This window comes from Rhinopithecus roxellana, chromosome 1 (assembly GCF_007565055.1).
Source record: "Rhinopithecus roxellana isolate Shanxi Qingling chromosome 1, ASM756505v1, whole genome shotgun sequence".
NCBI classification, from domain to species: Eukaryota; Metazoa; Chordata; class Mammalia; order Primates; family Cercopithecidae; genus Rhinopithecus; species Rhinopithecus roxellana.
Window position 1 is genome coordinate 117,326,045 of NC_044549.1, and position 72,089 is coordinate 117,398,133.

General features: G+C 38.9%; 2 protein-coding genes across 3 annotated transcripts; both read left to right on the top strand.

Moving 5' to 3' along the window:
- The first annotated feature begins 5,029 nt into the window (after positions 1-5,029).
- EIF5A2 (eukaryotic translation initiation factor 5A2) lies at positions 5,030-23,320 on the top strand. Its single transcript, XM_010364049.2, has 5 exons — positions 5,030-5,188; positions 5,877-6,076; positions 6,657-6,761; positions 19,219-19,350; positions 20,230-23,320. The coding sequence occupies exons 2-5, from the start codon at positions 5,912-5,914 to the stop codon at positions 20,287-20,289; spliced, it is 462 nt and encodes a 153-aa protein (XP_010362351.1). The 5' UTR covers positions 5,030-5,188; positions 5,877-5,911; the 3' UTR covers positions 20,290-23,320.
- An 8,794-nt stretch (positions 23,321-32,114) lies between these two features.
- RPL22L1 (ribosomal protein L22 like 1) lies at positions 32,115-36,237 on the top strand. 2 transcript variants are annotated; one of them, XM_010365075.2, is made up of 4 exons: positions 32,115-32,438; positions 34,194-34,286; positions 34,450-34,571; positions 36,028-36,237. In XM_010365075.2, exons 1-4 carry the CDS (start codon positions 32,430-32,432, stop codon positions 36,170-36,172), a joined length of 369 nt encoding a protein of 122 aa, XP_010363377.1. In that variant the 5' UTR covers positions 32,115-32,429; the 3' UTR covers positions 36,173-36,237. The 2 variants fall into 2 exon arrangements, with proteins under 2 accessions (XP_010363377.1, XP_010364035.1); XM_010365733.2 differs by having other exon boundaries at positions 32,410-32,438; positions 34,197-34,286.
- The last annotated feature ends 35,852 nt before the right edge of the window (positions 36,238-72,089 follow it).

Here is a 72,089-nt window from a genome sequence, read left to right on the forward strand (position 1 = left end):
AGTGAGACTCCGTCTCAAAAAAAAAAAAATGTATAAAATCAAGCTGTACCTTGACCACCTTGGTTACATGTCATTAGGACCTCCTGAAGCTGTATCACAAGTGCATCCTTAATCTTGGCAAAATAAACATTCTAAATTGATTGAGATCTGTCCCAGATACTTTTGGTTTGCAAGAGGTAGAAATAGGACTATTGAAGCAAGGCACTTTGTTAAGGGGTGGACGGGAAATGAAAGCTAGAGCAATCAGAATTCCATCTCCCCGAACTTTAACTCTTAGACTTTGTATTAACACTTGTAGGTTGTTAATTCTAATAGCATCAGATGAGACTATACAATGGTTCTTTCCACAGAAACTCTAAAGTTGCACAGTTTCTGTCCTTTCAGGCTTCCTTTCAAACCTGCAGTTATTCCATATGAGTCCTATAAAGACGTACTTTTTGCTTAAATTGGTAGGAACTGTTTTCTGTTGCTTGCAACCAAAAAACCCTAAGAAATACAATGCTCTTTCTCATTCTCCTCTTGCGCTGGTGATCCTTTAAATAGCACAGAGCTCTATTTCTCACTCCTCTTTTTTCATTATGCATTCTTCCTCTAAATATTCCACTTTCATAGCTTTAATAATCACCTATATACTGATTCATAAACATGTATCTCTACTTCAGATAGTTCCCTTTCCCATAGGAACCTTAAACTCAATCTGCCCAAAAGTGAACTCAACTTTCCTTGCAAACTGCTTTTTCTCCTGTATTTTCTATCTCAATGACAATTCACCACCATTCACCCAGATTTTTACACCATAAACTGTTGAGTCTTAATGTGACTCTTTCCTCTTCCTCGTACTCTGTGCTTCCCCATTTTGACCCTTAACATTCAATTAATTATGAAATTTTTTCCATTTTCTCTTGTAACTCTGCAATCTTCTTATTCATCATGTTTGTTCAACATAATTATGTCTAATTGATTTCCTACCTCCAATATTTTCTCCTAAAAAATACTCCATATCACAACTAGAATGGTCTAAATTTTTTTTAAAAAGGCCAGGCACAGTGGCTCATGCCTGTAATTCCAGCACTTTGGGAGGCCAAGGTGGGTGGATCACAAGGTCAGGAGATTGAGACCATCCTGACTAACATAGTGAAACCCCATCTCTACTAAAAATACAAAAAAAAAAAAAAAAAAAAATTAGCCGGGCGTAGTGGTGGGCACCCTATAGTCCCAGCTACTCGGGAGGCTGAGGCAGGAGAGTGGCATGAACCCGGGAGGTGGAGGTTGCAGTGAGCCAAGATCACACCACTGCACTCCAGCCTGGGTGACAGAACGAGACTCCATCTCAAAAAATAAATAAATTTTAAAAAATAAAAAGTTCTTATCATTTTCTTGTATGTACTGTTCCAATGCTTCTCTATTGCCCTTGGGAGAAAGTCCAAATTCACCCATCTTTATGGTACACACCATCATACTAAGCCATTTACAGTACAAATGATGCCATGATTCTGTCACAATACAACACACCTTTGTAACCCCATTTCCTTTGCGTAAAGTGCCTTTTCTAAACTTCTCTCCATTGCTAACTTCTTTTTTTTTTTTTTTTTTTTTTTGAGATGGAGTCTTGCTCTGTCGCCCAGGCTGGAGTGCAGTGGCGGGATCTCAGCTCACTGCAAGCTCCACCTCCCAGGTTCACGCCATTCTCCTGCCTCAGCCTCCCGAGTAGCTGGGACTACAGGTGCCTGCCACCTCACCCGGCTAGTTTTTTTGTATTTTTAGTAGAGACAGGGTTTCACTGTGTTAGCCAGGATGGTCTCGATCTCCTGACCTCGTGATCCGCCCATCTCTGCCTCCCAAAGTGCTGGGATTACAGGCTTGAGCCACCACGCCCGGCCTCCATTGCTAATTTCTATTTGTCTTTCAAATCTCAAATTGATATCCTCCCAGAGGAGGAGTTCCTGAACCTTCTAGACCTATGATGCCCAATATGATAGCCACCAACCATGCCTAGTTATTGAGCACTGAATTACAGCTACTCTGAATTTAGATGTACTGAAAGTGTAAAATACACCAGATTTTGAAGGCTTAGTATGGAAAAAAAGTCAAATATCTTAGTAATAATTTTATATTGGTTACATATAAAATATTTTGGACATATTCAGTTAAACAGAATATACTTTTGAAATTAGTTTCCTTTTTTAACTTTATGGGTCTAAAAGAAAACTCAAAATTATATGTGGCTTGTATCAAATTTTAACTGGACACCAGCTAGCCTAGATAAGCCCCTTTTTTCAGTGCCTTATAGTTATTTCTTTACTAGCATTTGTTTTATATTTTAAAATTACTAGACTGTCTTCTGCACTAGACTGCAAGCACCTTAGGAACAAGAGGCTTTCTTGGTCAACATAGTAATACCAGAGGTAAGGCTGCTAAAGTACACACAGTCAATCTTCATTATTTTTTGGTTCCATATTTTGCAAATTTGCATACTTGACATAATTTACTTATAATCTCAAAATCAATACTTGCAGTGCTTTTGAAGTCATTTGTGAACATGCAGAGAGACTTGCGCCATCTAATGCACATTTAGCTGAGGTCAAACACAGTTGATGCTCTCCCTTCTTGTTTCAGTTATCAAACTGTAAACCAGTATTCTTTTCAGTCTGTTTATCGCCAGTTTTTGCATTGCTGTGCTTTTTGTTGGTGATTTCACTGTACGAAATGGCCCCCAAACACTGTGCTGAAGAGCTGTCTAATGTTCCAAAACACAAGAAAGCTACAGCGTGCCTTACAGAGAGCATATGTTAGATAAGCTACCTTCAGGCATGAATTACATTGCTGTTGGCCATGAGTTTAATGTTAATGAAGCAACAATATATAGTAAATCAGGTGTCTCTAAACAGAAACACACTAAAAATCACATATTAACCAATGTTGTGGCCCAGAGGCTCAGAGGAACCTAACCCTGTATTTCCCCTAGGAGCACCGGTTTAGTATTTGCCAATTCAGTATTCTTACTGACTTCAGGAGAACTGACTGTATATATTGAATAAGTGATGCCCAGTCATTTGATTCCAAATCCAAATCTTTTGTGAATGCAGTATATGTTGGTAGGTAGAGCAGTGACTCTGGAACCAAACTGCCTAGGTTCCAGTCTTGGTTTTGGTTTTCTGACTTACTAGCTTTGTATTCTGGGGCAAATTGCTGAACTGTTCTCCTTTTTCCGTAATTAAAAATGCAGGTTAAAACGGTACTGTTAATATTTGCCAGGGGCTGGGTGTAGAAGGAGGAAACTGACCACAAAAAGCCACTAGAAAACTTTTGGAATGCGGGAAATATTCCATATCTTGATCATAGCAGATGATCAAGATATGTTTTTCAAAACTCATAAAAAGGGACAAATTTTACTTTCTGTGAATAACTTAAAAAGGTTAAAAATAGAGAGCAGTCACAATCAAAGGAATAATGCACATCAAAAATTTAGTACACTACCTGCCTATATAAATACTAAATACTATTAGTGATCATTCTAAAAACAATAGGGAAAAGTTAGGAGGTATAAGGAAAAGCAGAAACACCTAATGAACCGAGATTCTAATCTGGCTCTTTCTTTTTGGGGGGTTGGGCGTGGGGAGGGGGTTGGTCTCACTCTGTCACCCAGGTTGGAGTGCAGTGGCCTGATCTCGGTTCACTGCAATATCCACCTCCCAGGCTCAAGTGATCCTCTCACCTCAGCCTCCCAGGTAGCTGGGACCACAGGTGCATGGCACCACACGCACCTAATTTTTTGTATTTTTGGTAGAGACGGGGTTTCACCATGCTGCCCAGGCTGATCTCGAACTCCTGAGCTCAGGCAACCCACCTGCCTCAGCCTCCCAACGTGCTGGTATTACAGGTATGAGCCACTGCTGTAATGGCTCCTTCGTATATTAGCTAGAGGCTGAATTCAGTACATGAGAGGGCAGTAACTTATTGCAAAAGTTAAACTGGACATGTTTGAAAGATACGTGAAAACTGTAGAGTCATATAGGAATGTGAGGTATGGGATTATTTATGAGACAGCAATAGGAAATCAAAGTACCAGATAAATGCGGGTGTGGAATGGGAAATAATTTCCTAGGTCACCTCCCCAAGAGGACACTGTGGTGAGTTGTGAAATGAAACAGTGAAGGGGGAGCACATCTCTTTTAAGAACCTTTCTATTGCAGTCTACAAGCTCTAGATCAATTTTGAAGACCATCTAAGTGTTCTAATGTGGCAGGGTTAAACCCCAAACTCTAATGAATGCCAATGCCAGGATGAAAGAAGGGATGAGGTGGCAGAACACCTCTCTGGACCCACAATGCCGTAGAAGTCAGACACCCTTCGCCTCCACAACTTCACAACAGCCTTTGCTGTGAGAAGTGGGTTAATTCATTTCACTGCTGGCTTGTTAGGTGGCGGATGCTTCAGGAGTTTCCACTCCTGGGAGCAGCGCTGACTCTACAGGGGCAACCCGCGCCAGTCGCTGCCAAAAATCTCACCAAGGGGTGAATGGGGTCCTCAGGACCCGCGGTGCCGAGCTAGGTAATAAAATACGGCACCTGAGTTCTTCTTCAAGGACCAGGAGGAGGTTCGAACCCCAAGAAAGGCTGCAAGCTGAACCAGAAGCTCGAACCTAAAGTTCGCTTCACAGCCAGCCACACTGGCACTCGCTGAATCGGCGTGCCTCGCGAGTTCTGACAATCGTCATGTGATAACTGCCACGCACCTGATGGCAGGGGCCACTGGGTGCCTTGCTTGGTTCCCATTAAAGTCGACTGCGACCCGAACGCAACAAACCTAAGAGTTGGAAGGCGCGAGTTCCTCTGCCAGCGAGCTCAACCTCGGTATTCAGAGTGCTGAAAGTGCGCTCCACGCCGGAAGTGCACTAATCCGCAGCACGTGGGGTTGCCAGGGCGCGCTTCACGTGACTGGGCGGAGCCTCGGGAATCTGGTAGCCAATGGTAGCCCGAGAGGGCGGTGCCTGTGACGCTCCGGGGCCTATCCCGGAAATAGGGCTGAGGTGGGGGCGGGTAAGGGCGGGGAGGCTGGGGTGTGGAAAGTGTGGCGGCCCCGCCCCGTCTCTTGGAACTGCCGCGGCCGCCACCGCCGCCGCCGGCGCCGCAGCTGTAGGGGACCAGCGCGGGTACGCAGACGAAAGGCACTCTTTGCCAGCTGAAAGGTGAGGACCTGGGGAAAAGCTGGTGGGGATGGGGCCAGAGGGAGGCAGGGCCGGGGAAGGCGCCCAGAGCCAAGCGCTGCCCGAGGGAAGGAAGGAGAATGGATGGGGGAACAGAGGCGAGCGCGGGACCGCCGGGGCTCAGGCCCTGGTGGGGCCGGGCCAGGCCAAGCTGAGCCGAGGATGCCGGCAGAACAGGGGGCGCGTGTGCGGCCGCGGCGGCGGCGTTGAAGGGTGGAGGGCGGGGTGCGCGCCAGCTAGCAGAGGGCCGGGTGCCGCCGGCCAGGTTCTGTTACCCCGCATCCTTCGCGGGGACGTGCGGCCTGGGCTGGATACCCCGCAGTAGGGTTCAGGGCGGCGGCCGAGTGCTGGGCGGCGCGGGAAGGTCGCCGGCTTCTGCGGTGGGGCGATAGGGGCCGCAACCTGCTGTTTCCAGCGCGGAGGAGCGCCCTGGGCGGGTGTCCCCACCCTCAGCGAGCTCCTCTGCGACTTCTCATCCCACCTCCCCAAGCAATAGCTGGAAAAGTTTGTAGAGGCCAGAGTTAGAAAGTGTCCACTAGTCTAGGGTGGGTGTTCCTTACGTGCAGAAATAACAGGCCCGTGATGCTTGGCACATAACTTGTCCGAAATGAGACGTTTTCCTGCCTACATACCCGTTGTTGAAAAGCAAACACAAACTTTTTGTGTGTAGTTCCCACGGAAAAACTACCATCTCCCCAGCCCACCATGGCGGACGAAATTGATTTCACTACTGGAGATGCCGGGGCTTCCAGCACTTACCCTATGCAGTGTTCGGCCTTGCGCAAAAACGGCTTCGTGGTGCTCAAAGGACGACCATGCAAAATAGTGGAAATGTCAACTTCCAAAACTGGAAAGCATGGTCATGCCAAGGTAAGTGCCCTTGCAGATCAGGCTTTGGCTTTGGCGTTGGGACTTTGATCATTTGTGTTCCGTTACAGATCATGAGATTTCTATACTTAAAATTTTGTAATAAGCACTGTTTTTTCCTTCCCACAATTACTGGGTGATCAGTTATTACGTTGAATACTGAAAGGTAGCATTCCCTTCTTGGGCCCTTAACAATGTTCATTAACTGGGAACTGAAACTTTCCTGAATCCTAGTGACTTAGAAGATCTATTCAGTTTACAGATGAGAAAACCTGTTCCAGCAATTCTAAGAAACCTACACTTTATTTTTCTTGTGTAATCTCATAGTTGAATCACTGGACTATATTGGGTCTTGACATGTCGTGATACTGTTTAGTTGTTTACTGCCTCTTAATTTTAAGACCACTACTTTTTTTTTTTTTTTTTTTTTTTTTTTTTTTTTTTTTTTTTAAGTAAAATCAGATGACCTTGGAAGGCGGAGAAAAAGAATCTGTCGTAATCAGTGTTGGTATTGTGCTCTTGTGTGTGTAATGAGTGATATACTTGGCAGAGATTAAACAGGTTTCCTGTTCTCCTCTGTTAGGTTCACCTTGTTGGAATTGATATTTTCACGGGCAAAAAATATGAAGATATTTGTCCTTCTACTCACAACATGGATGTTCCAAATATTAAGAGAAATGATTATCAAGTAAGCACTGATTTTCTTTAGAATGTTGCTTGTTTCTTCAAGGTGCAAATACTTTGTACTATCAATAATAATTTGACAAAACCCAAGAGTAGTTTTGTAGGTTTTTCTAACCAATTATTAGGCACCACCTATCTTAGAAACTGGAGAAATAGTGATGTTTAACATACCTTTTCTAGGATTATTGCTAGTTTGCTATTTTTTTCACATTCTTGCATTTTTTAAAAAGTCAAATACTTATTAGTGCTCCTCAGACCAAGTGACTGCATATTGCAATTAAGTCCAATGTTTAGTAAAAGTACTATTCTCTCTGTTGTAATATATTTCTTATTCTAATTTAAAACATCCCTCCTGGATGTTTTGTTTGTTTTCACTGATCAGACCTAAGACATTCAAGAAACTACTGAAATTCATGTTCCTGCCAAGTTTTTGTATTAATGAATGTTAGTCAGAACCTGACATTCTTAAGTAGGGAAATAAGTTGAAAGCCATAAATATAAAGTACATGGTCACTGAGTATGGTGAAGAAAACACAAAAACTATGTAATTGGTTAAATTACGTTCAGTGACCATGCTGTGACCTTTTGCTAAATTATATATGTAAATTTCAAGTTTTAGTTCCAGCTATACATTTGGGTAGGTCATATTTAATGATAGCATTTTGTTGTTTGGAGTACTGATGATAAACAAATAATTGACCTTATAGAATGTGGAAGCTCAGATTACTCATAACTAAAGCTTTTCTTGAAAGTCTTCAGTGTCTACATCAACCATATCATATATCAAACTCATTTCTGCTCATTTTACGTAGTAAAACTACAAAGTTGACACTGGTATTTGTTTTATCCAACTGAAACTGATTTTTTTCTGTACCCTTTATTGTGTAAATTTTTTTAATGTTGCTATCAACTACATTTACGCAATGATTTCCTTTGCTGTTTGTCCACATGCAAACATACTTTTTTGTAGTTTTAATCTAGTAAACACTTCTATATTTTCATTTTCCGACTTGTCATAAATGTTTTCTAGGTTGCTTTGAAGTCTTTGTAGAAATTTGAATTGTTTTGCAAGTGGGTTTTTTTAACCAGGTAGATCTGGGTTTGGATCTAGTTCTGTCACTTTCTAGTTGGATGATTTTGGACAAGTAATACAACCTTTCTGAGCCTGTCTTCTCATCTACAAAATAGGGATAATATGAGGATTAAATGAGAAAATGGACCCCATAAGAACTCCATAAGTAGATATGTACCAAAAAGTACTGTTCTGTTTCCCTCTTTTCCTATGTAAAAATTCTACTTAATCATTTCATTATTGTTGGAGCACCAAATTTGATGTGGTTCATAGTGGGTGCTCAAAAAACATTTGTTAAATATATAGTCTACTTAATCATTTCATTATTGTTGGAGCACCGAATTTGATGTGGTACATAGTAGGTGCTCAAAAAATATTTGTTAAATGTGTATGTGATTACTGAATGTGGTAAGGATAGTACAGCAGGCTAAAGCTGAGCATAGAATTTTGTCAAAATTGGGTTTCTCTTCATCTTAAAATGTGAATGCTTCAAATATTCAGTATTAATTATATTCAGTAATATTCATTCAATATAGAATGCTTTTGCTTGTTGCATGTTGCATGTTTCAGAAAGATGGTATCAGCAGTTCAGATAATTACTATTATACTATGATAAGGTTAGCCAGTCATTGATCGGAGCTCAAGACTTAAAGGAAAAATTTGGTTTGAGTCCTAGACTAGGATGAGGCGAATGAAGTGAGGGAGGCTCTTGCCTCAGGCACAAAATTTTAAATAGAGACAGAACTAGTAACAATGACAAGCCATATGGGAGCTCAAGGCGCAAAGAAAATTAATTCTGATCCCATCTTTATTTAAAATGTTGGTATTTTATCATAGGATTTTTGCATTAATTCTAAATTTTTTAAATATTGCATTAAAATGCTTATCTAGTCACTGAGGTTTTTTTGGTGCCTTCTTTAATTTTGCACCCAAGACAAGTGTCTTACTTCACCCTTATCCCAGCCCTTGGTATGTATACCGCACTGCAAAGTGGGTAAGAGGATGATTTAAGCCAGTCAGGCTTGGTCCTAGTCTCTACTTTGGCACTTAATAGCTGTGTGACCTTGGTTGACAAGTTACTTAACCTGTTTTGCTTTCATTTCTTTCTTTGTAAAGCAAAGATATAAATAATAATGTCTTATGGGATCATTTTGAGGTTTAATTAGTTAATACAACAATGTCTGGCATAGAAATTACTCATTATTTCTCAGCTCTTCATTTTCAAGTCAGCATAGAAAACTTATTTCTGTTAATTTTTTTTAAAAAACTAGTTCTCCAGCCTGGGCAATGTGGTGAAACCCCATCTTTACAAAATACGGAAAAAAAAAAAAAAAAAAAGCCAGGCATGGTGGTGTACGCAGCTGTAGTCCCAGCAGACCCAGAGGCTGAGGTGGGAGGATCACTTGAGTCCCTGGAGGTCAAGGCTGCACTAAGCCATGATCACTCAACTGCACTCCAGCATTGGTGACAGAATGGGATGCTGTATAAAAAAAAAAAAAGTTCTGTGAGCCTTTCTATTTATATTTATTGTGCTTTGGTGGTCTTCACTTACCTAACCAAGTGCCTTGATTAAATACCTACTCATTATTTGGCTGTGTGTAATCCTTTATATTTGCTGAATTCAATATTTTGAGTGCCAGTTTGGCAGTTGGCTAAAGAGAAATATGTATTCTGTTCATTATAATAATTAAAAAGTAAACAGGAAACAAAACATATTAATATTTATAGTTTTAATTTTATGTGTTTTAAAATAAGTTCAGAATGAAAGAAAAATTGTCTCCTGACTTCTTTTTCAAGATTAGCTTGGATTAGAATTGCTTATTTACATTACTTCTCCCAAAAGTAGTTATAGATGTCCGGGACTCAGTGGTGGTATAAATTATAAACACATCCAGATATAACTTTGGGAATCCCCAAATTCATAGAGAAATGCTTATTCAGACGTTAGTACTCTCTGGAATCATATTTCTTTGGAAAGTTCTGTGTTGATATAAACCTCACCACAAGTTAAATGCTGTTTCTGCATTTACTAAAGTTTTACCTGCTATTTGAAGACCATTTTCCAGAAGGAAAACTAATTACTACAGACAAATAAAGTACATATTGTGGATCTTTGGACTATTAGTGAATTGCCAAAACTGTGACTATTAAATCCTAGTATATTCTTCAAATATGTAGTATATTATTTGAATGTTGAGATACGTTAATTGAATTCAAATAAGTAGTATATTATTTGAATGTTTAGATATGTTAATTGAATTCCCTGAGCTTAAAGTCTGTCTATAATTTTTACCTGTTTCATGGGAATCCTTGTGTTCTCAGATGGAAGCAGTCTTTCTTTGGAAATGGAAAACCTCTAAACCAATAGGGCCCAATATTGCAAGGACTAGAAGCAAATATTTGTTACAGGATCATTAAGGGTAATCATGAGAAGAGCCACTAACTTTAGTTCCTAGACCTGTGTATTCTGTTATGGGAAAAATAGCACCATATATTGAAATATATTGTAACCTGCCAAAAACAACACTCCAGGCCAACAAAGTACCATCCAGCAGGTACCATATGTGAGTCTTCACTAGGCCGATCCACAGAGGCAAGCTGTTTTGGAATGATAGGGTACATGAACCAGCGAATTATCTGGGTGTTTCACTCCCTCGTTACTTTGCCTGTAAAATTAGTTTTCTAGTCAGAAGTGATGCAATGTGAGATACTATGACAGGAATGAGGCATTCTGTAAATTGGGATGAGATTTTAGCAGAAGCACTGCAGGCAAGAAAGGCAAATCCATATGTAGAGTAAAACTACTGCAATAAGAAAAAATTGCTGCCTGTTTCATGACGGAAGGCGTACAGTCAGGTAACCAGCTGTTCTTCTGGGGAACATATCAAGACTTCTTGTTCATTTGTTCTATGTTCTTCTTCTGCCATATCAAGACTCTCCTGTTTCTGTGAGGTTTTCAGTAGTGGCTGTAGTCAGATTAGTATTGGTGAGAGAAAGCCTGTGTCATTGATCCCACTGAGCAAAGATGAGGGAAGCTATAAAAAGAAGCTGAGGTCAGGTGCGGTGGCTCACACCTGTAATCCCAGCACTTTGGGAGGCCAAGGCAGGCAGATCACGAGGTCAAGAGATCGAGACCATCCTGGCCAACATGGTGAAACCCCATCTCTACTAAAAATATAAAAATTAGCCAGGCATGGTGGTGCGTGCCTGTAATCCCAACTACTCAGGAGGCTGAGGCAGGAGAATCACTTGAACCCAGGAGGCGGAGGTTGCGGTGAGCTAAGATCCTGCCATTGCACTCCAGCCTGGGCGACAGAGCGAGACTCCATCTCAAAAAAAAAAAAAGACACCTGTACATCTCTACAAAAAATACAAAAGTTAGCCAGTGTGGTGGCACGCACCTGTAACCCCAGCTACTTGGGAGGCTGAGGCAGGAGAATCGCTTGAACCCAGGAGGTGCAAGTTGGAGTGAGCTGAGATCACACCACTGCACTGCAGCTGGTAACAGAGCAAGACTCAGTCTCAAAAAAAAAAAAAAAAAAAAGCTGAATGGCATTCACACATTCACAGTGAGAATCACCTTGTACACCTAATTTTTTAGAGCCTAATCTCTACAGATTCCCTTTGGTGAGCATTCATGTGGACACATTCTTCAATTATTTGGAGAGGTCTGTCAACATACCACTTCTCCAAACCTTACTGTCAGCAGTTTTCCTATCTTGTTCTTTCTGTGTCCTTAACCTTCCAGCCAAATTGTTAGCTACAGCTGATAATCAGTGCAAATACACACTTCTGGTTCTATCTTCTTTCAGGTCCAGTGCTTGAAGTTCTTCCCAAACCCACTTTCAGGCTGACCCCTGAATGGTGTCATCATATAATGCATAACCATCTAGAAACCATTGTGAATATTTTCCTTTCTCAGTCAACTGGTCATAGGCAACTCTCCATCAAGTCATTGGTATGAGTTGAGGGAGAAGTGTCAATGTGGTAAGAGAAGGTGTTTTCTGAGTCTGAGCCACTTCTTATACAACTTGTTTGTACCTTTAGGTCCTTCTCAAGCTGATCTCATGTACGCTACTTCCACTCAATGATGGAGAGCTGCTGTGCCTTCCCAGTTGTGTGGCTTGGTGGGTCAGATGATGGGTCAGGTGATGGTGGTGTTATTTGCTTAGGCTGTATAATAATGGTGATCAAGCATTCAGTCTCTACCAGGAACCAGCAACTCTAAGGAAGTAGCACAAGAGTGCTACACTCTGGGGGAAAAGAAGGAAGAAATAAAAAGGAATAGTTGTTACCTAAACAAGTCTGGTTGTTTTGAAATAGATTGAGAAAAAAAATTAAATTCAGAAATTAGAACTAAGAAGGCACCTGGCCAGGCGTGGTGGCTCACGTCTGTAATCCCAGCACTTTGGGAGGCTGAGGCGGCCAGATCACGAGATCACGAGTTCGAGACCACCAGTGAGGTGGAGCTGAGATTGCGCCACTGCTCTTCAGCCTGGTGACAGAGCTAGACTCCATCTCAAAAAAAAAAGAGGAAGGCACCTGTAGGGATAATATACCTTCTCCAGCCTTCTGTTGTGTATCAGTAGTACAAATGAGGCAAAGTAGTTTCCCAATAATTCCCCCTTTTCAGTGTTCTTTCCTATTCTGACTACATCTAAGACAGAATCTGCAGTCACTAACTCTCCCCACACTCCCTTTTAGATCATGTTTTGCTTCCTTAGCTTACTGTGCCTCCCAGCACTTAGTGGTTACGGTGCTTGTTCTAGAATTCATATATACTATAGCATTTTTTGTTTCACTTTTTATTGTGGAAATTTTCAAAGTATAGTATAATGAATCCTGTGTACCTGTCACTCAGCTTCAACAATTACCAGTATGATTACTTCTGTCTCTGCAAGTTTTTGACAAAGACACTGGGTCATTTCTTCTGTAGACTTTCCCACTGTCTGGGTTTTGCTAATTGCATTTCCTTGTTTTTTAACATGTTCCTCTGTCCCTTGCGTTTCCTGAAACTTGGTAGTAAGATGTAGAGTCTTGATCAGATTCAGTTCAGATTTTTATTTTCTTTCTTTCTTTCCTTTAACAGGACTACTCCATAATGTTCTATGCAGTCATTAGATAAATAAGTCTGATTGTTTCTCCTTTTGTGATATTATCAGATATGTGATCACTGTCTCAATCTATTAATTGGAGGAGACAAAATTTATGATCTGTCATTCCTTCATTTTTTTTTTTTAGCCAGAATACTTCTATAAAAAGAAACTTCCCTTCATCAATTTTTGTTTACCTTAAGAGACAGTGTGTGTGTCTGTAGCAGGGGTGGGTGTATTTGACTCTTCCCCTTTAAGGTACAGTTTATAAAATAAATTGGTTCCTAGCATCCACTGAAGATGACCAAATACATATTTTTTCATTATAAATTCAAGCATTTAGACATACTCGTGTTTGAATCCACTGTTGTTACTGTCCTTATTGATTCTCACATTGTTCCATCTTGGCCAATGGGAGCTTATTCAAGTTAGCTCTTGAGTCCCTTTGACATGGGCCAAATTTTAATTCTCCTTGATAGTTCCTTGCTTTTTAGTACAACAGCTTGCTCCAGGTTCATCTTACACACTTCCTGATCTGGACCTGGAATTATCCAAGGAGCCCTGGATTATTTTAGTAGGAAATAAAAAATACCACATTCTTTTTTTTTTTTTTTTTTTTTGAGATGGAGTCTTGCTCTGCCGTCCAGGTTGGAGTGCAGTGGTGTGATCTCAGCTCACTACAACCTCCGCCTCCTGGGTTCAAGTGATTCTCCTGCCTCAGCCTCCCAAGTAGCTGGGACTCCAGATGCCATCACATCCAGCTAATTATTTTATTTTTAGTAGAGACAAGCTTTTGCCATATTGGCCAGGCTGGTCTCGAACTCCTGACCTCAAATGATCCGCCCGCCTTGGCCTCTCCTGAAGTGCTAGGATTACAGGTGTGAGCCACCGCACCCGGCCAAAAATACCACATTCTGATAGCATTATAACCTCATATACTGCTCAGGAGCTTGGTACGCCTCCACATGCCTTACATCTCTAAAGTTTTTTGACCCTCACCTCTGCTGTCTCCCTGCTTGCTACTAACAATAATTACTTTCTACCAAAAAAAAAATTGTTCAAAAACATCTAAAAGTGATCAAATCAGTAGGTTTGTTTAAAGGTAAAGGACCAGAAGAAGATACTTAGAACAATTTCCTTACCATACCCACCTTCCAACTCTATGGAGTTAGAGAGAAGATGGAAACATTTGCACAAAAATATGTTTGGGGACTTGACAGTGACACTGTTGGATTTTTTTTTTTTTTCTTAAAGCTTGCAAATTACAAAGGGGGAAAGTGTAACTTTGGAGTGGAAAAATCTGGCAGATAACTACCTTAGCGTATCAAAGTTGGCATCACTCGTAATGGGACAAATTGACATTTGCCTCCTGATAGGATACTCTGAGGGAACATCATTTGTATAGTATTCCTTTCAAAAATGTTACCTTAATCATGAGAAAACAGTGAGACAAACACAAACTGAGGAATAATCTATAAAATAGTGAACCCCCAGGAGTTTGAGACCAGTCTGGGCAACAGAGAAAGACCCTGTATCTACAAAAAATAAAAATAAATTTAAAAAAAAAAGGCATAGTGGTTGTATGCATGTGGTCCCAGTGACTCTAGAGGCTGAGGTGGGTGGATAACTTGAGCCCTGGAGGTTGAGGCTGCAGTGAGTCATGATCATGCCACCACAGTCCTGCCTGCGTGAAAGAGCAAGACCTGGTCTCACAAAAACCAAACCCCCCAAAAAACAAAAAGTTGATGCCATGAAAGTTAAGGGGTGGGGGAAACTGTTAGAATTAAGAGACTAAACTGATATAATAGCCAAATAAATACAAGATATGACCCTGGAGTTAGGGAAATAAGTTGCTATCAAGGACAATACTAGGATAATTGGCAAATTTAAATATGTACTATATATTGAATAATAGGTTATCAGTATTAATTCCCTGACTTTGAAAAATAAATTGTTGTTATCTAAGAGTATATCCTTGTTCTTGAGAAAAATACACTGAAGTTTTAATTGCTGAAAAGTCATGGCTGTTGCACTGAAGTATTTACTGCTGAAGAATCATGATCTTTGGAACTTACTCTCAATAGTTCTGTAAAAATATTAAGAATGTATATGATAGATGTTATATATGTTGGATGTATACATAGAGAAAATAGTGCACATGTGATTAAATGTTAACAATGGCAGTATCTAGGTAAAGGATATGGGATTTCATTGCATTATTGCAACTTTTCTATAGAACTTAAGATTTTTTAATAAATAATTCCATTTAAAAAGATTGTATTAGTCCATTTTCACACTACTATAAAGAACTACCTGAAACTGGGTAACTTATAAAGAAAAGAGATTTAATTGACGCACAGTTCCACGTGGCTGGGGAGGCCTCAGGAAACTTATAATCATGGAGGAAGGTGAAGGGGAAGCAAGGCATGTTTGATATGGCAGCAGGGGTACTGTCAAACACTTTTAAACCATCAGATCTCATGAGAACTCACTTACTATCATGAGAACAGCATGGGGGAAACTGCCCCCATGATCCAGTCACCTTCCACCAGGTCCCTCCTTTGACATGTGGGGATTATAATTCAAGATGAGATTTGGGTGAGGACATAGAGCCAAATCATATCATTCTGTCCCAGGCCCCTTCCAAATCTCATGTTCTCACATTTCAAAACACAATCATGCCTTCTCTACAGTTCCTGAAAGTCTTAACTCATTCCAGCATTAACCCAGAAGTCCAAGTCCAACGTCTCATCTGAAACAAGGGAAGTCCCTTCTGCCTATGAGCCTATAAAATGAAAAGCATAAACTTCCTAGATACAATGAGGGTACAGGCATTGGGTAAATGCTCTCATTTCAAATGGGAGAAATTGGCCAAAACAAAGGAACTACAGATCCCATACAAGTCCGAAACCTAGCAGGGCAGCCATTCAGTCTTAGAGCTCCAAAATAATCTCTTTTGACTCCATGTCTTACATCCAGGGCACACTGATCCAAAAGATAGGCTCCCAAGGCCTTGGGCAGCTCCACCCCTGTGGCTCTGCAGGGTACAGCCTCTGCAGCTGCTTTCAGTGGCTGCTATTGAGTGCCTGTTGCTTTTCCAGGCACATGGTGCACCGTTCTGGAATCTGGAAGATGGTGATCCCCTTCTCACAGCTCCACTAGGCAGTGTCCTAGTGGGGACTCTGTGGGGGGGATCTAACCCCACCTGTCCCTTCCACACTGCCCTAGCAGAGGTTCTCCATAAGGGCTCTGCCCCTGCAGCAGACCTCTGCCTGGACCTCCAGACATTTCATACATCCTCTGAAATCTAAGCAGAGGCTCCCAAACCTCAACTCTTACCTTCTGTGCACCTGTAGGCCCAACACCACATGGAAACCTCCAAGAATTAGGGCTTACACCCTCTGAAGCAACAGCCCAAGCTGTACCTTGGCCCCTTTTAGCCACAGCTGGAGCTGGAGTGGCTAGGATACAGGGCACTAAGTCCCAAGGCTATACAGAGCATCAGGGCCCTGGGCCTGGCCCACGAAACCATTTTTCCCTCCTAGGCCTCTGGGCTTGTGTTGGGAGGGGATGCCATGAAGATATCTGGAATGTCCAGAAACTTATTTCTGTGAATTTTTTTTTTAAAAACTAGTTCTCCAGCCTGGGCAATGTGGTGAAACCCCATCTTTACAAAATTTTCCCCATTTACAACATTTTCCCCATTGTCTTGGCTATTAATATTCAGCTCTTTGTTACTTATGGAAATTTCTGCAGCTGGCTTGAATTTCTTCCCAGAAAATGGGTTTTTCTTTTCTACTACATGGTCAGGCTGCACATGTTTCAAACTTTTATGCCATTCTTCCCTTTTAAACATGAGCTCCAGTTTCAGATCATCTCTTCGTGAATGCATATGACTGTATGCTTTCAAAAAAAGCCAGGTTACCTCTTGAACACTTTGCTGCTTAGAAATTTCTTCTGCCAGATACCCTAAATACCCTAAATCATCTCTCTCAAGTTCATAGTTCCACAGATCTCTAGGGCAAGGCAAAATGCAGCCAGTCTCTTCGCTAAAGCACAGCAGAAGTGACCTTTGTTCCAATTCCCAATGAGTTCCTCATCTCCATCTGAAACCACCTCAGCCTGGACTTCATTGTCCATATCACTGTCAGCATTTTGGTCAAATTCATTCCACAGGTCTCTAGGAAGTTTCAGACTCTCCCTCATCTTTCTTTCTTCTGAGCCCTCCAAACTGTTCCAGTCTCTGCCTGACACCCAGTTCCAAAGTGGTTTCCATATTTTCAGGCATCTTTATAGCAGTGGCCCAAACTCCTGGTACCAATTTTCTGTATTAGTCCTTTTTCACACTGCTATGAAGAACTACCTGAGACTGGGTAATTTATAAAGAAAAGATATTTAATTGAGTCACAGTTCCACATGGCTAGGGAGGCCTCGGGAACCATGGCAGAAGGTGAAGGGGAAGCAAGGCACATCTTACATGACGGCAGGAGATAGAGCAAGTGAGGCGGGGTCTGCTAAACACTTTGAAGAGAACTCACTCACTATCATGACAACAGCATTGGGGAGACTGACCCCATGATCCAGTTGCCTCCCACCAGGTTCCTCCCTCGACATGTGGGGATTACAATTCAAGATGAGATTTGGGTGGGGACACAAAGCCAAACCATATCAAAGATTAATTTGTCCTCATTATTTTTGTTTTTCATAGCTTAGTTTCATTTTTAAAAACTCTAATTGTATTTAATATAGCAATTTATTTTATAAGATGTTTAATGTTTGTAAATGCATTGTTTTACTAGATGTTTTATGATATTTATACGTTTCACATTTGAAATGTTTTATATATTTCATGCCACAGTTTGATTCTTAACTCTTAAAAAATAAAATAACTCCATTACATACATCATTTTCAAAATATCAGTATTATTATTTGGCTTCTGTGTTTCAGTCACTAGTGGCACAGTAGGAACATTTAACTCTTGAAATAGACAAGCTCTGCTTTAGGGAATAACTAAACAGAAATCAGAAAGTTTTGCCTTGGAATGTTGTGGTTGTTTAAAAATTACACTTCAAGCTAGGTGGATTGGTGCACACCTATAGTCCCAGCTCCTGGGAAGGCTAAAGCAGAGGCTCACTTGACCCCAGGAGTTTGAGGCCAGCCTAGGCAATATAATGAGACCCCCATCTTTAACTATATATATATATATTTTAAAAATTACACTTCTACCTTAACCTCCTTGCTCCTACTTCTCTACAAGCCACCACACAAATATTTGAGGGTCTAAGAGGTTAGTTAAAATTCTTTGTTGTAGCTCTGTAGGATTTCTTATTTTTGAGATTTCTAGACATAAAAAAAATTTCCTGTGGTAGATGGAGTTTCTGTGGAGAGCCATAGTCAGTTTTGATAGGTGCCGTATGTGGAGGAGAACAATCCCAACGATATGTCTGGGTTATATCGTAGTGGTTTACAGGGGTTCAAGGGCCATTGTCTTTGATTCCTTTTGTAGATATTAGCAGCCGGTATTCTGGATAATAGCCTTTTATAAAACGTGTTAGGATTCTAGGCATACTAATGGTGTACATGCTTTCATTAATGGAATAAATGAGTGGAGGTTGGTTGTTTCCTCATTCCTGTAGTAAAAGAAGTTCAGTGGTATCAAAACTGTGCTTTTTTGCAGGTTGGGTTGACAACTATTTTTTTTTTTTTTTCGCTACTGTTATCCATACACTAGTGGATTTTGTTGTTGTTGTTGTTGTTGTTGTTGCCTGAAGACCAAAAATTTTCCACTTAATTTGGCTCATACTCAAATTAGAAAATGCAGTTTGTAATAGCAAAAATAACTTTTATGCCCAGTAATGTGAAATTGGTTAAATCAGTTATAGTATGTCCATGCAGCTATATGGTAGTTAACTAAGGTAGGTTTATAATTTCTGGTTAGAAAGTATTTCTAAGACATATTATTAAGTCAAAACAGCTCACTGTAAAGTATTTACAATATCCCATTTAAAAAAAAAACAACTATATTTATTTTGTAAACATAAATGGAATACACTGTAAAGAAACCTAAACTGTTTAATAATGCAGAGATTGGGTATGGGAAGTACCGGGAGGAGTAAACTTATACTTCCATTCTGTACATATTTTATATTTTTTATATTTTTAGCATTTTTAAATACCAAGAATATTAATGTATTACTTTGTACTTACAAGAATATCAATTGCAATTTAACTGTGTAAACATTACAAAGAAGTGGATATAATCTAATCAGCACAATGATATAATTTCTTCTAATAGCTGATATGCATTCAAGATGGTTACCTTTCCCTGCTGACAGAAACTGGTGAAGTTCGTGAGGATCTTAAACTGCCAGAAGGTGAACTAGGCAAAGAAATAGAAGGAAAATACAATGCAGGTGAAGATGTACAGGTAAAGACTTAGAGAAGGATTGTTTTTTAAAACCATTTTGTAAAAACTTCAGCCTCAACTAGTTAACATAAAATACTACATATGGAATGTGGTTTAAAAATACTGCTAAAATGTTGAAAATGATCTCTCAGGCAGGTTTTCCATAAAACCCTTAGAGACTGATTACCAAAGAAAGTATCAAAGTTTGTTTTTGCTACATCAACATTACTCTCAAACCCAAATTTGTTCTGAAGCTCTGCAACTGACCCTGTTTTTCTCTTTTTTTTGAGATGGAGTCTCCCTCTGTCACCCAGGCTGGAGTGCAGTGCCATGATCTCGGCTCACTGCAACCTCCGCATCCCGGGTTCAAGTGAGTCTCCCCTCAGCCTCCTGAGTAGCTGGGATTACAGGCGCACACCACCACATCTGGCTAATTTTTGTATTTTTAGTAGAGATTGGGTTTCAACATGTTGGCCAAGCTGGTCTCAAACTCCTGACCTCAGGTGATCTGCCCACCTTGGCCTCCCAGAAGTGCTAGGATTACAGGCCTGAACAAGGCGCCCGGCCCTGAGCTATTCTTGCAGGTAAGAAATTATGCTAGTGGAGTGTTAAAAAGTAAAGGAGATTTACTGTCTTTGTTAAAACTTTCAGAAATGTAACGTGTAATAAGTGTTCAAACATTTATAGTTAGTTTTCCTTTTTCCTGGAAATTGTCTTACAAACCACTATTTGAGAAATTCTGCTTTAGAAAACTGTAAAGAAAGTAGCTTGTTTTGGAATACCCCTTTCAGAAGTCCCTGTGTACAAAATATCCACAAATATACAATATATAATGAACTAATTATATCTTCTATGTGTATTGTCTCCTGAATAACCTTTTGCCTGCTTTTTTCCTTCTAGGTGTCTGTCATGTGTGCAATGAGTGAAGAATATGCTGTAGCCATAAAACCCTGCAAATAAATGGAAACATCAGGCATGAACACTGTTTAGGTCTGAATCAACTGCAGATCTAATTTGGTTCTAAGTTGTCACCAAAGCTATAGCCTTCATAAGCAACCTCATTTCTTTTTTTAATTGTTTTCAGATTGTGCTTGAGTTAGTTTTGCAAGCAATCGATAATTTTTAAAAATTATCATGTATAATTTTTTTTTAACTTTGTAGGTATGTTTCCTATAATATTCCTGTGGTTTTCAGTATGTCAGTTCAAGAAACAAACAAGATAGCTTCGGCAGATGTTATGTCTGAGCAAATCATTCCTATGTTTTAGTTAAATGTTAAACCAGGGTTTTAAATCAAACAATGTAGCATAAAGTGGTATTGAAGTACCACATTTAAGTTGAACTACTCTGCATTAATTACAGATTTAATATTAAATGAACAGATTATATACTGGAATTGTTGCAGTTTCAGCCTGTGTAGGGCAAACACAAATCCTTAAACAAAAATCATGTTATCAAAAAGTGGCAGTTATTTTGGCGGCCACATGCAACCACGTAATTACTTTGGTCATACTATTTATCAAATTGTTAGCAAACTTGATGTAACCTTAAATGGTGGTTTTAGTCCCTTCTTATGGTTGGCAGAAGGGCACTGAACTGTTGGGTGAAAGTTAGCAAGTAAGATTATAAGGAAGACACAAAAGACAGTGGCAAAGAGGGTTCATTAAATCTATACATTTTTATGTGAGGACTTTGTAAGTCAGCATAAAAATGAAAAGTTGCTTTTCAGTTGTTTTTGCTTTTAACTTTGTCCCCAACATATAAAGGGAGTGATCTGCTTTACAGGATACTATGCAATGCTTGTTTTCCAACCATGTTGAATAAATACTACTATTTATCAGTAAATACTCCTATCCAACTTTTTTTTTCTTTTCTTTTTTTTTTTTTTTTTTTTTTTGAAACTGAGTCTTACTCTGTCAGCCAGGCTGTAGTGCAGTGGTGCCATCTCGGCTCACTGCAACCTCTGCCTCCCGGATTCCAGCAATTCTCCTGCTTCAGCCTCCCAAGGAGCTGGGACTACAGGTGTGCACTACCACACCCAGCTAATTTTTTTTGTATTTTTTTTAGGAGAGACGGGGTTTCACCATGTTGTCTAGGCTGGTCTTGAACTCCTGACCTCAGGTGATCCTTCTGCCTCAGCCTCCCAAAGTGCTGGGATTACAAGCATGAGCCACCACACCTGGCCCGTTTCCAACCATTTTTAAGTAGATTTTTTGACATTAATGTATTTATTAAACAAAAACTGAGAATTCCTTAAATTGATTTGGAATTTTTGTTAATTTTATGTCCTTTTTGTTCTAAAGTGAATTGAAAGTGAATCATGGAAGCAACATTACTTTATATGAATATTATTATTTAACTTATTTTAAGTATATGCATTTTTTTCTGATTGTTGTGTGACTTAGTTAGTGGTGTGAAATATAATAAATAATTCTATAAACTGAATTATTTTAAAAGGTATTTTAGGTGACATCACTGCATTTCTATTTAATCTTTTGAGTCATATGTATATTTCCAGAATTTTAGATACTATCACAGGGTTTGTGAGGACCTTTGACTCAGTAACAATCATCATATTGGAGCAAAACATAGAGCAAAATCACTATCTCAGAAATACCTTAATTCTCCAAGACTGGCTCTTAGACTTCTCCCATCATGCCTTGACCTCTAAAAAGCGCTTTGTTCCTATCTTCTGAAGGAAAGTATATCATATATGATGATGTAACTGATCTAATCAGTGACTGGTAATAGCATTAGTAACAGAAGATCCCAAATTTTAGTTGCTTAATTTGTACATACTTTTAAATCTTGTCTTAGCCTCAGCAAACCCATTTGGGGAAGAAGCAAGATACTTTAAGAGAAATGCAAAGAGGAAATTTCTAAAACACAAGAAATAGTGAGGTTGTAGTCGTTTTTAGTATAACATTTTAGCATTTGCCCATCTAAAGCGCAATTAAAATTAGGCTACATTCTTTCCAGTATTCTATTTAAGTACCTACTACATACTGCTCTAGTTTCTTAGTACTCTACAATGTGTATCTTAATTCCTACTGGTTGGCACTGTAAGTCATAGGAATTCCAGAAAATTATTAATCTGTGCTGCTTGCAGGTCATTCCTATGGCCCCTCTTAACCATGCTGGTGTTATGATTTAGTATTAACTCTTGATTAGCATGCCCCTGTTCTTCCTAACTTGTAAAATTTCACATATATTTTCAATTGTGTACAAATTAAGGGTGTACAAATTATAATAATGCATCTCTATCTTCATACTTTGAATGGCAAAAGCTGTTTATGCATAAATATTTTCATTTTAAGTAATATATGAAGTATAAATACTCTTGATATATAAGTATAGATTTTAAAGATATGGGACTTTATTTTCACATAAGTCAATAGATATCTCTCTAGAACAAAATGTTTCATTTAGTAAAGCTTTATAAATTATATTAAAAGGAAGTAGGGAACATGTATTTTTTAACATAGAACAGAAGTGACTTCATTCTTTTTAGACATCAGCAGTGTTAAAGTTGATTCCTAATATTTGTTGTACTTTTTTGTAGCAAATGTTAAAAATTATAAGTTACCATGTATAGAATGTGGACTGTCATTTTGATAGATTGTACAGTGATAAGCCATTTTTATCTGTATACCTTTCACCAATTATTAACAGGTTGAATATTTCTTTCTTTGTAGAACATTTTATTTATACTGTGAAGACGTTATACCTTATTTGTTACAACATAGATCATATCATTGCTACTTTGACTTAGCATTTGCATCATAAACATAATTATGATGTTTTTTTCATGCTCCCTTCCAGGGGCTGTCAGTCACTTGAAGAAATTGTTGCTAACCAAGCTCTTGACTCTGTTTCCCTTAATGATACAAGTCTCTGTACCAGCGCTTTCTGTTAATTACCAAAACTCTCCTGCAGTCAGAGCATGATATCTATAATAGGAGACACTGCAATAAAATGATTAGGCTGTAAAATTTGGAGACACAATTTTTCATTACAACACAATTTGCATGTGCACATGTACGCACATAGCTTTGTATGTTAGTTCTTTTTTCCAAACTCCCAACTCTTAAAAGTATTGTCTGGTGGTGCCTCAACTGTTGGTAACTTATTTTTTTTTTTAATTTACAACTTTTCCAGAACTTGTTTTTGTACTTTAAGGTTTCTGAATTCAATTGTTTCTAGTTGAGCTGTAATATGAATGCATTGTTCTCAGGGCTGTTTGTGCTAAAAGCTGAAGCTTCATTATTTTAAAGCCAATTGCCTGAAAATATATTGCAGAATTTTCCCAAATTGTAATACCGTGATACATGCATATAAAAAAATCCTTAATGTCAACACACTTAAACTACATGCTAAATAGTCAAGAAAAAAATGGAAACAGTGGCATCCATACCGGAATCTTGCCATATTTTTTCATTTTAGAATAGAATTTGGCAGTCTCATCTTAGAATTCTATCCTTAGATTATATCCGAAAGCATTCCTTTGGCATGGACTCCAACAATAGTTTTGGAGCCAGGCATTGACGTAGAGGTTCACCAAACATATTTAGGGATAATAGGTAAATTCATAATGCTCTTTTGGATACATTGAAATGTTTACATACTGAATTCTATAATATGAACTAGGAACACATTTACTATGAGAAAATATGGCTCTTAAGCAGTGTAAGAGTGAAAATATAAGCATATTTCCATGAACAGTATATTGTACTGATCAGCAGTTCTCATTTTAATGTCATTTAGGCATAGTATTTCACAGTTGTCAAGCCTTTTTTCTGCTAACATTCAGACAAGTAACAGGCAACAAAGATTTAAGAAAAATTTATAGCGGAAAACCTTAAAAATTGAGACAATTCAATCTATTTAATCTATTAAATTTTTTCTCTGAATTGGGTATATGGCATCATTATTTGATTTTAGCAGGGAACATTTGGATTTAGCTTATGAAACACAGATGTTCTATGGGAACATGGCTTGAAGCCAATATGTAATTTAATGTTTTTCCATTAAACAAACATCTGAACACCAACTTAGCTACCAAGTGAGGTCAAGTGCCTGAAAAGTACTGTATACATCTAATAAGCATGTTTTCTTTCCGTAAAAGATGCATCTTATAGAATGCATACCAGGCTTTCACCTGCTAGAAACATACTTGTTGCCAGAATTTGCTATCTACCACTATTCCCCTCCTTAGAACAGGTAGAATCCTATTTTACAAAACAAAAAAGACAGGTTACTGTATTTATATGAAGTCCCTAAAACTGTTTCTTGGTATTGGTAGACTTACATTTATCTCAGATCAAGATTGCACTTTTTAAAAAACTCTGGACTATTTTCAGCAATGACTGAACAGCTTGTCACCCATCATAGCTGTGATCTTTTTTGAGGAGTTACTTATTGTGGTTAATATCTACTATAAATAAGCACTCTTGTGCTTGTTACAAAGCAAATGCAAATTACTAGTTCTACACTAGTATAATGAAAATGACTAGTTCTATACTATTATGTACTTTGTCCTCCTCCCCAAAAAGGAAACAGTTTAGCATTGTCTAAATCCAGTGGCACTTTTTTAGTACTACATTTTTTTCCTTAGATACAGGAGAACTATTGCTTTTACCTGCAGAGACTCAAATGTTTTCACTAAAACTTTAAAATTTTAAGATATGTAGTATGGGTATTACTAATTGTGCATTTTACATTTCAAAAATAGTTAAAATTCAGATGTTAAGTCTTTGACTTAAAAAACCTTAAAATGTAGATAATACCCTAATAATAATAACTTTGTTATATTATTAAAATATATTTGTCTGTTAACTTCATCAGTTGTATTAAATAAAAATAAAGTTAACTTAACAGCTTGCCCTATTCGTGTGTATCTACATCTTTAAAACAATTTCATACCCAAAAATTGTATGACTTAAGTGTATGCCACTTTAAAAAAAAATCTAACTTGTTTTTATTGAGTACTTTTATATTCTAGGTCCTCACGTAGTGCCCTAGCATTATGGCTGGGACTATTAATTTCTAAATATTAGTTTGAGGTTTAGGTACAGTTTTATTTTTAAATGTTTAATGTTTTTTAAACTATATAAAATAGTCACTTGGTTCAAAATTCAGCAGGTACAAAAGACTAAAGACATTTTCCCCTCTTCATCCCCTTCCTATGTGTCCTTCCAGAGATATTTAATGTAAGAGAGGGCAGTGCTACTTCCCTCACCCCTGATTTCCCAGGGTCTGAGGTGTTTCTTTCCTACAAGCTGGAGTTGCTGTTCCCTTTCCACAACATGAGTGGTGCGATAATTCCCTGAAGCAAACGCTTCACCCTTTTGCCAGTCCTCACTGTGTCTAATGCACACCAACTGGACATGTTCATTTCTAGGTGGCTCAGTGGTTTCTTCCTTATACACTGTACCATTCTAGAACATCCCTCTTGCTCCCTGACATGGGAGCCATGCCAGAGATACCATGGCAGTTGTCACCTTGTATCTATGATCATTACAAATACCCATAATCTACCAGAACCACAATGCAAAGTGGGGCAGTAAAAGAAGTACCGGTTAAGGTCTTCTAGCCTCTATCCCCACTCCTTTTTGCCACTTGCAAATTCGGTAGCCCAGTTACCCAGAGGGAGGCATAGGAGGGAAAAAGAAGACTGAAAAGGGCTAATTATGAGTTGTGTCTCTTACAATTTACCTGCATCTTATCCTTCCCCCACCCCCCCATCATTAAATCATTAAACATTCTATCCAAATAGAATGGCCTTCTATGGAACTGCATATTTGGAAACCATACTGCTTGTCTAAATTATTCACTCCACTGGGAACTTAAAATATCTGTTTCCCACAATACTTGTAGTCATATCAGTTACAACCACTGGTTGTGTATTGGTTCAAAAGGACGTACCTACAAGGTTGTATCAATCCATTGTCCAATTTGAGAAGTTTGGTTTTTTTTTCTGAATCCAGTTAAAATAATTTTTGGCTACACCCAGGGACACTTCCCAGGACCACAATGACTTGTAGTCTAGTGCCCAAGAAAGCCAAAAAGGCCCAGCAGATCCCCAACAGATTCTAATGAAGAAGTTCATCGACTAACACTCATAGTGTGTCTGCATTTTTCCTTCATAATTATGCGAATTTCACTTAATGTGGCTGTCACTGTAGCTCATTTTAATTGCTATACAATCAATGAGGTAAATCTTTTGCACATATATCAAATATTACCATCCTGATGTTAGAGATTTTCTTTCCAAGGCAAATAGAACTTTCACACAAAAAAAAGGACATTTAGAGCATAAAGAAAACAGCAGTAGCTTCTATAAAGCAGAAATATTAAAAACACTGTGTTACCAGTCCCAAGTGAAATTAAAACTAGAAAATAAAAAGGTCTTTCTAACTAGAAATTTAAAACCTATTATGCAGTGTACAATGAAAAGGGAAATACAAAAATTAAGGAATTCCTGAAAGATAATGAAAATACTATATATTAGAATCTATGTAAAAGTATTATCAGAGGAAAATTCATTGCCCTACCATCTATATAAATAAAAATGACAGAATGAACATAAGTAAATAGTAAATCAAACAGCTAGAAAAATAAACCAAAAGGAAGCACACAGGAGGAAGTAACAATAACAAAAGCAGAAATTAATGAGATGAATAAGAAAAATAGCAAATTAAATAGATTAAAATTCTAGTTATTGGAAAAATTAACAAAATAGATTGATCATTAGCTATTTAATAAACATGAAGAAAGCACAAATGCAAAAATGGGAAATGACAAGAAGGAATCACTGATAATGTAGAGGAAATAAAAATAAAACAAAACTGCAAATCTATGCACATAAATTTGAAAACCTAGATGATACAGTTTCTTAGGAAAATATGGTTATTAAAATTGACCTCAGTAAAGACAGAAAGCTTAAACTGTAATTTTAATAGAACTACAGAAAGTTGTCAAGAAACTGTCCCACAAAGAAACCAAGCTGGGGTTGCTGTTCCCACAAAGAAACCAACCAAACAAAACGGGGTCCAAATGGTTTCATAGGAGAATTTTACCAAACTTTCAGAGACCATATGGTCCTAACATTATGTACAATGTTTCAGAATAGGGAAAATAATCTAAATTCTTTTTACGAAGCAAGTATAACTTTGATCCTAAACCTGTTAAAAATAACAAAAAATATATTGAAGCAAAAATCCTAATATAATACTAGTTTTTAGACTCAAACACCACATGAAGAAAGTAATACACCAGTGTCTATCAGAAATGTAAGAATGGTTCAATATTAGAAAATCTATTAATATAGCTCACTATCATAGGACATATATTAATATATTGGGAAATCTTTTCATAGCATTTACTATATTAATAGGTATAAAGGGAAAAAAGAAGGCTGGGCATGGTGGCTCACGCCTGTAATCCGAAACGGATGGATGGCTTGAGCCCAGGATTTGAGACCAACTTGGGAAACATAGCGAAACCCCATCTCTACAAAAAAATACAATTAGCCAGGTGTGGTGGAGCGCACCAGTAGTCTCAGCTACTTAGGAGGCTGAGGTCGGATGATCACTGGAGCCCAGGGGGTGGAGGCTACAGTGAGCTGTGACTGTGCCTGCACTCCACCCTGGGTGACAAAGCAAGATCTGTTTCAAATAAACAAATTAAAAATTTGAAAAAACATGATTTTCTGCATACTGAAAAAAAATTTAGGTAAAACAAGATCCATTCTTTTTTTTTTTTTTTTTTTTTTTTTTTTTTTTTTTTTTTTTTTTTTTTTGAGACGGAGTCTCGCTGTGTCGCCCAGGCTGGAGTGCAGTGGCGCGATCTCGGCTCACTGCAAGCTCCGCCTCCCGGGTTCCCGCCATTCTCCCGCCTCAGCCTCCGAGTAGCTGGGACTACAGGCGCCCGCCACCGCGCCCGGCTAGTTTTTTGTATTTTTAGTAGAGACGGGGTTTCACCGTGTTAGCCAGGAGGGTCTCGATCTCCTGACCTCGTGATCCACCCGCCTCGGCCTCCCAAAGTGCTGGGATTACAGGCTTGAGCCACCGCGCCCGGCAACAAGATCCATTCTTAAAAAATCTCTTTAGAAAATAGACATGTATGAATACTTATTTGATGTAAATGTATTTATGTTTATATATGTTAACATGGTACACCTAACAGCTATGTATGTGTGTGTATACATATGTATAAACATGTGCATATATATGTGTGTGTGTGTTTGCATAAAATTCCAAAAGCTAGCCTTTTCCTTGGTGGAGAAATGCTGAAGGCAGTCTCACTAAGGTCAAGAACTAGACAAGAATGCTCAATATCTTGACCCCTATTGTTTTGGAAGTATTAGCCAGTACAAGTGGACAAGAGAAAATAGACGTATTAAAATTTTAAGAATAAAAGAAAAAATAAGACTTTTCTGTTTTCAGATGATCTGATAGTATATCTGGAAAATCCCAGATAATCAATGATAAAGCTAACTCAAACAATAAAGTTGTCCATCAAGGTAGCAGGAAATAAAATTAACATGCAAAAATAAATAGTTTTATATATACAAATAATAACCAATTAGAAGACATAATGAAAGGAAAATGTTCAAAGCCTATACAAGGAAAGCTATAAATCACTCCCAAAAGACAGAGTTGACCTGAACAAATTCCATATTATTGGTTGATAGCTAGTTAGTAAGATGATAGTTCTACCTAATTTAATTTATAATTTTAATACAGTCTTAATAAAAATGCCAAGTTTTTTAAATGAAGTTAAACAAGTTGTTAATAAAGTTCATACAGAAATATGAACGTGCAAGAATCACTACGAAAATATTGAAAAGACAGAACTGAGTGGGGACTAGCATGACCAGAAATTAAAACATATTACAAAGCCTCTATATCAAAACAGTGAGGTACTGGCAAGTGAAAAGATAGGTCAATGGAATAGAATAGAAAATCCAGAGTCTAAAATGCATTTCTCCAGAGAGCATTTGCCCTTGCTTCTGTCTGGTGTTAATAATACAAGCACACTTTAAACTACATACTCAGTTTGGAGCTTTTTCATGCTATCTGGGCAGAGCTAATTCAAGCTCCAAACATGTAGGATCATGGCTTGTCATTTCTGCTCCCTAAAAATTATTTTACTTTTCCACCAGCTCAAGCATACATTAAAAAATTATTTATAAAACTATATTTTAGACCAGGCACAATGGCTCACACCTGTAATCCCAGCACTTTGGGAGGCCAAGGTGGGCGGATCAGTTGAGGCCAAGAGTTCGAGACCAGCCTGGTCAACATGGCGAAATCCCTACTAAAAATAGAAAAATTAGCCGTGTGTGGTGGTAAGCGCCTGTAATCCCAGCTACTTGGGAGGCTGAAGCAGGAGAATTGCTTGAACCCGGGAGACAGAGGTTGCAGTGAGCTGAGATTGCACCACTGCACTCCAGCTTAGGCAATAGAGCAAGACTATGTCTCTAAAAAATAAATAAATGCATACATAAAAATAAAACTATATTTTAGCCATTCGTAAGGTTGTTACATATGGAGGAGTTTTTCTGTATTTTTTTGCTTACTGATCCATTTACTAAGGCTTCAGCATCATATAGATCCAATGACTGAAGTTTATATTAAATACATATCTATCATCTATTACAATATCTTATATTGAAAGAGCTGGAAAGGCACACTCCCTTTCATTGTTCTAAAGTGTCTTGGCTCTTTTCAGACATTTATTGAGTCGTAATTTAGAATTAGCTGTCAACACAAGCCATAAATAACGAAATCATGTACTTTGCAGCAACATGGCTGCAGCTGGAGGCCATTATCCTAGGCGAATTAATGCAGGAACAGAAAACCAAATATTGTACTTCTCACTTATAAGTGGGAACTAAACATTGGATACTCATGGACATCATGGAATGTTCTCAACACACAAAAAAATGAAAAATGTTTGAGGTGTTTAATATCCAAATTACTGTGATTTGATCATTACATATTGTATCCATGTATTAAAATATCACATTATCCCATGCAATATTATATATAGAAATATATACAATGATGATGTATCAGTAAATTTTTACAAAATAGACACTGGGACTACTAGAAGTGGGTAAGGGTTGAAAATCTAACTACTGGGTACTATTTTCACTACCTGGGTGAAGGGATCAATCGCACCACAAACCCCACCGTCACTATATATACTCACGTAACAAAACTGCACATGTACCCTCTGAATCTAAAATAAATGTTAAAATCATTTTTTTAATTAGCTGTCAAATTTTTAAAAAATAACTATGGGGTATTGACTAGCATTGTGTGACTATATACATGCCCACACACGCAGTTTGGGAAGAACTGAATTATTTACAACTTTTAGTCTTCCCATCTGAATATTATTTTTTATTATATAATATAAATGTATTAATATTTTTTATTATATAATATAAATGTATTATTATTTAATACATTTCTCGTTAATATTCTTAAGTTTTGGTGTTTTTTTTTTGTTCTAATTGACAAATTTTTCCCCCATTACAGTTTCTAATTAGTTATTTGGCGATTACTTGTTATTGTGAAACAGGTATGTTTTCATATCCTCTTTGTACAAATGGCTTAATAGTGCTTAAGGAGTTTATTGTCAAGACATGGAAGACTGCTAAAGACAAGCAAAATAAGAATCATTTCTGCCCCTCAGCTTAGGCAGCCTTTGAGGAGGAAATGCCAATGGCTCCCTTCTATCCCTTTAATGTTTGGAAAAAGAAATGTAATTATTGTGGCTCTTAAGGCAGACAACTAAAAAATCTTGTTGAAATGGATTTCTTCTAGGAATTCAGGGCCTCTCTTCAGACTCCACAAGTCATATGCTCTATTAAAGCATAGTTTCCACGATAACTACTTGCTGGCATAAAGGCCATGAACAGTTCTTACTTTCTGGGGTCATTCTTCAAATTAACAACAAAGTCCACCCCATCCCATACCCCTACCCCTAGGTATGATAATTTCATCTCCGCGAAAACGTATTACCTTCTAATCTGATGTCAATTTACAATCCTTCAAAGCTCAAAAGCTACTTTTTCCTTTTGTCAGCAAGACACTTCCACCCTCGTATGTCTTGTACATACTGATAGGTCACAGCAAACATTCATTGAATTTTAACTGGGGAGCATTTTGGATGGAAATCAAGAGACCTGGCATTAACTCTAAAACCCATGATAAATTATACAAACGAATGAACAAGAAGCAAGCACTACGTGTTTTTCTCTTTAAGACAGAGTCTCACTCTGTCACGCAGGCTGTAGTGCAGTGGCAGATCTCGACTCTGCAACTTTCTCCTCCCAAGTTTAGCAATGTTCCTGCCTCAGCCTCCCAAGTGGCTGGGAATACAGAAGCGCACCACCACCCGGGCTAATTTTTTTTAAATTGTTTGTAGAGACGGATTCTCCCTATGCCTATGCTGCCAAGGGTGGTCTCGAACTCCTGGGCTCAAGAGATCCTCCGGCCTCGGCCTCCCAAAGTGCTGGGATTACAGGTGTGGGCCACCACGCCCATACATATACATAAATGCTTTTTTTCCGAGGACCTGGTCCCCGAAGCACCGATTTCCCTCAACAGTCATTTAGAAAACGAGGCTCACAGACAAAACACAAACAAATAACTTTTTGGCTGGAGGATTATAACTGCAATAAAAGAGGAGATCCCAAAGCAACCCGAGACACTGTCTTGCCCTGATTGGAAACGGGATTCCGGTGATTAGTGAAAGATGACCCCTGCATCCCTCGCGTGCGTCCGTATCCGGGAGCAGCCACTAGGTAACTGTAGGGGCCACTGCGATCAATCAACTTGTACAGCCAGGAGCGGAAACCCGAGAGTCAGTTCAACCACTGCCACCTGCGTGCGCCCGCGGAAAGCCGATTCCCTACTGGCGTCGGACTGCGCACTGGTTTCCCAGGTTACCGGCCTCCGCGCTCCTCCTGCTTTCTTTTCCTGGAGGCGACAATCTGACGCTCTCAGCGCGTGACGCAGCACGCTTTGGTATAAATACAGACGCTCGGTCGTAGCTTCCTCTCTGCTCGCGCGGCCGACTCGCAAGATGGCGCCGGTGAGTGAGCGATGTCTTCGTGGGAGTGTTGTGCGGCAATTTAATGATTTTTGCTCTAACGAATTTTGCATCTGTCGAGTGGGGACGTCTCAGTCGAGATAAAGGGAGGGGAATAGTGGAGGCTGGGTCAGAAACACAACCAAAACGCGAGGATCCTGAATTGTTTTTCGAGACTTCTGGCATCTGCCATGCGGTCTAGTGGAGTTGGAGCTGGGCTCGGAATTGGTTTAGAATGGGTGGTTTTGGACACGCGGGAAAGAGGGAGGCACAGCTGTAAATTGGCCACTGGTACTGCAATCTGAGCCATTTATTTACTGTCTTGCGCCTGATAATGCTTTTGCCACTCTGGACTGGGTAGGGGAAAGGTGAGTAATCGGGCCGGTCTGACGACCTGTGCCAGGCCAGAGGGAACTCCGAGGCGCTCAGCTCCCGCGATGGCCGACATCACAGAAGTTTCTGAGAACTTTCAGTTGGGGAAGAAACTTCTCTGTGAAGTAATTTTTAGAAAAGTAAAAGCCTAGATTCCAGCAATGTGAAATGAACCTGCTTCAGATATTGTACTTAAGTCGTTAGTAAAGGAACCAGTAAGATGTTAAAATGTTCCTAAGAATATCTGAAAAGATAGGTATATATATGTAATTTACAGAAAAAGTTAGGATAAAATTGCTGGGCTAGCTACAAAGCTGGGTAATGCCCAGCATGGCCATAAACCCTACAGGGTTATCTGTTCCATTAGACAGAAATTGTTTGTGTCTCCCAAATTAACTTCTGCGCCAACTGCGTGATTTTCTTTTGGTACATGTTACCGTGCTACCTGAGAAAGCAAACTAAGGTGTAATGCTTGGTAGCCTTTTGGGTGGATCGAAATTGGAGGTTATCATCTGATAAATACTGATTTGTTTATATTACAGTGAATGTACCTGGTTACTGGCTACAGCAACATTTTGCTTATGTAGCCATATTATATGGTCTTGGTATAAAAGGTTTGGATATGGAAAATTTAAGTTCCACGGTGTTGGCTTTTCTTTTTTGTTGAGACAGAGTCTGTCCACCAGGTCGGAGTACAGTGGCATGATCAGGCTCACTGCAACCTCCGTTTCCTGGGTTCAAGCAATCCTCCCGACTTAGCCTTCTGAATAGCTAGGATTACAAGCATGCATCACCACACCTGGCTAATTTTTGTATTTTAACTAGAGATGGGGTTTCACCATGTTAGCCAGGCTGGTCTCAAACTCCTGACCTCAAGTGATCCTCCTGCCTCAGCCTCCCAGAGTGCTGGGGCCGCGCCTAGCCTTTATTTGGTTGTTTTTAAAAATTTTTTTTCTTTCTTTTTTTTTTTTTAACCGAAGTCCTCTTCCCTTGCCTATAACAACGTAAGAATTGAATTTCCTAGACATAGATGGATGGAATCCTGGCTCTGGCACTTAATTGTGCTTGGGCTAGGAGGTTTACTAATCTGTTTCCATCTGCAGTGGGGTGGCAGTAAAGCATGATAGTTTAAAGTTGAACATCGGTGGTATGGAAAACAATGAAAGTCCATAACCTTTTGACATCTTGAACATATTAGGACTTGGTTAGAGGTTCACATCAATCCTGGGGTGGGTGGGGTTTTTTAATTTTTATTTTTGTTACATTTCTGTATATGTAACCTCACAGTACATTGTACAGATTGCATTGGTACAAACTTTAAAATTGTTTGTACCAATTGAATAAATTGTTTTATATAGCTAACATAATTATTTCGCATTTATGTAGCAGAAAGACAAGAAGCCCAAAAGGTCAACCTGGAAGTTTAATTTGGACCTCACTCATCCAGTAGAAGATGGAATTTTTGATTCTGGAAATTTTGTAAGTATCATTCTACTCGGCTCATTTTTATAATCTGAGTTATTTATAGTGGTTTAAATATGTAATATTTGATAATAACCTAAGCTGTATTCCTAGGGTACCTTCCCTAGTGAATATCTAGGGTTCTCTTCCCTAGCTGTGCATTTTTTCTGTTTTAAAATAGGAACAATTTCTACGGGAGAAGGTTAAAGTCAATGGCAAAACTGGAAATCTCGGGAATGTTGTTCACATTGAACGCTTCAAGAATAAAATCACAGTTGTTTCCGAGAAACAGTTCTCTAAAAGGTTGGTACCTTTGCAAATTTTAATAAAATTATAGTAGTTTTTGGAATATTTCATAGAATGTGTAATTATTACATGTATTCTGTTTATATGCAAGAATAAATAAGAACTTACTAAAGGCCTACATAAATGGGAAATTCAGTAAATGAGTGCCAATTGCTGATTCTAGTTGTAAGTGTAATTTATTGCTAGAATATAGGGCAGTTGTGTCCACGGTCCCGGTCCCGTAAATTACAGGCCCTGTAAATCCAAGTTGTATATAACCTTTAATGCTGAGTACTTTAGTATTTGAGTGTGTTGCAAGAAACATGTCTAATGTGTACATAGGAGGATTGTCTCAACTTAATGATACAAACCATTTCTTAAAATTTTTTAAGGTTTTAGTTATTTATTCAGGAGAGGTAGCCGATCAGAAGCAAAGTCTTAACATCTTGCTGCCAGTTTTTGTTTTATTCACCATATATTAAATACTTCATGGGCAGCACAGGACTGGGTAACCCAACAGTGAACCAAGCAGACAGTTTAACCACCACCAAGAAACTTCTAGTGGAGAAGGGAGAGAGTGAAATGGAATTAATCAAGCAGTGATAAGTGCTGTAAGGGCATAAAGCTAGTTGCAAAGTTTTTGGGTAAGTTGATAAGTTGTTCAGGAAATGAAATGCAGAAGTGAGCCTTGCAATTGGGGGATAATTGTTACAGGCAGGATGAACCAGAAGCCTGGTGGATTAAAGTAATAATAACAAAGCCAGTGTGTCTGGGGTGTAGTGTTTTGGGAGGAATGCATGAGGTGGGAGGGTGTCTGGGGAGCAGATCTTGAAAGCCATGGGATGTGTAAGGGGAAGCAATTGTTCATTGTGGCTGAAAAAGACTGAAGGTGTAAGAGCTGATTTCAGTAAGAAACGATGATGGCTTGGACTAAAGTGGTTGCAGTACATGTTAACTGAGATTATAGTCACTAAGGATTCAGAGATAAAAATGTAGTAGCTGTCCTCAAGGATCTTACAGATAATCAGATAATTACTATGAAATACAACTCTGATTACATTACATGTAGAGAGGGCCTAAGAATTTTCAGAGAAGTTGAGACTTAATGAGCATAGTAAGAATTTAACCCTATTAATAGGTTCCCTCTTGAGCCAGGGTGGGATTGGGAGTTAGGGGGCTTAATAGTGGTGAAGGGGGTGTTAACGTTTTCACATACATATATATATATATACACACACATACATAATATATTTGAAGAGTAAAATCATATTGCTTAAATAATTTGGCTGTGGCAGTATGACAAGAGGATGCTACCCTAACAGTCTTGCACAATGCATAGTGTGAAAGGAAGGATGAAATACTTTGGAGGAAGCTAGGTACAGAAAAGATGAAAATGATGTATATTTTTCATACAATAAACCTTTACATAGTAGGAATTGTATTTCTTAATGAAATTTATGTTTTTATTTTAAAGGTATTTGAAATACCTTACCAAGAAATACCTTAAGAAAAACAATCTTCGTGATTGGCTTCGAGTGGTTGCATCTGACAAGGAGACCTATGAACTTCGTTACTTCCAGATTAGTCAAGATGAAGATGAATCAGAGTCGGAGGACTAGGCAAAGGCTCCCCTTACAGGGCTTTGCTATCAGTGAATAAAAAATATTATACTCTTAAACTTTTATCTCATTCTTTTATTTGAGTATGCTGTTTACATGATTTTGATTTCCCTCTGATAATTTCTGTCAACAGTATTTAAATAGCTTATAGCTAGTAGAATTTTTTTCCCAGGATTTCCAAAATCTTTCATGTACTCAGGTAAAAGTAGTGTTATATAGGACATCTTTTTTTTAGACAGTCTTGTTGTGTCTCACAGGCTGGAGTGCAATGACTCAGCTTCCCAAATAGCTGGAATTACAGGTATGTACCACCATGCCCAACTAATTTTTTGTACTTTCAGTAGAGTTTGGCCATGTTGGCCAGCCTGGTTTTGAACTCCTGACTTCAAGTGATCTATCTAGCTGTGAGCCTCCATGCCTGGCCAGGAAATCTTAACTGTAGAACAATTTTTTATATAGCTGTATAAAATGTATATGATTGTCTTGACAGTCTCAAATATCATTTTTAATAGTTTGTAATCTCAAGTGCTTAGAGCAGTTCTTTCATGTAAGTTGCTCTGTGTTACTCTTCTGCTTCAGAATTTGTTCTTCTAGTTAGCCCAAAGACTCTATGGGTGTGAGTCTTGCTATAAACCAATGTTTAACTGCTTATTAGAAAGCCCTCACTGCCCACCTTGTAGGAACCAGAAACTCAAAACCAAATCTCAACTCAGCTACTGAATCTACTGTGGTCCTTGTCTGAAAAATTAATTCACTTGGTTGGAATCCTGTCTCAGACCATCTTCATCTCTTTCTCAAAAGCCCCTACCCCTACACTGGAATGTTGGTTGTCTATTAAAACTTAAAAGTGGATGGACCCTTTCTCCTGAATAAAGTGACCTTTGAAAGCTCTAATTGAAATGGTTTGGCAGAATCCATACTGCAGGAGATTGGAGAAGACGAGAATGATGTGCCTTTTTGTACCACTGAGCCTGATGCTGCCACTGCTTCAGGTACTTAGATGAGTCCTGATGCTAATACAATTGTATTGCCAAACGTATCTTGACAGTTACAACCTAATATATGCATTAATTGGTTTGGGGATTGCTTGAAATGATAGTTTAATTGTTTTAATGCATTTTCCTAAAAATTTAAGTGCTCCCATCATCTTTGTGCAATACCTCAGTGCAGCAACTCCTTGATTCTTGAATGACTCAACTTCCTAACTTGGCTCTACCCCATTTTTTCTATTTTTCATGTTTTTCACAAATAGTTAACCAGGTACCTACTACTGTGCGCCGCTGCAGAACATTGAGGATGTATGTGATGGTGAGTAAAAACGCTCAGCCTACTCTGTTGTGTTAGTATGATGAGGGAAACTGATCAAATCACATGCGAACAAATTTGCTGCTACCAAAGGGAGGGCTTAATAAAAGGAATTTCATCTGGGAAGTCAAAGTTTGTGAGCACTTTGTAGAACAGGAAAGGTAGACAGTATCTGGGAAGGGGAAAGTAGGGTGTTCCAGACAGAGGGGGGAGCACTTCTGAAGTTCTCAGGGCATTGGGAGTCTGGTTGGCCAGAGTACATTCTGGACTAAATGTGATCATGAGGATAATCTGGAAAAGTAGAAGCTAGCCAATGCAGGACTGAAGTCCATGTTTTCATCTTGAGGGCAATGGGAGTAATGAAAGTAATGTGACCTGATGAGATGAGCATTTTGAAAAATATCAGACTGTATTGTGGAGAATGGACTTTTTGTTGTTTTGTTTTGTTTTTTGAGAGGGAGTCTCGCTTTGTTGCCCAGGCAGGAGTGCAGTGGCATGACCATGGCTCACTGCAACCTCCACCTCCCAGGCTCAAGTGATTCTCCCGCCTCAGCCTTCCGAGTAGCTGGGATTACAGGCGCCTACCACTACACCTGGCTAATTTTTGTATTTTTTTAGTACAGATGGGGTTTCACCATGTTGGCTAGGCTGGTCTTGAAATCCTGACCTCAAGTGATCCACCTGTCTCGGCCTCCCAAAGTGCTGGGATTACAGGTGTGAGCCACCGCACCGGACCTGTTCTCAGTATTTTACATGAATTGACTCATTTATCATCATTCTTTTGAGATAAGTATTAATATCCACATTGGCAGCTAGGGAAACTGAGGCACATAGAGTTAAGTAATTCATCCAAAGTCACACAGTAAGTTATGCAACCCAAAGTTGAGAAAGAGGGTGGCTTTGGGAAATTGAGCAGGGACAATGCAAATTTTAAGGTTAAATTACATTTAGGAAGTAATGAACAATGAGGATGGGTGAAATTGCCTATGGAGAGCAAATGAGAATCAAGTATTAGCAAACACCAATTGCTTCTATTCTTTTCCTAGAGTGATCTTTCAAAAACACATCTAATATTCACGTTTAAAATTCTTGAAAGCTAATTTAGCATTTAATATTTATTGTGTGCCAGGGGCTGGGTATATTATGTCAAGTAAGATATTCATGCCTTTAAGGTGTTGGCAGGTTTGTTAAATAATAAAATTTATTGAGGGCTACTGCAGGCTAGGTACTGTTTTGGATACTGAAGTAAACAAAATGGAAACTCCTGCCTTCATGAAGATTACAATCCAGTAGAGGAAGACAGACAATAAAATAAAGTATATGTTACATGGTGGTAAATGCTATGAAGAAAAATAAAGGAAATAGGGAATGTAGGAAGGAAGGTGTGTTGCGTCTATAAGTAGGATGAGGGAACATCCTCACTGTTCCCCTCCTCACTTTACTGAGAAAGGCTCATTTGAGTAAAGACCTAAAGGAGATACTGAGTCTCACCAAGTAGATGTCTTGGGGAGAAGCATTTCAGGCATAGAGAATAGCAAGTACAAAGGCCCAAAGGCACAAGCACCCCTGGTATAATCAAGGAACAAGGAGGTCTCTGTGACCTCAGCTGACTGAGTGATGGAGAGTAGAGAGAAGTGAAATTAGAGAAGTAAAAAGAGGTATATGTGGGGTGTGGAGAGTGGGATGATGGTATATTAGTTATCGATTACACTAAAATGTAGCAACTTGAAACAAATATATCTCACAGTTCCTGAGGCTCAAGAATTGGAGGAGCTTATCTGCATAGCTCTGGTTCAGGGTTTCATGAGGTGGCAATCAAGCTGTGAGCATGTGCTGAAGTCATGGAAGAGTTAGCAAACTACTGCCTGTTTTTATAAATAAGATTTTCTGGGAACACATTATTTTGCATGTTGTGTATGATGGAAAAATTGAGTAGTTGCAATATAAACCACATGGCCTGCAAAGCTGGAACTATTTACCATCTAACCCTTTAAGAAAAAGTGACTTGACTGAAGCTGGAAGATCAGCCTCCATGCACACTGACAGGGCTGTTGGCAGGAGAATTCAGTTCTCCAGAATTCTTACTACGTGGCCACTGTATGGCACTGCTGATGACATGACAGCTGGTTTCCCCCGGAGCAAGTGATCCAAGGAAGAGGGAGAAAGAAACCAAGATGGAAGCCACAGTGTCTATAACCGAATCTCAGAAGTAGCATGCCATCACATTTTCGTTATTTTACTGATCACATAGACTAGTCTTGGAAGAGAATAACAAATACCAGGAAGTAGGGATCATTTTTGGGGACCGTCTTGGAGGCTGGCTACCACTGAGGGGATATCAAGTAGGGAGAGTTCTGTAGGCTATTACAAGGGCATCAGCTGTTTTTCTGAGTACAGATAAAGTACTGGGGAGCTACAGATAGACTTGAACAGAGAAATATAATGATCTGATGTATTTTAGATTACAGTGAAGTATTTCGTTAGTCTATGACAAGAAGGAATGAGAATGCAGAGAATCTCTTAATCAGACTGCATTTTAAGAATGTGACTTCACAGTTGTAAAGCTGACTTTATTCTGAAGGGCTGAAAGATTCTTAGATTTTCTTGCCTTGCACAGTCTCTGCAACAGCTGGGAAATTTTTTGTTTTGTTTTTAACTTTTTATGGTTTTTATTTATTTTTAACTTTTTATTATGAAACACTTCAATTATATATGTAAGTAGAAAAAATGTGTTTAATCTATATTCCTTCTACTCCCACATCCCCAGATTATTTTGAAGCAAGTTCCCAACATTTTATCATTTCATCTATAAACGTATGCTTATATCTCTAAATGTTAGTATCTAAAAGATAAGGACTCTTTAAATATAACTACCATACCATTATCACACCTATAACAAATTAACAATAATTTCCTATGTTACCCAATGCCCACTCAGTGCTTAAATTTCCCAAATATCTGGTAATTTTTAACTTGATACAAAGCACAGTTGTAATAAGGTACACAGTTGTAATAAGGTCCACAGTTGCAATTAAATGTCTCTTAACCTCCTTTAAAAGTTTGCCCTCACTCTATCTCTCTCTACTCCGCTACCCCAATTTATTTGTTTATCACACTGGGTCATTTGTCCTATAGAATTTTCCCAATTCAGATTTTCATAATTCCCCTCCCCACAGTGTCATTTAATGTGACCCTCTGTCCACTGTATTTCCTAAAACTTGATGATTGGATCTAGAAGTTTGATCAATATCAGATTCAAGTAATATTTTTTTACCTGAATACTTATAAGTTCCATTGTGCATATCTATTAAGAAGTGTGTAATATGTAGTTTCCTCTTCTGTTGTGTTAGCAGCCATTGATGACCATTGCCTAGATCATTGTTTCCCTAAGGGTTGCCCAATGGTAATACTCTATCATTCCTTTTTCACTTAGTAACTAGAATACCCCTATAAAGAGGTACTTCTCATCAACCCTGAGGTACAGTTCTCATAAGAAAGGTAGGATAAATGCTTGCTTCTTTTCCTTTATATTATAATGTTTCTAGTTAATTCCCAATCAGATATTCTCTAAAGGTGATCAGTGAGGGTTTTCTTTTTTGTTATTTGGTTTTGTTTCGGTTTCTTTGTTTTAGGATCATACCGAAGCTATGATGAAAAAGATATGTTATATTCTAATCCACTGTAGTTACTCTTACTAATATGCAAATAGTCTCATACTGAGCCAATAGGTGCCTCTTCAGGTTGGCTCTTGTATCCTTTTAACATTATCTTATTTGGATTTTATTGCTTATTTGGTTTCTGGTATAATAGGATGTGCTAGGCTCTTGCAGATTTCCTGCCTCAGATCTGAAGTCATCCATTTTTTGTTTGTTTGTTTGTTTTTTGCGACAGTCTTGCTCTCTCATCCAGGCTGAGTGCAGTGGTGCGATCTTGGCTCACTGCAACCTCTGCCTCCCAGGTTCAAGCGATTCTCCTGCCTCAGCCTCCTGAGTATCTGGGACTTCAGGCATGTGCCACCATGCCTGGCTAACTTTTGTATTTTTAGTAGAGACGTGGTTTCGCCATGTTGGCCGGGCTGGTCTTGAACTCCTGACTTCAAGTGATCCTCCTGCCTCAGCCGCCCAAAGTGCTGTGATTACAGGGGTGAGCCAGTGTGCCCAGCCAGGAGTCATCCATTTCTACAAGGAGCTCTGGACTATTTTCTAGGTGCTGGAGATGCTTGTCGTTACTGGACTGGTGTTTGTTTCTAGGCCTTTTCAGTGGACAGAGTGAAGGAATACAGTTTTGTTCTTAAGAGGAAATGATACGTTTATACAGATGCTTCCAATTCAAAATCAGGACAAAAGAGTTTTTATTTCATCAATTGTATGACCACATCTCTTTTTTTCCCATGGTGAAAGTTCCGATTCTCAATGACACCAACACAAATGCTCGTTTGCTTTATCTCACAATGTACATATAACAGTCTAAATAAAATAATACCAACATAACTACCTATGATATAATGACTTTACAGCTTAAGATTGTTTTGCAGTTCTTTTTGTCCTTATGGTATATCCCACTAGAAATGAACAAAATTTCATGTTTTAAAGTCACTAGAAATGATTCATCTCTGTGTGGGTATAGCACAAGCTTGATACACAGAATCATTTGTTTCATTTTGCTTTTGATTTTAAAGTTTGCTTAAGCCCACTTTGTGTTTTATAATTCTATAAAATATTTACAGGATTCTACAGTCCAATCTACAAAACAAAGTATATGTAGAAAAGCCTAGTTTCTCTGTTTGCCTCCTCCATTCTGTCTCATCCTTCCCCATGCAGGTGCCATTTAAAAAGAAAATTACGGTTTATCCCTCCATTGAAAAATGTATATGTATCACTAGTTAAATGATAGTTTATTGTACTCACTTTTCTTCATATTGCTTCTTTTTTCACTTAATAATACTCTGGAGTTGATCGCTCCCTTGTGGATGTACCATCATGTATTCAACAAGTTCCTTACTGATGGGCATTTGTTTCCAGATTTTTTGCTACTGTAAATAGTGCTGCAATTAAAAGCCTTGTGCACATGCCTTTTCATATTTTTGACATTGTATCTTTAGAGTGGAGTTTTTTGTTTGTTTGTTTGTTTTGTTTGTTTGTTTTTTGAGACAGAGTCTTGCTCTATTGCCCAGGCTGGAGTGCAGTGGTACAATCTCAGCTGACTGCAACCTCCGCCTCCTGGGTTCAAGCGATTCTCCTGCCTCAGCCTCCCGGGTAGCTGGGATTACAGGTGCACACCACCATGCCCAGCTAATTTTTGTATTTTTAGTAGAGACGGGGTTTCACTATATTGGCCAGGCTGGTCTCGAACTCCTGACCTTGTGATCCACCCGCCTCGGCCTCCCAAAGTGCTGGGATTACAGGTATGAGCCACCGCGCCAGGCGCCTAGAGTGGAGCTCTAAACACGAGACTTATAGGTCAAAAGATAAATGAATGTGTAATTTCTAGATATTGCTGAATTTCTCTTTACAGGGGTTGTAGCATTTTGCTCTCCCAAGCCCTCCCACCAGCAATCTATGATATCTATTTTCCTAGATTTCATAGATAACGAAATAACTTTGTCCAATTTGAGGCTTTTTATCTGACAGGTGAGACACGGTTTTCAGGGTAATTTTACTTTGCATTGTATTTGTGAGTAAGGTTGAATGTCAATAAGGGTCATCTGCGTATCATTCTCTATGAGCTGCCTATTTATATCTCTAATATGTATCTGTGGAATTCTTGTTTCTATTTTTAATTTTTTACTTTTAGAAGCTCCCTCTATATTAAGGCTGTTAACTCTTTGTGTGTGATGTAAATTACAATTTCTTTTTTCAGTTTCTCATTTGTCTTTTCCCCCTAGTTATGGTATTTTTGTTTTTTAACTTTTTTTTTTGAGACAAAGTCTCGCTGTGTTGCCTAGGCTGGATCATGGCTGACTGCATCCTTGACCTCGTAGGTTCAAGCCATCCTCCCATCTCAGTCTCCTGAGTAGCTGAGACTACAGGCACACACCACCATCCCTGGCTCATTTAAAAAAAAATTTGGGTAGAGATTGGGTCTTGCTGTATCGCTCAGACTGGTCTTGAATTCCTGAGTTCAAGCAATCCTCCTGCCTGAGCCTCCCAAAGTGCTATTATTACAGGTGTGAGCCACCATACCCAGCTGCTATTTTTCTTTTGTTTTATTACTAGTTTTTGTTTTGCTTTGTTGTTGTTTGGTTTTTGCTATAGAAGCATTATTTTTATTTTTGTGTAATTAAATCAATTAACCTTTTTCTTATTGCCATAGTTAGAAAAGTTTTCCCCATTATCAAGTTATAGAATTAATTTATGTTTTCTGCTAGTATTTATATATTTTTATCTTAAAAAATGTGGTCTCTATTCTATTTGGAATTTATCCTGGTTTACAATTTGAGAAGTGGATCCCATTATACCTTTTTCTCATGTGACTACCCACCTATACCATTACCCCTGATGAAAAAGTTCCCAGGAAGCTTTGCTTAGCATAGGTTTTCCTGCTTACTGTCTGGAAACCCTTGTATGTGGTCATGCTGAAGGAACTGGAGTTTAGATATATAGCTTCAGTGTGTGCTCTTTTACAAGCTGGATAATTAAAATGCAAGGAAGGCCAGTTTTAAACAATGTGTTGCATTTACAAAAGGCTTTCTCTTTTTTTTGATCCCTTAACAGCCCTTTGTGGCAGAATATTATCTTCCCATTTTTCAGATGAGAAAACCAGGTCTCAGGTTTACTGGCTTGCCCATGGTCACACCGTGGCACCCACCTCTCACTCCTCATCCAGTGCTCCTCCCACACACATGGCCATGGCACACATCCTGCCTCTCTGTTGCCTACTAGCTTTGTGACCTTGGACACATCTCTTCACCCTCTGGGCCTCAGTTTCCTCTTCTGTATATAAAGAAGTGGTTAAAAATAGGTCAGTGTTTCTCAGGCTTTAGTAACACCTGCTTCCTTTTGATAAACACAGATCTTTCTCATGTTCCCTGTTACCAGTTCCAGTTGCCCCCACCCACCCCCTCCCCCTCACCCCCATGATATGACTAATGCATAAATATCCCCACCAACCAAGGTATTTTGGGGCTTTCTATTATGAAACAAAACAAAGTAAGATTTTTGGGATAATTTTCCCACTATAAACTCATAATATTGGATATGACTTTTTTTTTTTTTTTTTTTTTTTTTTTGAGACGGAGCCTTGCTCTGTTGCCAGGCTGGAGTGCAGTGGCACGATCTCAGCTCACTTCTGCCTCCCGGGTTCAAGAGATTCTCCTGCCTCAGCCTCCCGAGTAGCTGGGATTATGGGATTACAGGCCCATGCCACCACACCTGGCTAATTTTTTGTATTTTAGTAGAGACAGGGTTTCACCATGTTAGCCAGGATGGTCTCGGTCTCCTGACCTCGTGATACACACAAGCTTCTTGCAAATAACATAATTCCCCCATGATAAGGCTTTTTTTCAGTCCTAAAACACTATGACTTAATGAGCCAAACTGGGAATCAGGATCTGTTATCTCAATTATGATTGGGAGAAAACATATCTATTTTTTTATAGATATGTATAAAAACATATCTATAAAAACATATCTTTTTTTTATAGATATGTAAGGGAGGAAACATTGCAACTCCTCTCTCCCTATGTCTCTGAGATGGGATGGTGTGAATTACAGATTCCATACATGTCACAATTATGTGGTCAATGATTTCTGCCCTGGCAGTCCCAGTTATGGGAGATGATGGGTGAGTTATATGTATTCTCTGCACTCAAGGAAATCCCAGGTCTAATGGGGGGAGCAAATTTGGGTACAAATGACTTTAGGTAAGTGTGGTTCATGCAGTAATAGAGATATTACAAAATGCTTTAGAAGAACCTATACCATAATGAATGGGAAAAGGAATCCAAGAAGGCCTCTGGAGGAGGTGGCTTAGCCTGACTTGTCTTTAAGGAAGAATGGGAATTGATGGGGCAGAAAAGAAGAGGGAGAGAATTCCAGGCTGAGGAGGAATGGTGATAGTGGCTACTACTCATTGAGGGCATCTGTTTTGGAGTCTTTACACACTACATCTCATTTAATTTCCACAGCTACCCTTCAAGTTAGCTCTTAGTCCCCTTTTACAAATCAGAAAACCAAGGACTTCGAGCGCTAAGCAGTTGGTCTATGGTCACACAGCTAGTAAGTTCCACATTGGAATTTAAATTCAGATCTGTCTGGCTTCAATGCTCATGCTCTGTAAATGCTTTCGTGTAAAAAATGTTTCTAAATTTCTCCCTGCCAAGCAATCTTTTCTCACAGTGATGCACATTCAGCTGACTCCTTAGGAGAACCAAGCCTAAGAATAATCTAGCTTTTGAAGAGAACCAAGCTTCTCTTTTCCTCTGCCAGAGAACCACAAGTACTGGCTTAACAGAGGGTTCTCTGACACACAGTTTTATTGTAATAAAGCCATCATCGGAGATGGCCTACTGCCTGCAAGAAACAGCATGGAAGATTCCTTATTTCATTACTCCTGTACTTTTCATTGAAGCATGAAACAGACTTTTCCAATGAGACTTTTTCTCTCCTGTTTCAGCTGAGACTCCAAGAACTGAGAGCAAAATTAAGGTGCCAAATATTCCCACATTCCAAGTCTATGCAGAGCTTACAAAGAGGTGCTCCAGTTCCAGTTTTCTAAGACTAAGTTCATTACCTATCTCCAGGACACATGAGAAATTGAAGACTTTTAGGCATTTGACTCATCCTTGAGAAAAACTAAGGCAAAGGCCGTAGCTGGAGCAGTTTGCCTATGGGAGAGCAATGAGCGGTACATTTCCATAGCTGTAAGGAGGTACAGGTGCTTCCCCTGGACCAGATGTAGTCCATGGGTGTAGTGCACGAGAAAAGACCAGGCTTGGGTTGCATTCTTGTTCGCCTAGGAGGACTGCTTGGGAGAGAAGTGGGACCCCAAACAGAAAGAGTCTGTGTAGAATGGACCACAGGGGCTACAGGTAGTAAGTGAAGAGCCTGAGAAATGGCATTGTTTATGTCATGAATGTTGCAGCAAAAGATTCTCTGTGATAAATCCTTCAGAAATCCAGAAATTTATACTTCAAGAGAAAGCAGAAGCCTTGAACTTTCTTCAAGCCCAGAAAGCTACAGCACCAAACTGTAGTGGTTGAGTCAGACCTTTTCTGTCCCTTCCTTTTCTCTCCCAGACCCTGCTCATTTCAAGGCCAACCCCAGAGAAGCCAAAGGCAGCCACTGAAGTTGAAGGAGGTACACATCTCAGAATTCCCTGGTACACAAACTAATACCACTGCCTTTTTGTTTATGATATACCATAAACATTCTGACACTTTGACAGAATTTTTGGTTTACTTGTTTTATTCCGTCTCTAGACTGTAAATACCCTGTGGCTAAAAACCAGGTTAAATTTATCTCTGTGTGCTTTTCTGGGTAAACAAATCCATTAAACTACAAAAGAATCCCAAATCAGATAATTAATAACATCACCTTTCATTCATAAATGTAGAAAGGCAACCAAGGTTCACGCAAAATGAGTAGAACCAACAGTATCAAAGAAAATGATTGGAATGAACAAATTAAAACAAGTCACCCAGGACAGATATGCAAATAACAGAAGAAAGTTTCCCTCTGCCCAAGAAAACCCAAATCCTCGTATTGCGAGGTAGGCCAGGTAGGATGAAGGGAAAAGCTCATAACTTCCTGAAGAAGTTTCAGTACTCCAAAGGATAAAAAGAAAATCCCAAAAGCTTCCAGAGGGAAGAAAAAACAAAACAAAACAGTTTACCTACAAAGAAATAATATTGAATTGGACCTACTAAGGGAATGCACTAAGCTTAGCAGCAGGAATGTCTGGGTCTCATCAGCCATAAGAATCCTTTCCTGTCCTTAGGCTTCCTGTCTTCTATAAATTAAGAGATTAAACCAGCAGATTTCTGTTTCTCTCTCTCTCTTGCTCTCTCTCTCTCGCTCTGTGTACGTGTGTGTGTGTGTGTATGTGTGTATGTGTGTGTGTGTGTGTGTGTCTGTGTATGTATGTGTGTGTGTGTGTCTGTGAGTATGTGTGTGTGTGTGTGTGTGTGTGGATGTGTGTGTGGATATGTGGATGTGTATGTGTGTGTGTGTGTGTGCATGTATGTGTGGATATGTGTGTCTGGATTGTGTGTGTGTGTGGATGTGTGTGTGGATGTGTATGTGTGGATGTGTGTGTGGGTGGATGTGTTTGTGTGTGTATGTATGTGTGTGTGGATGTGTGTGTGGATGTGTGTGGATGTGTGTGTGTGTGGATGTGTGTGTGGATGTGTGTGTGTGTGGATTGTGTGTGTGGATGTGTGTGTGGATGTGTGGATGTATGTGTGTGTGGATGTGTGTGTGGATGTGTGGATGTGTGTGTGTGTGCGGATGTGTGTGTGGATGTGTGGATGTGTGTGTGTGTGGATGTGTGTGTGGATGTATGTGTGTGTGGATGTGTGTGTGTGTGTGTGTGGATGTGTGTGTGGATGTGTGGATGTGTGTGTGTGGGGATGTGTGTGTGGATGTGTGGATATGTGTGTGTGTGTGGATGTGTGGATGTGTGTGTGTGTGGATGTGTGTGTGGATGTGTGGATGTGTGTGTGTGTGGATGTGTGTGTGGATGTGTGGATGTGTGTGTGTGTGGATGTGTGTGTGGATGTGTGGATATGTGTGTGTGTGTGGATGTGTGGATATGTATGTGTGGATGTGTGTGTGGATGTGGATGTGTGTGTGGATGTGTGGATGTGTGTGTGGATGTGTGGATGTGTGTGTAGGGTGTGTGTGTGTGTGTGTGTGTGTGTGTTTCCAGCTCTGACCTGCTGTGAATAGAAACCCAACAGGCCACTCCATAAATTCACAACACAAACAGCTGATTTTTTTTGTTTGTTTTTTTTTTTTTTACTGCCATATGCTTTAAACAAGCATGTGAGTTTATTGCCTGAACACGTGCTGATTTATCAACTCAATCTTATTTCTTAAGGACAGGAATAGTGGTTTCAAGTACAGTACACTATAAATAGAAAACACAACACATGACTGCTGGATTAATCAGCAAACTTCTATGAGCCTCTGCAGTATGTCTCTTTCTCTCTCCCTCTCTCCCTTTTTTTTTTTTTTTTTTTTTTTTTTTTGCAACAGGGTCTGGCTGTCTCACCCAGGCTAGAGTGCAGATCACAGTTCACTGCAGCCTTCACTTCCTGGATTCAAGGATATTCCCACCCCAGCCTCCCAAGTAGCTGGGACTACAGGTGTGTGCCATGACACCCAGCTAATTTTTTTCCCTCTCTCTCTCTCTTTTTTTTGTGTGTTTTTTATTTTTGTAGAGATGAGCTCTTGCTATATCCCTCACGTTGGTCTTGAACTTGTGGGCTCAAGGATCCTCCTGCCTCAGCCTCCCAAAGTGCTGGGATTACAGGAGCGAGCCACTGTGCCCAGCCTGTATATCTCATACCATGCAAAGTCATAGGATTTTGAGAAGACCATACAGATCTTCTGCTCCAGTGTTTATCAGAGTGCGTAAAACAGGACTGTAGTTCCATGTGAACATAATAAGTAGTACAGTAACAACAAAATAACACATGGGAAATAGACAGTTAAGCAAAACTAAACATTTATTTACTTTGGGACTTTTCAGGTCTTTGTGATTCTCCATACATTGATTCCCCCAAATATGTAGCTTTCCCCAAATGTAGTGGATCATAGAGTACTTTTATTTACCAACTCAAGAAAACATATGAGTTTCTAGAGCTCACTGGTGGTTTACAAAAGATGCAGTGGGTAAAGAACATATTAAATGACACCAGGAGGATTTAATCAGCCATATCCAGAATGTGAGAGATTCTAAAAGATAAATAACCAGTTTCTCCAATGACAAAGAAATAGCATTAACAGAAGAGGGTGGGCCAGTTATAGAACAAAAGAGATTTAAGAGAAAAATTCACCATATGTAACTTGGGGACATTTTTGGAAAATGATCCAAACAAACCAAATGCAAATAGATATTTTTGAGATAAGCAGAGATAATTGAACATGAACTGGGTATTGAAAAATATAAGCATTACATATTCTAAAACCTAACTATTGTTCATTTTACTCAGTGTGATTATGATATTATTGTTATTTTTTGATTTGTTTTGCTATACATACTGAAGTAGTAAAGGTAAAATAATACCGGAATTTTCTTGTAAACGTATATTGTAATGCTTTTTTCCTTGATATGAGTGTTTTGTAGGTGGGTATGTTAACTTTATTAAAAAGATATTCTTAACACTTATGATTTGTTCACTTTCTATGTGTAAGTCCTATTTCAAAAATTTTATATATATTTAAATATATATGTATATATAATGCATATAGGTGGTTTAAAAATCAGTTTCTATTGTAAAAGAGTACACAGTGAAAAGTATTCCTTCCTTTCCCTGAGGCCTACTGACCCATTTCTTCTCTCAAAGGCAATGACTATTACCAGCATTCATCTGAAGGTATTTTTATTTTATGTGTGTACAAGTATGTCTATGCAGATATATTTTGGATATAATCCATGTAAGTATGTATAGATTTTTCAATTTTTAGTAGTAACATGTTATTTTATTGTGTGTTTTACTGTGTGTTATTTGCCTGGTCACTTAGTGCTGGACATTTAGGCAGTTTACAATTTCTGTGACTCTGCATAATGCTTCACTGTCCTTGCGTATAAGTCTTTATACTCATGGATTTTTAAATGTTAATTGATGCTGCCAAATTGTCCTCCAAGATGTCTGTACTAGTTTACCTCCATTTCCACCCAGTAATATATATCACAGTGCTCAAGTTCACAGTATACTGAGTCGTATATAGTAATGCCCTCAAGAGGGAGGTATTTTCAAAATAAATTCAGGATAAATTGACCTTTGATTATAACTGTTCTTACTCTAATACCTTAAACAAGGAAGACACAGCTTATTTGTTTATAAAATTAGTATAGAGGAATGTCAACTTAAGTACTTCTAGAATTAAAGCTTTTCTCTTCTAAATGGTGTGAAAAATAGCTACAGTAATCAAGATTGTGTGTTGCTGGTGGAGAGACTATAAAGGGTTGGCTCAATACTATGCACAACAAGTAGCACCAGGTGCTTTAAATATATTATCTTATTTTCTACTGATACATTTTATAAATGAAGTAATTGAGATTCAGAGTGATTAAACAGCAAAGCTGGAATTGGAACCACTTGCAATCAGTCTGATCCCGCAGCCTGTTTGTTCCACTTTTTCAAAGCAGAAAGGTATGAGCAGGAGGAAATAGAGCTATAGTCCATGGCATGAGTGGAAGGGTATGGGGAACACTGGAGGAAAAGTTTGAATAATTAAAGTGGAGTGAGAGTAAGGAAGAAATTGAAACAGAGATATGTATGTCGGGGAATGAAATGATGAAGGCTGAAAGTAACACGTAAAATATATTAGTCGAAAGAGACTGATGTCTGGCGGGGGGAAAACCCCTAGGAAATTATCAAAGAAAATTAGCAAAGAGACTTGAATGGTTACCCAAGCAGGAAGAATTGAGGGTTTGGTCTTGAGGTGAAGGAGTGGATGGATGCAAGAGAACTTGACTTCATTTGCTTAATTTTGCACATATAGAGTGCTTGCCGTGAGCCACCATGATGCTCAGGGTTAGGACTACAGCAGTGAACAAGATAGACCCACGCTCTGCTGTCACAGAGCTTACAAAAAGTACCAACAGGATTTGATGATGAAATGGAGAGAGGGGTGAAAGAAAAATGGAGATAAAATAGACTATAATTTGAACGTGGAGGTCAAATTCTCAGAAGTGAGGACAATTCATATTTCTGATTTGATGTCTTTGAGTTTTGAAATAGACATTTTCCTGCTGTATCTTCATAGATGAAAGTTTTACATAAAAGAAACGATGGGCGAGAACACTATGATGATTGTGTTTTCTTATCTATTTCTAAGAATTGTGATTTCTTATATGTCAGAGACTCTAACATTCTAGTTACAAAATCACTTCTCTTCAGTGGGGCTTGGTTTCCTCTATCGTAAAATACGTTGTCTGTCTTAAAATTCACTAGGGCCTAATCCTGGCTGCATGTTAAAGTCAGCTGGGGGATTAGAATCACCTGCACAATAGAATCTCCTGGGGGAGCTTTTACATAATACCCAAGCCCAGGACTTACCCAGACCAGTTAAATAAGAATTTATATTGGTGGTTTCAGGCAGGTGTGTTTTTAAAAATTTTCCCAGATGATTCTAATACTCAGCCAGGGTAGAGAACCACAAGTTGGATAATTTCTAATGCCCTTTCCACGTCTGAAGAGGCCATGATTCTCAAGACCAGAAAATTAAACACTCTTAAGGTTACATTTCATAGATTAATAGGTTGGGAATGAGCTTAGGGTATGGGTGGTTATATGTAATAAAAATATATTTATATTAGTCTAATCCAAGGAAAAGAGATGCTCTTGAAAGAACTATAAAAATAAAAATAGCCAAGCATGATGGCTGATGCCTGTAATCCCAACACTTTGGCAAGTCGGGGCAGGAAGATCACTTGAGCCCGGGGGTTTGAGACCAGCCTGGACAACGTGGTGAAACCCCATCTCTACAAAAAATACAAAAATTAGCCGGGCATGGTGGTGCGTGCTTTAGTCCCAGCTACATGGGGGGCTGAGATGGGAGGATCACTTGAGCCCAGGAGTTTGAAGCTGCAGTGAGCCATGATTGCACCACTGCACTCCAGCCTGAGCAACAGAGCAAGACCCTGTCTCTAAAATATAAAAATAAAAATATATTTACGTTAGTTCAATCCTAGGAAAAGAGCAGCGCTTGAAGGAAATTTTAGATCCTATCTGGCTGCAAAAAAAGGATAAGCACAGGGCCGGGTGCGGTGGCTCAAGCCTGTAATCCCAGCACTTTGGGAGGCCGAGACGGGCGGATCACGAGGTCAGGAGATCGAGACCATCCTGGCTAACATGGTGAAACCCCGTCTCTACTAAAAAAATACAAAAAACTAGCCGGGCGAGGTGGCGGGCGCCTGTAGTCCCAGCTACTCGGGAGGCTGAGGCAGGAGAATGGCATAAACCCGGGAGGCAGAGCTTGCAGTGAGCTGAGATCCGGCCACTGCACTCCAGCCTGGTCGACAGAGCGAGACTCCGTCTCAAAAAAAAAAAAAAAAAAAAAAAAAAAAAAAAAAAAAAGATAAGCACAGAAACACGTCCAGTATTTGTGTATGTGTGTGTATAAACTACATACACATATAATTTTATTAACACTCATAGAAATATTGGATTAATTCCTGCTGCATGATGGGCTGTAATTTGATATTTTTCCCATTAGATGGAGCTATATCTTTGTTAAGGAGACTTGTTATAAATTTCTAAAAGGGATATTTTATAGATGATGAATTTTCCAGTGAAACAGGAAAGAACCATTATTAAAATGCATGATGTAAATTGTTTTTAAAATAGCCGTGTTATTTCTAACTCTTTAAATACCTTGAGTTGTTCATCTGTTTGGCTTTGTACAGGCTTTATGTCTCACATACTCTGTGGACGTAAACATACTTAATAAAACTTTGTTTTCTGTGTTTCCCTTCAAAAAGGCCCAAATCAAACTCGACTCCTGGAATAGTAGCTCTTAATAGTATTTCAGTTAGGATATTTTTATATATGAGTCTACAGTCTTTTATTTGCTGCTTCAAATCAAAAGATGCACATTTCACAAATAAAAAAAACAGACATTAAGTTAAACTTGAATTCTACATAAATAATGTATGTATGTGTGTGTGCGCGTGTGTGTGTTTTGTACAGACCAGTCTCCCTATTTTTCCCAGGTTCATCTTGAACTCCTGGCCTCAAGTGATCCTCCTATCTCGGCTTCCCAAAGCCCTAGAATTACAGGCGTGAGCCACCACTCCTGGCCTGAATATGTATTTCTTTTTTAGTATAAATGTGTTCCATGCAATGTTTGGGACATATACTAAAAAATTACTTGTTCCTATACCACCACCACCACCACAAAAAACAAAAACAACCACAACAATAAAAATTATTTGTTGTTTATGTGAAATTCAAATTTAACTGAGCAGTCTGTATTTTATCTTGCAACCCTATCTAAAAACCTAAGATTTTTGTAACTATTTTGTGGCAAAATGTAACCTAGAGGTGAGGCTATTTATCATGTTTACTCTGTGTGAATGTTGATATGTATCACTGTACATTATATGTATTAATGTTTTCAATAATAGGTACTGCTCCAGATTCCACTGGGAATGTTACATAATACATGATATTTGTACCATATTGTCTTTTTAGAATAAGAAAGAAGTCCAAAATATATTTGTCTCCAATACTTTTGGAAGAGAGATTGTGGGCCTATAATAAATTTCTAACTTTGTAAGCAAGAAAAATAAATATGCAAGAAGTTATTTCTGAGAGTGCTGTAAGAAATTTTTAAAATTTCAAAATTACTTCATTATCATTAATAGGACTGGAAATAACCATCAATTTCTTTTTTGAAAGAGTCTCCTACACATGGACATAGGGAGGGTAACATCACACACCAGGGCCTGTCAGGGAGTGTGAGACAAAGAGAGGCAGAGCATTAGGACAAATACCTAATGCATGTGGTGCTGAAAACCTAGGTGATGGGTTGATGGGTGCAGCAAACCACCATGGCACATGTATACCTATGTAACAAACCTGCGTGTTCTGCACATGTATCCCAGAACTGAAAGTTAAAAAAAAAAAACAAAAAACAAAAAAAGAGTCTCTTAATTTTTGCTGTCTTCAAAGAAGTCAGGGAAAGAATGAGAGAGACAAGGCACCTATAGTCCAAACCGAAAGAACTAAAGGAGAAACCATTTTCCTCCTCCAAAGGAAAGTCACCACACCCCAAAAGATAGTTGGCCATTTTTTCTTTCCTTCAAGCGAAACACACCCTGAGAAAGAAGACTGCCCAAATTTCTTCACATTATATTCCAGAATGTTGTTACTTTGCTACTTAGGAAGTGCTTTTTGTTTTTATTTTTTATTTTTTAGAGACAGAGTCTTACTCTGTCTCCCAGGCTGGAGTGTAATGGGCGATCTCAGCTCACTGCAACCTCCGCCTCCCCGGTTCAAGCAATTCTCCTGACTCAGCCTCCCAAGTAGCTGGGATTACAGGCGCCCACCACCATGCCCAGCTAATTTTGCATTTTTAGTAGAGACGGGGGTTTCTCCATGTTGGTCAGGCTGGTCTTGAACTCCCAACCTCAGATGATCCGCCCACCTAGGCCTCCCAAAGTGCTAGGATTACAGGCGTGAGCCACCGCACTCGGCCCAGGAAATGCTCTCTAATTTGTCTGAAATCTGTCTGCTTTCAGTACGTGTTTAATAGAGACAATGTTGATGACCCTTAAAGGACTGCTTATCAACATTCTCACAAATATGCCTTTTACTTCATTAAATACCTATTGGTTTTCTCCACAGATTTCTATTTCCAGTTTCAATCACCTCAATTCCCTTCAGAATTGTTCCATTGTAACCCTTCCTCAAACATTATTATTATTATTATTATTATAAAACAACTAGCATTTGTCTTGTATATATTAGTATATTAAAAGCATAATATATAGGATTACCTCTCTGCAGTTAATATACACCCAAGAATTATGCTCCAAAACAGTCTCAGTCTTTACAATGTGTCCACTAGGCTTTTTTCTACTAGGTCTCTTTATATCAAATCAGTTTCTTCTAATAACTTTGAAAAATGCGTTTTCCCTAATGTTCTCTTTTTCTTTTATGAAGAAACACACAGACACACACACACACACACACACACGCATGCATTTTGCCTTTATCTTCCAACTTTCTAAAATCAACTCAAAATCTTATTTTATCAACTATTTGTGTGTGTGTGTGTGTCTGTGTCTTGTGTGTGTGTGTGTCTGTCCCTTGTGTTGTCAACAAGTTTGTGGTGATCTGTCTTGTTAATTAAGAAATAATAGGGCCGGGCGCGGTGGCTCAAGCCTGTAATCCCAGCACGTTGGGAGGCCGAGACGGGTGGATCACGAGGTCAGGAGATCGAGACCATCCTGGTCTACACGGTGAAACCCCGTCTCTACTAAAAAAATACAAAAAACTAGCCGCGCGAGACGGCGGGCGCCTGTAGTCCCAGCTACTCGGGAGGCTGAGGCAGGAGAATGGCGTAAACCCGGGAGGCGGAGCTTGCAGTGAGCCGAGATCGCGCCACTGCACTCCAGCCTGGTCGACAGAGCGAGACTCCGTCTCAAAAAAAAAAAAAAAAAGAGAGAAATAATAGTAGTCCTTTGGTCACACATGTATAAAATGCATCATATCAAAAGGGAAACAGGTCTGTTTAGTGCCATTGTATGAAATGGTCTATTCATAAAGGATGTCAAAATATGTACAAAAATATATATTACATGACATAGATACATTTAACACAGATTTGACCACAGTATATGAATAACTTTATATTTTGTTGCAAATTATAAATCTTGTAATTTTGTATTTTTAAGCTAATATTATAATGTAATCATTTTCCCAACAAACACAACTTCCAATGGGTCCCTCATGTAGATTTACCATCATTTGCTTAAATACTTCCTCTGTTGTGGAACATTTAAACTACTTTAAATTATTTACTACCATAAATAGTATGACAGTGAACATCATGTTTAGTTTTTAAACACGTAGGGTTCTTTGGGATATATTTCCAATAATTGAATTGTGAGGTAAAAGAGTGAGGAATAATGTAAGGCTCTTGATACATAGTGAGGCATTTTTTCCCAAAAGGATTATGTCAAATTATAGTCTCGTTAGCGTATATTCAAATGGGTCTTGCTTGCAATTGTCAGTTACCTAAATAAGGTGATCCTTTTTTTAAGTTTCTCATATGACTCTCTTACTTGAGATTTTTATTTCAAGATGGCTAAGAGCATTACCCGAAAATGGCTAAATTTACCTTTGTAATGAATATATGCAGTTTGCTGAACCCAGTATTGATCTGTGGCTTTTAACGAACATAGAATTTTAAGTGCAGAGAGTTTCTGATGTTAATTCTAATCCCTCTTCATTACTGAATGGTGAAATCCATAGTGAAACTAAATCACAATGGCTGATACATTGCATGGAGGCACATGGACAGCCTTTGTGACCTTTGGAAGCAGAGAAATTGAGAGAGGACAACCTGCTAGCTCTCCCTTATTAACTTAGCATTACAGTTACTTGTGGTAGTCACTGGATCTGATCTCAAACATCCTACTTTTCCTCTTTCTGGACAAGAGACTGCACATTCCCAACTCCCTTTAAAGGTAACTGTGGGTGTTTGGCCTGCTTTGGCCATTGAAATGTGAGAGAAAAGTGACACAGATCACTCCTGTGTGGAAACTTTAAGAGCTAGTGTATGTTTTGCCACTTTCTCTTTTCATGCCTTGGTGATTGTGGAAGCACATGTTGAGATGAAGATTCCATCAGCTTGGGTCCCTAAGAGATTACAATGAGCAGAACAGCCTTGCCTATCTGCAATGGATATATAAGTGTGAGCAAGACATTAACATCTGTCATTTTAAGCTCCTGGGATTTTTTTTAAGTAGTTTGTTTATGCAGCAAAATCTAGCCCATATTGACTGATACACTCCTTACAATTCAGCTGCATATGGGAGAATGGTTTCTTTCTCCACCTAAGGTGAGTCAAAACTTGTGGGTAGTCTCATTCCTGTGGATAGTTTCCTAGGAACTTCCACCTCCGGTGCCTTTACAGCCCTTTTCATCTCCAAAGAGCTTATGCCATTTTTCTTCTAGCCATAACATACCTAGATTTTGCTTTGGCAACTCCTTCCTGTGTTCAAAGGTAAGATGAAGGAATCTCTTTTTTATTTTATGCAAGGATGTAGAACAAAAGCAGGAGTGTGATGCAGGGAAGACATTGAGAGTTTATGTCAGGACTCATTTCACTAGTATTTCCCCATAACTGCGATTGACCCCCATTTTTCCTTCACTCAGGTTCATTCATTGTTATCCTTCCAAATCCCATGGTGGTTCACAACTCGGGCAAGTCATGGTTCCCTTCTTTGATAAAGAATAATAATAACGATGTAGATTTCTCTCACTTTCTCTTTTTGCAGTTCTCAAGTTTTAAACTACAGAATCTTTGTTAACTGTATTTCTACTTCCGTGGCACCACCACACAGTTTATTTGCTGCTGCATGCACCTTTATAAATGCTGGGGGTTAAGAATATTTTCATTCTATGTTACTCTGCACAAATATGATGCCTGAAAATTGATTTTTCAATGTGACTCTGATAGATGGGATAGATAGGCTGTCCTAATTTTTTTTTGAAAGAGGCAACTTCCAAAGTTGGATTTGACATTGAGATATTCTCCTTCATTATTAAAACAAAAACACAAACAAAACTAATTCTGTTATTTCCTGTCTTGAATTATGGAAACCATCCCTGTATCTATAGCTGTCTGAATTTTGGAAACCATCCATGTTTCTATAACTGTCTGAATTTTGATGTTTGGGCATTTTGCATCCATTTATGTGAGGGTTAGACAGATGTCTTATGATTGTATGAGGAAATGACATGATATAATAGTTTAGAATGAAACTCTGAAGAGAACCTTAGCTTGTACTCGGACATTCTTTAATGCAAACTTGGGGTGATGAAACCTATCACAAAGACTTGTTGTGAGCACTTAATGTGAATGGAATAGAGGAAAATAGCATTGTTATTCTTTACCCCCTTCACTTTCTGAAGAAGGTGTTTAATTTGCTGATAACTGGGTATATAATTATGCAGGTTGCAGGTGATAGATTGGAGAGAGGAAAAGGAATCAGTGGGGCTAGGGGCTCTATTAGGGATGAAGGGAACAAGGAAAACCCCAGCTGGCAGCAAAGTTGAAGAGTAGGGAGAGGATAGTCAGCTCTGATGAGGATGTTTGCAGCAATTTGATGAGGATACATGATGTAAGACCTCTTTTGTGTTTCGTCTTTGACATTTTTAATAAAGTCTATTTTTTAAAATCTCAAAATGCTGAGAATGATTGTGTTTCTTGTGTAAAAATGGTGCGGAGGCCTAAGTTCTTACTGGCTTTAGGCTAAAACAGAGTCAGTTTGCAAAGAAGGAGTAACAGCTTCTATCTTCATTATAAATGAAAACAGTCCACTGCCTGGCAAATCAAGGAGGTCTAAAAAATCTCTCTACATCCATTGTCTGAGAGAGAAGGAGGTGTTTTGTAACAGGGAACAAGAGTGGACATTTATAGCATTTGAACAGTGTTATATTTGCAAAGGTCTGTGATACAGCAATTAGAGACTGAAGTAACTGGCAATTAGCAATAAAGTTAAAGAAGACATTGTTTCTTAAAGTCTGAGATTTGGACAATTGGAGACAGAAAAACTAAGGATTCAAGTACAATATAAAGAAATCAAGTGCTATCGTGAGGACTCAGACTGCCATGTGATATGGTTCATTGTGCACAGAGAGGTAGCTGTGGATGATACTGAACTAGGTTATGAGAGAATACAAAAATCTGGACAGGACCAAGGCTTCCATAGGAGTTTCTCTAACCATTTATGGTGGATCATTCTTCTGTATCCTAGGGTAAACAGTTTTGGAGGAATACAGTAGTGTTTGTAAACTATATAGTTGTTGTTTTGCTTTGGGCTTGGCTCAAATGTTTATCAACTTTATCATAAACCATTTCTTAATGTGGGATCAGTTCTTAATCAAACTTATTAACAAAATTCTTAGAAAATACATCTAGGTACCTAATTTAGATGGATACAAGATTACATTTATGGCTAAGTTTCTGAATCCCAGAACGTACAGTAGGTAAGAAGCCATCCTCGTGAAAACCTGTCTCAAAACTCATCGTTGTATCATGCCCTTGTGAATTGCACTTCCATGTGTGTTTGATAGCCCAGAATTTTCTTTTCAATATCCTTTCTCCTAGTTGTAAAAGTTATAAGCACTATAAAAATAAACACTATAAAAACAATACAAAATTGTTGGTCTGAGGGTGTTGGGTTATTGTTAAGCTGAGTAACATTGTCTCTTCCCACAACCATGCTTGACTAGTTTTTTAAAAATATGAAATGGGAACTCCTAAAGAAGAAATTGAAAATCATAGTTAATCTCACCATCTAGATATAAACATTTTATACCATAGAATATTTAACATTTGGATTTTGGAAATTAAGTTGATGAGCTCTATAAAGGACAACCCTGAAAATAAAAAATTGGTCCTTAGCCAAGATTGAGATATATGTATATATATATATCCTTTAGTTACTGAAATTTACAGAGGAACCCTACAGTCTTTTTTGTTATTCCTTAAGTATGCAATGATTTCAGTATTTGGAATTGCAGAAATGAACGTTTGATTTATTAAGACAATCTTTACTTGCTTGCCAAACTTGTTAACTAACAAGAAAAGTATTGACTACTCCAGGTGTTCCATCATAGCTGATTCATGTGTGTGATGAAACAGGTGAAAGTATCTATTCTCTCCCTTATTATCATGAAATAAAAAGACATCTTTTCTCCTTTTATTATACACCTTTTATTGCAAGTGTGCTGTTTATTATAGTTTTCCTTAACCTCTTTACATGTTTTCTTTATTCTGTGTGTTACTTTTCTGATTTAACTCTGAAAAATAAGGTAGAAATGAATGAAGAATGTAATTTTAAATAATTAGGACTTGATATATTGACACATCTCCTTCTTAAAAATTATTAAATTATATGGGAAAATTAACGGAACACTAAGCCCACGAAGGAATCTGCATACATGTCTGCATTAGGGTGTTGGATATAATATTTTAGCAAGTTTGATTACAAAAAGACTTGCATAGGAAGATAAAGTTTGGTAAGGGCAATGTTTTCTCGGGATGTGTTTAACCTCCCCTAGTGGAGAGAAGGAAGTCTAGGGAAAATTCCCTAACTACTTTGATTAGTCTGTAAAATCTATCTAATTCGATGACTTCCTCTGAGCATATTTGACTTGCTAATTAGTTTTCACTTAGTTAAGCAAGAAAAAACTGGTCACCATTAAAAAAATTCTCACCCCTTACTTATAAACTAGATCATCTTCATGGAGATGTTTAGAAATTAACTGAAGTGTCATTAGCATATTCCATTTCTTAGTCGACCTCACAAGACAATTCCCTGATGTAGAAAATGTGCCACTTTATTCTGAGCTAAAAAAAAAAAAAAAAAAAAAAAAAAAAAAAAAAAAAAAAATCTATCTTTGACCAGAGTTTTTCTCATATGAATATTTTAGAACCAAGTCTTATCATTTCTAACCACAATCATCTACCAAAGAGGGAAAATTATCTGCGATTTTGAAAACATTCTTGCTGCTGCTGAGTTGAAGAAAAATGCATCTTATTAAAGCATCTTCAGCTGGCATTTTTCATGAATTGATGGACATCTGTTCAGCCTGGGTATTGTGCAGCTCAAAACACATTTATTCTCTCAGCATTCTTAAGAGGCTCTGTGCACTCTCTGAATGCCAAAGATAACATCTAGATCAGCAATTTCTCCTAAATCATTGGAACACGGAACATAAAACAAGAAGAAACCAGGAATTCAATAATAAATATGGCAAGGTGCACAAACAAGAGAATTGAAACCAGATGAAAAGAAGCCTTTCAGAACAGAAGGTCAAGAAACACGTTTCCCCTGCTCCCTCAGAATAATCCCTCTGATTGTGCTTTCTATTCAGCCATCAGCTTACTGCTCTGAGTTGGTTTTGGAATATTTATGTGGTGAATTTAAGGCTTTAATATACAACTGAAAACTTGGTGTAGTTTATTTTAGTTTGCTCTAGGCTCCAGGCCATTATGCAATGAGGGGGTAAATAGTGTTTATTGTACTTTAAGGAGTACTGTGCCCATATGCCTTAACATAAATTCTAGATATGGGTACATAAATGTAGCTCAATGTATGACACACACACACACACATACACACACACGAAGTTACATAAAGCAATGTTGTTACCAAAAAGGGGTCCTGATCCAGACCCTAGAGGGTTCTTGGATTTCATGCAGGAAAAAATTTGGAGCGAGTACATAGAGTAAAGTAAAAGCAAGTGTGTTAGGAAAGTAAAGGAATAAAAGAATGGCTATTCCATAGGAAGAGCAGCCCTGGGGGCTGCTGGTTGCCCATTTTTATGATTTTTTCTCAATTATACGCTAAACAAGGGGCGTAGTATTCATGCCTCCCCTTTTTAGACCACATAGGGTAACTTCCTGACGTTGTCATGGCATTTGTAAACTGTCATGGCGCTGGTGGGAGTGTAGCAGTGAGGACAACTGGAGGTCACTCTCATTACCATCTTGGTTTTGGTGGGGTTTGGCCAGCTTCTTCACTGTACTCTGTTTCATCAGAAAGGTCTTTACGACCTGTATCTTATGCTGACCGTCCATCTCATCCTGTGACAAAGTATGCCTTAACTTACTGGGAATGCAGCCCAGCAGGTCTTAGCCTTATTTCACTCAGCCCCTATTCAAAATGGAGTTGTTCTGATTCAAATGCCTCTGACAATGTAACTAACTTTGTTTTTAAACAAAAATGTCAGAATTTGTCAGGAGCCATGTTAGAAAGATACACATATTCCAACAATGTTGACATAACTAAATATATTATGGAAATACTGCTTTGAAACTTGAAAACTGAAGTCCATTTATTAAAATATTCTCTGTGGTGACAAATTGCCATCATTTTCAGTGAAGTTGAACTTCTGGAAACATAATCATTTGGTGACAAGTATGGTAAATAGTGTAGGTGAAATAATCTTGTTAAAAACAATGTGGAATACTTAATAATGAAAGTGGTTTTGAAAGCATTTCCAAGGACAAGTTACAAAAGATGGCCAATGTTTTCCCACACAGTTATTCAATATGTAAGCCGAATATTGGGATTTTTTTGGACTTTGTTTTGTCTGTAACTGCCTCATTTTACTCTTTTATTTTTAATATTTTAGTTTAAAGTGCATGAGGAGAGCACACTTGTAAAATGAATACTAAGCAATCATTATAAACTAAATAAATTATCATATGAATAAACAATCGATTTAATATAAATCAGATTTATAAACACTTGCATGTTGTTTGTTGTTTTAAAAAATCTGAATGAGGCCGGGCGCGGTGGCTCAAGCCTGTAATCCCAGCACTTTGGGAGGCCGAGGCGGGTGGATCACGAGGTCAGGAGATCGAGACCATCCTGGCTAACACGGTGAAACCCCGTCTCTACTAAAAAAATACAAAAAACTAGCCGGGCGACCTGGCGGGCGCCTGTAGTCCCAGCTACTCGGGAGGCTGAGGCAGGAGAATGGTGTAAACCCGGGAGGCGGAGTTTGCAGTGAGCTGAGATCTGGCCACTGCACTCCAGCCTGGGTGACAGAGCAAGACTCCTTCTCAAAAAAAAAAAAAAAAAAAAAAAAAAAAAAAAATCTGAATGGTTTCGTGGCATATTTTGTGATTATATCATCTCTAAGACACTAAGTTGATTCATTTTAGTCCTTTCCAGGTCTCCTTAAATTTAGTTTTATACCCTTGATTTTAGTTCTCTATATTAGGCTTATCAGAAATAAACCATGGCAACACAGGCAAAATCCCCTCACACCCACCTCCTTCAGTCCCCCACCGAGGATAACTTCTTCCCATGCAGGGACACATTATCCCCACCATGGACACTATTCAAAAACCGAATTCTATTTTGTGACCTAGTTTTTTCACTACACAGGTAAGCATTATCACATGTGGACCTGACTCTACACCCAGAAAAGCAGGGTCCAAGATACTTGCCACTATTACCCAAGTTGCTCAACTGCTGTGTGCCTCAGTTTTCCTGTAGGCAAACTGTAAATTATTGTAGCTTCTAATTGATGGATTGTAAGTTTTAATGAGTTTAAAACACCGCGAAGAGCTTCTGGTAAATGGCATATCTCAATAAACATTTACTAATATACTAAAATAAATACATAGACAGGGCATGGTGGCTCATGCCTGTAATCCCAGAACGATTGCTTGAGGCTAAGAGTTCAAGATCAGCCTGGGCAACATAGAGAGACCCTCATCACTACAAAAAAAATTAGCTAGGTGTGGGCATGGTGGTACACTCCTGTAGTCCTAGCTACTCGGGAGGCTGAGGTGGGAGGATCACTTGAGCCCAGGAATTCAAGGTTACAGTGAGTGATGATCATGCCACTACACTACACTCCAGCCTGGGCAACACAGTGAGACGCTGTTTGTAAAAATAAAAAATAAAAAAAAGAAAATAAATTAAATCAGTAGAATAGATATACAGAGTTAGCCTTTTAGTTGTATAATTCCTTTAATTTAGAAATGTATGGAGGACATTCTCCCATACCTGTAAACACATATTTTATAGCAGATAGTATTTCAGTTTATGGATACACCATAATTTACTACATTAATCCACTACATTAGATATTTAGATTGTTTCTAAATTTTTGCTGTTGTAAACGATGTGACAACTTTGTTCATGATTGCTTCCTTAAAATAATTGGAATTTATGGGCAATTTTACAGCGTGGGTGTTTTTTGTGGTTTTTTTTTTTTTTTTTTTTTTTTTTTTTGGTGGAGACGAGTTCTCGCAATGTAGCCCAGGCTGGTCTTGAACTCCTGGCCTCAACGATCCTCCCACTTCAGCCTCCCAAAATGCTGGGATTGCAGGTGTGAACCACTGTGTCTGGCCTCAGGGTACATTTGTAATCCTTTTGATTTTATTTTCCAAATCAGCCATTAGAACTGAATCAACTTACAATCACATCTATAGAGACTATATTAATTTCTAGAGCTAACCATGTATATTTTAGTCTGCACATCAGCATAATTCCTCTCTACTGCTTTAATACATTAGCTTCCTCTACACATTTAACACAGACTACTCTCACAGAAAAACAGGTTTTACTAGTTCAGTCACCCAAATCATTTATATTATTGCAAATGCCTGGTTCTTTCCCATTGCCTTTGTCTTTTGTCTTGATTCCATTTCCTGTCTCGTCCCTGCTCCTTTCTCCTTACATCCTGTTGCATGTCTGTTTCTTCAGAAAGGTGCAAGCTCCCAACCTCAGGAATTTTCTTCTGACCTGCTATCACTGGAGCTCTTCGAAGCTTAGGGTCCCTACTGCACAAAGATCTGGTCTTCTTCCTTTAAGCCAGATGAAATAAAAGATGAATACTAAAGAAGGCTTGCAATGAAAGCAGAGGCAGAAAACAATAAAAGAAGAGAAACCTCTACTGTGGGGCATGATTCTAAGGTGGGGCTCATGTACGTGGAAGTTCTTTATACATTGAAACAAAAACATTAAAGAGACATCCTCAGGTGTAGAACCAAGGCATAGAACAGAGTGTAGTGAATGTTGCTATTTGCATTAAAAAACAGAGTATAAGAATATGTGTGTGTTGCTTGTTTATGCATACTACACATCTGACAGCATACCAAACACTCTGGTAGCTCTGATGACCTCAGGAAAACTGGGGGTGGAGAACAAGGATGTGAAAGGATTCTTTTCACTCCCTATCCTTTCATACAGTTTGAAGTTTTTGTTTTGTTTTGTTTTTAGACAGAGTCTCCCTCTGTCGCCAGGCTGGAGTGCAGTGGTGCGATCTCGGCTCACTGCAGCCTCCACCTCCCAGGTTCAAGCGATTCTCCTGCCCCAGCCTCCCGACCATCTGGGATGACAGGTGTGCACCACCATGCCTGGCTAATTTATTTTTTATTTTATTTTTTATAAGTAGAGATGGTGTTTCATCATGTTGACCCGGCTGGTCTCAAACCCCTGACCTCAGGTGAGCCACCCGCCTTGGCCTCCCAAACTGCTGGGATTACAGGCGTGAGCCACCATGCCTGGCCTGAGTTTTGAACTATATGAATGTATTGTCTATTCAAATGTAGATAAGTAAAATATGTTAAAACTTTTCTCATTAGTGAATACCTTGTATTAATCCTTAACTTACATAATGATGCTTTGCTCTTTAGAACCCACTCCCTGTCTTTATCATAACTAAATTGTGCTATTAGCATACATAATAAAATACCTCGGGGACTAAAAGGCATTCTTCTGACAAAATTGTTAATCGTAAATTTCAATTATCCACAGCCTGAATATGACACATCTCTGTCATATAAGATCCTTCCAGGTTATCTTCATTTTCATTTTATGTTGGGTGAAGACTAAGGGTTTGGGAGGGAGGGGCAGCAATTGCTTCTAGGTTTCAAACTCAGAGGCAGGGTTGGAGGAAAAAAAACCTAGACTTTCCTTTTTTCTTTTCTTTCTGGTTTTTTTTTTTTTTTTTTCTTTCCAGAAGGAGGAAGTTCATTATGTTTGGATCACTCACAGCTATAGATTCTAAAAACATTTTGGCTTTTTTTTGAGGTGCTTTAGTAAAATATAACCCCAAATTATTCACTTGGACAAGTGATCTTAACAGCAAGGAAAACAAACACTTTATGAAAACAGCTATAAGCCTTCTGTCTTTTATCTTTACTATTTTCTCTGAGTCTGGCATGAAACAGATACACAGCAGCCTCCACAGGGGGTTAAATAGAGAACCATCCAAACACAACAGTGTCGTCCAGAATTCTGATGACTTCCATTCGTTGACTCTGATGCATAATATGCCTGGCTTGGGATGCAGAGACCATGATGCCCCTCCCAGAACAGACACTTACAGAGTGTTCCAGGAACAGCAGCTCCCTCCAGCCCCCAGCACAAGATGAACAGATCTCAGAACAAGCCTCCATCCTTTTCCTAGAGAACTGAGCATAAATAGCCCGTTCTATATCTGGCTCCAAGTCCATTTCTGTTCTGTCTTGGAGTAGAGTCTTAGCTCCCAGTTTGTTTTAGGTCAACTTTCAGCACCTACTTCGGCTCACTTGTTTGATTTACTCAGCTCTTGCTTCTGTGTATTATCAAATGTAGGGATGTAGGGAGAATCAAAGGATCCAGATAACTGCTTTTAGGAGAGATTAGAACAAAGCTGAAGGCGGAGGCATTAGTTCCTGGGTCTTCAGATCTCTGAGCAAAGGACCCACTATGGAGCCTAAACTCTGTGAGAGACCACAGAGCAGCCTGAAATTCAAAGGAGTTTTACACAAGAAAAAAAAAAAATTACTGTGAGGACTTATATTAAATAATAATGTTGTTTTGAATGGGGTTATGGGTAATTCCTATATTCTTCTTTGTAACTTTTGTACTTTTCAAATTCCCTAATGTGAACTCACTACTTAGTAGGTCTGTAAGCTTAAACATTGCTATCACTTGGAATCTCATTTCAAAAAATCTTTAAAATGGAGACAAGAGTAAAACATTCTTAGCCCCTATGGAAGAATAAAATGAAATCATAATCATACAGTGCCTGGCATGTTGTGGTCGCTGAATAAACACTGCTTTCCTCCCCATTGTCCTCCTCTTTATGCTCCTCTTTCATTACAAAGTCAGCAGATTGAATCAGTACCAGCTGGGAGGGCTACTTCTATGAGAGAAGATCTGTTCACAATCATGGTTTTCAATGTTCAGTGCACCAGAATCACCTTGAGGGCTTGTTAAAACAGACTGCTGAACACAACACATCTATGAGAATGGCCAAAATCCAGAACACCAAATGCTGGTGAGGATGTGGAGCAACAGAAACTCTCATTTATTGCTGATGGCAATGCAAAATGGTACAGCCACTTTGGAAGACTATTTGACAAATTTTTACAAAATTAAGTGTACTCTTACCATACAATCCAGCAATCATGCTCCCTGGTATTTACCTAAAGGAGTTAAAAACTTATGTCTAGACAGAAACCTGCATATGAATATTTATAGCAGTTTTATTCATAATTGCTAAAACTTGGAAGTAACCAAGATGCCCTTCAGCAGGCGAATGGACAAATAAACTGTGGTACATGCAGACAGTGGAATATCATTCCATTCAAATGAGCTATCAGGTTGGTGCAAAAGTAATTGAGGTCTTTGACATCATTAATATGGTTAATGGCAAAACCCACAATTACTTTTGCACCAACGTAATGTTAAGCCATAAAAAGACTTGAAGAAAACTTATGTGCATATTACTAAGTGAAAGCAGTTAATCTGAAAAGGCTACAGACTATATAGTTACAACTCAGGAAATTCTGGAAAAGACAAACTATGGAGACAGCAAAAGGATCAGTGGTTGCTAGGGGCTAAGGGGAGAGAGGGATAAGTAGGCAGAGCACAGAGGAATTTCAGAGCAATGAAACTATTCCGTACAATACTACAATGGTGGATACATGTCATTATACATTTGTCCAAACCCTAGAATGTACAATAGCAAGAGTGAACCCTTAATGTAATGTATGGACTTTGGGTGATAATGATGTGTTCATGTAGGTTCATCCATTGTAACAAATGTACCACTCTGGTGGGGGATGTTGATAATGGGAGAGGCTATGCATTTGTAGGGGCAATGGGTATATAGGAAATCTCTGTACCTTCCTCTCCATTTTGCTATGAACCTAAAATTACTCTAAAACATAAAGTCTTTAGGAAATAAACTTATTTAGGAAAAGAAAAAAAGAAACCAGACTGCTAGGTCTCACCCCCAGAGTTTCTGATACAAAAGGCCTGGGGTATGGCCTGAGAATCTGCATTTTAGTAAGTTCCCAGGAGACATTGATGCTGCTGGTCCAGCAAGCACACTTTATTGGTCCAGAGAGCACACGTGGATCTATAAGATCTATAATAAAAGTCCATTTCAAATTGGTCTAAATGTAAATATCTGGTTGCTTCTTTCTTATTTCTCTTTCCTCCCTACCTTTCTTCCTTCCTGCTACCTCCCACATTTTTATCTTCATATATGGGGATTATAGAAACCACCTATATTTCTCACCTCTGTATTTTTTGTCAACAGCTCAAGTCTCTTCTTATGTTAAGAAACCAGGAGGGAGCAACAACGTTGCTTTGTGTTAAATATCTGGTTTCATTCAGATACTAAAAAAGAGAAACAAGTATTCTCTGGGTTGTTTGCTAATCTGAACTGATATTGTCTATTCAGAATAGAAAATCTTTTTGATGACTGATGGTTAAAAAAAAATTGGAAACTCTATAGGCTCCCTGTTGCCAAATAATATTTTTGACATTTTGGGTTTGTTTAATCTTTTATCAATATAAATATTTGAAAAATATAATAGTCAGGAAAATGGCTAAGGAAAACATTTCAGATCAGTGCTTGAAAGGACAGATCAAGTTCAGTCTGAAGCCTATTAAAGCCCTCCCCGTCTTCCACTCAGCAGCACCCTGTCTTTTCTTGGGGCCCATGAGCCCACTAAAGTTGAATACGAAGTGCTGTGTTTGCTTATGTGCATTTTTCTGGGAAGGTTTATGGCCTTCAGTGGATTTTCAGGGGAATTGTGACACACACAGAAAAAGATTAAGAAATACTGCCATGGGGATGTGCTTGGTCAAAAGCCACATCTTAATTTCTTGATAAAGAAGGTAAATTGCTAGCATGGGAGCATGGGGTGGTGAGAGGCCCGTTGAAAGAGGAGCGAAGCATAAACTCTACCAATGAGCTAGCAACATACCACTGTCTCAGCATTTCTCATTGTTAGAATAGAGAAAATAAAAATGTTTTCCTAAATGAATTGTTCTCATGTTTAATGAGAGGTTCGTAAGGCCCTTAGCATAGTATCTAGTATATGGTAGATGCTAAATAAACGGCAGCCAGTAACAGTGAAGTCCTGCTTGCTGTGCTATTTGTCTTGCTGTGCTATTTGTCTTAGAAACAAAAATCTTTGGCATATCTTTCATTCAAACTGAAGGATCAGTGGTCTCTGTGAGATAGGGGTTATTACCTTCATTTTACCAATAATGAAACTCAGGTTCATTTCCAAAAGGACTTAGGGGTAGGTGTTATTTCATGTTACATTCACTTATTAGAGCCATGTTTTCTGCCAGTAAAGTTGTATCATATCATTACATACATATACCAGCATTTTACCCATTGTGCAGGGAGTATCATGATTTCCGAGCACTCAGCCTCTGAAACAAATCTGAGAAGGACTGATCAAGATGAGAGCTTGGAAAACAGCTTGGCAGACTCTGGGAAGCATTGATGGATAAAGATTCCTCCATGCCTTTTCATGGCCTTGTCTGGTTCTCAACTCTGTGCTCTGCCTCTGAACCACTGCCACGGTGAGGAGTAATGCTTATCCCCCTGTGTCATGCTCCCTAGGAAGTAGTTTTGTACTTAAGCAAAAACTTGGCTACGAAAGTGAAAATGGAACATATGCTCATGCACAAAACAATAACGCACACATACCACTTAAAATATTTTGTTTTTTAAAAAAAGTGAAAACAAACAGACTTCAAATTAAGATAATATTTTAACTTAACTTACCCTGTTGAGGTTGATGATAACACTCAGCAGAAATGCTTGCTGTTACTCCCAGCTAATTAGTCTCCTGTGTTATTATAGTTCCTCCTCTTAGGCAAGGACCTCACAAATGGAGTAGTTAGGTCCTTACTACTCAACATGTGGTCTGTGCATCAGCAGGATCAGCATAACCTGGTCACTTGTTGGAAATGCAGAATCTCAGGCCCACCACAGACCCACTGAGTCTAAAATGTACATTTTAATAAAAGTTTCAGGTCAATTTATATGCACATTAACGTTCAAGAAGCATTGGTTTAGGTAACCAAATACTTTCTGCTGATCACATTTTCAGGGCATGGAGACAGCTTTCTGCTTCTTGCCTTTCTTCCTTCCAGCACATGGGAGGGTCAGTACCAGAGCACCTCTCTGCTCCCTAGAATCTTCCTTCTCCTCCTCATCCCTCCTCCTCCTCCTTCTTTCTTTCTTCTTTCTTCTTTCTTCCTTCTTCTTCTTCTTCCCCTTTCTTCTCCTTCTTCTCCTTCTTCTCCTCCTCCTCCTCCTCCTCTCCTCCTCCTCCTCCTCCTCCTCCTCCTTCTTCTTCTTCTTCTTCTTCTTCTTCTTCTTCTTCTTCTTCTTCTTCTTCTTCTTCTTCTTCTTCTTCTCTTCTTCCTCTTCCTCTTCTTCTTCTTCCTCTTCTTCTTCTCTTCTCTCTTCTTCTTCTTTCCCTTTCTCCCTCCTCCTCCTCCTTCTCCTTCTTCTTCTCCTCCTCCTCCTCCTCTCCTCCCTTTTCCTCTTTCTCCTTCTCCTTCTTCTTTTTTCTTCTTCTTCATTAGAGATGGACTCTCACTGTGTTGCCCAGGCTGGTCTTTAATTCCTGGGATCAAGTGATCCTCCCTCCTCAGCCTCCCAAAGTGCTAAGATTAGGCTGGGTGCTGTGGCTCATGCCTGTAATCCCAGCATTTTAGGAGGCCAAGGTGGGCAGATCACTTGAGATCAGGAGTTCCAGACCAGCCTGGCCCACACGGCAAAACCTTGTCTCTACTAAAAATACAAAAAATTAGCAGGGTGCGGTGGTGCACACCTGTAGTCCCAGCTATTCAGGAGGTTGAGGCAGGAAAATTGCTTGAACCCAAGAGTTGGATGTTGCAGTGAGCTGGGATCATGCCCCTGCACTCCAACCTGGGTGACAGAGTGAGACTCCATCCCCAAAATAAATAAATATACATATATATGTGTGTATATATATATGTATATATTTTTTAAAGGTAGCAGGATTACAGGTGTGAGCCACCACACCCGGCAAACCACCCTCCTTCTCCTTTTGTGACTTCTGGCTCACTGAAGCGTCCGAGGATGAGTCCTATGTTGATCAAAATTGATTGCCACCCTCTCCTGAAAAGCCCAGAGCCAGCAAAATCAGAAGCCAGGCAGAAGCAATTCTCCATTCCACCAAAATTCTTCTGTGCGGCCACTAATTGGTAAAGTGTAAAGGCTGTACTTCCCAATAACAGCACTCCTAGAGCAAGTTTTTAATGACTTAAAATGAAAGAACTTGCTGCTCAGGATTCTAACACATAATTAATAAGAGCATGCTGGAAAAAAAAAAAAAAGGAGAGGTTAAGGAAGTGACACGAGTAGAGAGAGATGTATTTAAAATAGAAACATTGTGGGCCTTGCTGGGGCATTGTTCTATTTATAGGTAAGCCACTTACCTAACAATTTCTGTGTGGGAAAGTGCTTTACCCAGTTCCACAGTGATGATTTTCAGAGAGCGCGCTTGCATTCCAGTAGTGAATTCGAAACCCGTATTGACGAAGAGCAAGCTGACTATGTGGATCCTGGGACTGTCAATTCAATGTGTGTCCCTGTTTTAAGGGTAGCAAGGATTTGTTGTTAATCAGGTATAGTAAGAAACGCAGACACGGAGATGACTGTCCTGAAGGAAGAAGTTTTTATGCTCACAGATCCCTAGAAACATGAGTCGCGGCAGGTTGCAAAGGGCCACATAGGGAGGCATTCAGGAGGCGGAGGGAGCTGGAAAACATGGGCAAGAGCCTTGATTGTGGTTTTCACAGGAAGGACCAGGCGAGGCCGAGTAAGCAGGTTCGCGGCAAATCTGAACACTTTCAGTGAGCTCTGGGGTATGGGAGCTGGGTCAAGCTGCCTTGTAGCTGGCCC

Bases quoted from the DNA above. Each gene is read 5' to 3' on its own strand.
- EIF5A2 (XM_010364049.2), top strand. From the start codon at position 5,912: ATGGCGGACGAAATTGATTTCACTACTGGAGATGCCGGGGCTTCCAGC. The intron at 6,077-6,656 runs GTAAGTGCCCTT...CTCCTCTGTTAG, and splicing joins GAAAGCATGGTCATGCCAAG to GTTCACCTTGTTGGAATTGA. The intron at 19,351-20,229 runs GTAAAGACTTAG...TTTTCCTTCTAG, and splicing joins ATGCAGGTGAAGATGTACAG to GTGTCTGTCATGTGTGCAAT.
- RPL22L1 (XM_010365075.2), top strand. The intron at 34,287-34,449 runs GTAAGTATCATT...GTTTTAAAATAG, and splicing joins TTTTTGATTCTGGAAATTTT to GAACAATTTCTACGGGAGAA. The intron at 34,572-36,027 runs GTTGGTACCTTT...TTTATTTTAAAG, and splicing joins GAGAAACAGTTCTCTAAAAG to GTATTTGAAATACCTTACCA.